General features: G+C 39.4%; 1 pseudogene; it reads left to right on the forward strand.

Moving 5' to 3' along the window:
* The first annotated feature begins 5,878 nt into the window (after nucleotides 1-5,878).
* On the forward strand, nucleotides 5,879-37,063 carry LOC142175988 (protein trichome birefringence-like 43; annotated as a pseudogene).
* Nucleotides 37,064-72,089: the final 35,026 nt, after the last annotated feature.

A 72,089-nucleotide genomic window follows, 5' to 3' on the forward strand; every position in this document is an offset into this window, starting at 1 on the left:
ATGATTCATCCACAACACATTAAAACCAGGCTTCTAGTGTGTCAAATTTCCCAAAGAGCCTCAGGGACCCCGAGCAATGCTCACACCAGAACCACATATTCAGCAAAGAGTTCATAAAAGATTGGAAACCAGCCACAAAGTGTCAGAGTTAAAAGGAGTCTCAAGGACCTTAGGCAGTACTCACACTAGGGTGGTTGAGAACCTAAATGACTAAGAGTAGGGGTTTTTAAAACCAGTACATAAAGGAAAAGGGGGAGATTTTAAAATAGTTCAATTTCAGAAGAAGGAAAGTTCAGAACACAGAGTTGCAGGCAAAATTGCACCAAGAAGCAAACAAGGTTCATGTTCAGCACATAATTCAAACATGATGATATCTGATTAAGCTAAATACTCATGCTAGTATTTGAAGCAGTCGTGGCTTAATCACAGAAGCAATTAGGCAGAAACATTTGAATTGAACCGGCATGACATATGAGTTAAGAAACAAACATATTTGATTACATGCTTATAGGGTTCAAAGTTCAGGACAGGTAGAGGATTAACAAACAATGCATGAAATATATTAAACCTTAGGCTAACCCATGAGAGGATTCATATTATTCAAAACTAATTAGTCCTAGGCTAACAGTATCACTCAATTGAATCACACAATCAGGTGAAGGTCAGAATCATGCTGAGAATTGAAATAGGCTAGTCAAGCAAAGCATAGAGAAGGAAATTGCAAAGGTTAGGGCATACCAGTTAAGAATAAAGCAAGTAAAGGTGCAGTAACAGTTAAATTCCAGAGTAATTTGGCCTTGGCTTTCAGCCGGCCAAACAATAACCACTCAGTATAGAAATCAGAACACGAGAGAGAATAAAGAGAACTTTAAGTGTTTTCTGTGAGAATCAGAGAGTTCGAGTCTTATCCTAGAGGGGCAAGGGGAGAGGGGTTTAAATAGTACTCAATGAGGTAGACAAATAAGGTAATGAATCAGTCCTAACAAATAAGGCATGAAAATAACTTCAAAATCAATTAAAGTCAGTTTCAATCAATTAACAGGACATAATAGCATAAAATCAGTATAGTACTATTCATGTTAAGGAAAGTATTATATAGAGTCAATCAAATAGTCAAGATGTCGGATCAAATAAGGTAGGGGTAATGAGAACAGGTAAATTGAACAAAAAATAGGAAAATATCAGCACCATACAAGAAAGGAAAGACTGGAATTTCAGTAAAGATTTCAAAAACACTAATTTGGGGTAAATAAAATTATTCACCAATCAACGCCGGAGTTAAGGACAAATAGACAGAAACATTAAGAGGAATAATTAAATAATCGAAACCTTAGGAATAGGTAGAAATACAAAGACATATAGATGGAAATAATTAGGGTAGTGAAATCAATCAGAAGTAATGAAGGAACTATAATAGATTCACAAAGATGAAACAACAGATTTGGTTTGTTTTTTTTTTTTTGAAAAATCGAAACCCTAATTTTAGGGTAAATGAAATCGGTCAGAAATAGTAAAGAAATTATAAACACAGAGATAGATATACTGAAATATTAAAGAAAAATACTGAAAAATAAGAAGTCATTTTAGATCTGGGAAGATCTTGGACCCTAGTTTTAGGATAAATAAAAGATTCAACCAAAAATAGACAGATTCGACGAGTGACAAGGTAAATAATAACATTAAAGCGAACTAGAATGAGCCAAAGTCCAGAACCCTAACTAAAAGATATGAAAAATATTTGTAATCACGGGTTTTGGGATGAACATGGACGGGAATAATCAAAATATAAGAAATTTTGAACCAGATCTGGTTCGAGTCTCTTGAGATAAACTTGCCATTTGAGGCAAATAAGCTTAAGTAACATCAAAACCGAGTAGCAAGTAAAGAAGTAAAGCCAAATAAGGCAGAGAATCAAGAGAGGATCCCATTTCTGATAGGAATCAAAGGGGAAATGGTGACGACGGCTTAGGGTTCGAGAGGGTTAAAGGTGAGGAGATGAGAGCGTTTAGGGGCGGTGGAGACGGGATAATGGGGATTAGGGTTGGGTTTGTTTAAGTTAAAAAAGGCGGATGTAATGTGGACTGTTGATCCAGCGGTCCTGACTTAAGGGGTTTCTGGGTCAGGTGGCTTAATTGGGTAGGGTAATTGGGTAGGGTAATTAGGTATTGAGCTGGTGTATACAATTGGGCTAGGTCTGAAATTAATTAGAAAGGGGCTAGATTTTAAATACCCAATTAAATTAGTAAAATAATTAATAAATAATAAAAATGTCATTTGTGCATGAAAATAACTTAAAGAATTACTTAATATTATAAAAATATAAAAAGTCATTTTATGTATAAATAATATAATTATGCATATATGTGGGCTATTATTGCAAAATGTACAATTCTAGCCTTAAAATACAAATGTAATTAAAATATTTAAGCACTATTTGGGCATAAATGATGAATTTGGATGATTAAATCATCATAAAAAGTAATATAAGGGATAATTATTGGATATTTGAATAATAAAAATGCAGAAATAAATTGATTTAAAATCTTTAAAATTATTGAAATACTTGTGCATGTTTGTAAATGCATGTGCACTATTTTGAAAATATATATGCATATTTAAAAATATATGAGGAAAAATTTGGGTATCAACACCAGCTACGTTCACGGGTAAAATAATCTTCCCTTTAGTTGTTTCACTGGCCATGTTGAAGTCGTTTAAGACCAGAGCTGCATGCACAATTTGATCTTGTAGGCCGAGTTGCTTCACGACCCTTGATCGGATGATATTTGCTGAGCTACTTGGATCCACTAAAACACGCTTAGCTTGAACTTTATTTAATAAGATAGAAATTACCAGAGCGTCGTTGTGTGCTGAGAAATGCCTTCTGCTTTTTCATCATTGAATGATAAGGAGCCTTCGGGCACATAATCTCGGGTTCATTTTTCCCTAGTGATTGTCACCTTAGTGCGTTTCAATATGGGTCCCTGTGGATCATCGACCCCACCGATGATCATATGAATGACATGCTGGGTTCCTCGTGTTCATTTTTCCTGTTGGCGTCCCTTTAACTGAAATGATTCTTAGATCCATTGCTAAGGAACTCTCGAAGGTGACCCTCGTTGAATAAACAAACTACCTCTTCCCTCAGTTGCCTGCAATCCTTGGTTTTGTGACCATGCGTGTCATGATACTTGCACATCATATTTAGGTTTCTTTAGGAATGATCGGTCTGTATGGGTCTGGGCCACCTAGTATCTTTGATCCTGCCGATTGCCGATACAATGCCCGATGCGTTGATGTTGAAGTTATACTCTGATAAATGAGGTGCCTCCATGAGATCGACATGCTTATCAAAACCACTTTTGCTTATAAGTCCACAAGAATTTTGCCCTCGATCACTTCTTCGATCATTCTGGGAGGGATTGCGTCCTGAACCATTTTTCCTTTGATTCGCGGTATATGGTTGATATTGTTCTCTGTTCGATCTTGGCTCCATGTCGACATCTTTTGAGGTTTTAACTGCCAACCTGTTTGGATGCACTGAACCGGAAGGGTTTCCTAATTGGTCGTCCTCGACCCTGATCTTCCATTGATACCGATTGTGCACATCTGCCCAAGTCACAGCTGGATACTTGACCAAATTTTGTTTCAACTGTCGTGATGCTATTGGATTCCATTCGTTCAACCCTTGGGTGAAAGCTTAAATGGCCCAATCATCTGTGACCGGCAAAAACTCCATGAGTTCCATTTGAAATCGAGATACAAACTCCCTCAGCATTTCGTTATCCCTTTGTTTCATCTTGAAAACGTCTGATTTCCTTGTTGCGGCCTTTATGACCCCGATGTGTGCCTTCACGAAAGAATCTTCTAACATGGCAAATGAGTCGATGGAATTTGATGGAAAGTTGTGATACCAAATCATTGCTCCCTTTGACAAAGTTTCCCCAAAATTTTTCAACAAAACAGACTCGATCTCATCATCTTCTAAATCATTTCCCTTTATTCTGCACGTGTATGAAGTGATGTGCTCATTAGGATCGGTGGTCCCGTTGTATTTAGGTATATCCGACATACGGAACTTCTTGGGAATGGTCTTCGGAGTGCACTCTGGGGAAAAGGCTTATGCACGAACTTTTTCGAATCTAAACCCTTTAGGATCGGGGGTGCCCCCGGTATATGATGAACTTAGGAGTTATATATTTCCACTTGTTTATCATTATCTTTAATTTTCTTCTCTCCCGGCTCGATTCTTTTGGTGAGCTCCTCGAGCATTTTCATTATTGCAGGATCAGTCCTTGATTAGTTACCATTCAACCTTTCTGGCATTGGCTCGGTACGACGAGTGATTTCTGGCTCGACCACACTTGGAGTCCTATGTTGATTTTGCAATTGAGCAATAGCGACTTGTTGATCCTATAACATCTCGAATATTATTTGGAGGCTATCTCCCCCGTCTTCTCTGCCATGTGTACCTTGGCTACCAGATCGGTCTTCCCTGCGTATACTCCCTTTAGGGTCCGCGCCTAGGTCCGCATTTAGGGCAACATGCAAATTGATATCGATTGGATTGGTGACCGGTACTCCCCCGAGATTAGCCGGTGGCACCCCGGCTCCTGGGGCAATTACATTGTCGTTTTCCTTGTGAAATCCGAGACCATCATCACCATGTACGGGTGCGTTTTGTGAGTTTGACATGTTTTAACTTGAGAGCAAAAATACCTAACAAGAACAAGTGTGAAAATAATGTGTGTTATTAGAATCATCACTGAGACAATCACTATTATCTTTAGCCCCACGGTGGGCGCCAAACAGTTTACCTTAAAATTCGAGTAACAATTAAATTTGTATTGTGGTTTTAAGGATACGTGATTTAATTCAATGTCAATTGATAAACAAGGAACTAAATAGATAAATTAAAGAATAAAGTAGATCAAACCAGTGTGTAAGCTAAGTCTCGAACTCGGCCTATGATAGTCTCGAGGTATGATGATGGAGATAAATGATAAAACAACTTTGAAGAACAGCAAATGGAATAGCAAGAGTGTAATGCGCGTATATTTTCTTATCAGTGAACGGTCCCTTACAAATGAATGGGATCCCTCTTTATATAATAGAGGAGTCTTAAATAAGGTATACTTCTAATTATACTAGGAAATCATATTTGACAACCGTTTAACCGCTGAAGATCAATCCATTCCGAAATTCACGCCGTGATCTCTGGCCCGTTGCTGGTATCTCGCTCTTTCTCTTACTGAATCATAGCGGCCTTATCTCGAAACACGCCTTCTTCTGACCTCGGTAAATATTATCGACCCCGACCTTGACTTCGACCCCAAACTCGACGTTCTGATCTTCCGACGTGGTATCACTTTTTTCATTGAGGGACGAAATCGGATAGCCCCGATTTCCACCATATGCAGGAGGGAGTATAGACACTAACAAACCATAGAGCTTCTTCTAATAGGTAATACTAAAAGTTTGTATACCATCATATATCATGAACTTTTCGTTGATAATTTGTAACCTGATTACACTAAGGTCTAATATTAGTTTTAAATTCTTTCCGTTCTCTTTTCCTTCTTTATTTCATTTATTATTTAAATATAATATTACTCATTATCTTTTCTTGTTCATATTCTTTATTTATCTGTAGGCAAACAAATTAAAACTACTAACCTTTTCTCCATCAAGAAATCTACAAGTCTATAATTTTATATTCTCAGCGTTTCGTTTTTACTCTCTGGCTACCTTCCTTTATATTGCTTCCTTTCCCCCATTATAACTATGTGCATATAATAGGAATCTCACTACACTTAAGCCTTATTTCTCCACACATTTGTGGATAAAAAGATCAGCAAAAAGAAAGAAAAATTAAACCATGTCTTCTTTATTATCTTTTCTCGTGGTTTTTTCTCTATTGGTTCTTGTTTCAATGTTGAGCCATGTACATGGGAAGTTGATCAATGATGTAAACCAGTTGGGAACCAACGGCTTTGATTTATTTCAAGGGAATTGGGTTTATGATGATTCTTATCCTCTTTACGATTCATCAGTGTGTCCACGTGGAAGGAAGAAAACTGCGATTGGAGAAAATAAGAGGCAATTGTAGGCGGCAACAACAAATTGGTTTATGTTATAAAATAAAGACTATAAAGTAAAGACAAGTATAGAGAGAAACTGATGTATTATTCGAATTCAAATTGATGTATATAATGAACTGAAATCTTTTCTATTTATAGAAGAAAGGAAGCTGTTGTGTAAGCTGCTACTATACCAGATATGGATAATCTTCTACTGAGAGCAATGTTTATCCATAACGGAGTACTGAAAAGATAAGCTTATTATACCCGATATGGATAATCTTCTACCGGAGGTAATGTTTATCCATAACTGGGTACTGAAAGGATAAGCTTATTATACCCGGTATGTATAATCTTCTACCGGGGATAATATTTATCCATAACTAGATACTGAAAGGATAAGCTTATTATACCCGGTATGGATAATCTTCTACTGGAGGTAATGTTTATCCATAACCGGGTATCGAAGTGATAAGCTTCTTCAGGAAGCTTATTTCCAATAGAGTACTAAATAGATAAACATATTTACGGTGGAGTCCCATATGGATAAGCTTCTTCAGGAAGCTTATTTACAACGAAGTACTAAATGAACATCCATAATATAATATATTTATAACACTCCCCCTTGGATGTTCATTAAAAGATAATGTGCCTCATTAAAACCTTACTAGAAAAACCACGTGGGAAAAAATCCTAGTGAAGGAAAAAAAGTACACATATTTAGTAATACGCATTGCTGGTTGCCTAATTAAAAACCTTATAAGGAAAACCCTGTGGGAAAAACCTTAGTAAGGGAAAAAGAGTACAACGCGCATTTTACTCCCCCTGAAGAAAATCTTATTTCAAATATTTGAGTCTCCGCCTTCCAATCTTGTATACCATATTCTCAAAAATTGATGTTGGTAAAGACAATCTGTTGGATTGTCACTTGAACTAATTTGATGCACATCAATGTCACAATTTTTCTGAAGATCATGTATGTAGAATAATTCTGGTGAAATGTTCTTCGTTCTATCTCCTTTTATAAATCCTCCCTTTAATAGTGCTATGCATGAAACATTGTCTCCGTATAATATTGTGGGTCTTTCATCACATTCCAACCCACATGTTTCTCGAATGAATCACTGATCTCAATCATATGCACTCCCTGCTTGCCGGTTTGAAATCAAGCTTTATGGGTATCGGATAAATAACCTGCATCTATATTACCAATACGATCTGCACTACTTTTGTTAGCATTAGCAAGATAAATAAGTGCACCATCTACACCGAGATAGAGTATTTCAGGACCAAGGAGCTCCTCATCCTCTTCTAGAGGTTGAAACTGATCCTTATTCACTTCAAGTGATTGAATATTCATTGGTGTACTTAATGGATACGCTTTGTCCATGTAAAAGTATTTTAAGACCCTCTTGGAGCTTTTCCGGAGTTTCAATAAGATTTATGTCACCAACATAAACAGCAAATGTAACAAATTTTGATGACATTTTCTTTATAAAAATACATGGACAAATAACATAATTTATGTAACTTTCTTTCAGCAAATATTTACTGAGGCGATTATACCACACGCGCACAGATTGCTTTAAACCGTACAAAGATCTTTATAATTTGATCGAGTACATTTCTCAAGACTTTGAATTATATATTTCGGGCATTTTCAATCCTTCAAGGATCTTCATATAGATTTAGCCAAATAAGTCATATAGGTTAAGACTTGTATCTAAATGGTATGACATCTTCAAGTGTCTGGACTGCTAGTCCGATCCTCACAATTTTTTACAATATTGTGCACTATATTGTATTAAATATATCGTCGACGATCATTTTGTGTCAGTTCCGAAGCGACATAACTTGTGGAGATCTCATCACTTTCTTTATTTTCGGGTACCTGAACTTTTTCGGGAGTTTCATGAAATGTTATGTCGTGGGCTCTTCTAGAGCTTATTTCCTCCTCATTATGATCATTTTGATCATTAGCTCCTACTATTTTTCAAGGATTGTTACCTTTGGAACTGATTGGTCTACCACGCTTCATGCGTACAATAAACTCTATCCTTCACGGACTTTAATTTTAATAGGAGCATTTGCAGCTGAAATATGATATTTAATTTTGGATCAGCAAATGCTTCTGGCATTCGACTTGAATTATCTTCTAAGTGAGGATCATGATAATTCGATTCATATAGCATATTTTTCAACTGTTTATTCCATCCCCCAAATGTTAGAAAAACTAACATATATCCCCAATCATCTTTGGGAAACATATCTTTGTGTATTATGGTAGAGAAATTAATCATATACCACGCAACAAAAGATAGTAAAAATATTTGGTTTCTGATCCTAAACCAATTGTGAAGGGAGGACTTATCATATATTGTTGATCTGATGCATACAAGTGCTGCTATATGTAATTTAGAAAATCTTAGACCAACACATGAAGCTTTGTTCTCATAGCAATAATTTGGCATTAATAAGAGGTATTCAATGCTAAACCAGCTTGGATATAAACCAGCATTATCAAGATGAACTGCCTTGATTTCATAATCTGAAAATTATGCTCTTAATCGAGAAAAGCAATTCCAAATGCCAAACTGCAGGTTGACAATAATTACACATGTAACCATCTCATATATGCACCTATAAGTGGTTTACATGATAGGTGAACGGGCCCATATTCACCTTTTATATATTTCAGAATTAGGGGTCTTAGTCCCAACTTTAGCTGGTATAATTAATTCATTATGAGAACAAGCAACACATGAAAATTCCTGAAGAATCTTCTAGTTCTTTAGTATATGCTTATCTGAATTCTCAAATAGCTCTTTTAAAAATGGCAAATGTAAACTTCAAGTTTATCATGTCATGTGCTATCTCTTAGTAAACTTCTGGTTTACTATGGCATAAACTTTTGCTTTAGTAAACTTTTGGTTTACTGTGATACATGATATAGTACAAATTAAAGAATAAGGCGGGTAACTTCTCACATACATATTATTTTACCCCCTATGATTGTGGAAACATGAAGATTATCAATCTTTCAATCATTTGTAGTCTCAATATGATAGCCATTTGTATTAGTAAACTTCAGGTTTACTACAACATATGTTTTGACCATAATCATATAATATGAATGACATATTTGTATATAAGCTCTTCGAGAGCCTTCATTTATTATCCACAATCTAATATTTATCTGGCACTACTGGTGTCATGTATTCTTTAGGCAAACATTTAGCTCTTCAGGAGTTGTTGATACATTTTGTACTATCAAATATTGCTCAGACATTGCTGGTGTCATGAGAGAAAATCACAATCAAATAAACAATGTAAAACAATTGTTTAAGCACACGAAAACTCCTCTTCATAATATTTTTCCACTTCAGGAGGCAATTTCAATTGTGTTACTTCTTCAGGAGCAAATTTAAAATACGAAATATTGAGTATATATTCTCTCAATTATATTAACTCTTCTGGAGGTGAATTGTAATGTATTCACATCAAGAGCGCGTTCATATTTACCCGACTTATTAGTATTGTCACATTCACTTTAGGGAATGGATTAATATTATCAAAAGTTCTCATCCTTCAAGAAATCGAACATAATTATCTGAATGCGCATTAATCACATCAAATTGTGATGCCTCAACCTCTTTTAAAATATTTACTACTTCAGGAGCAAATCGAGGCGTGCATTTAATATAGAGAATATTTATGTAGCTTATCTTCAATTGTAACCATAGAAAGCCTAAATTATCACTTCTGGTGATCATAGGCATATACCACTTCTGGTAGTTAACAAAATATAATTACAATGAGATATACGAAATATAACCACTTCTTGTGGTTGTATATTTCTTGCAAACTCTGCTAGAGTTTAAGTTGATCTAATAATGTTATCTATATTCTTCAAAATGACATAAACAAGATATATTATAGTAAACATCATTATCAAATCATAATTTTTCTTTATGTACAACAATTACATAACCATACTATCTATTAAATATAACAAAAATTAAAATATTTACATTTCTACAGATTTACCACCGATTACATGACTTGTTTCTCCTTCTGGGAGTGCAAGGTAATCAGTTACATCCAAATGCATGAAGTCTAAATTATCTTCAGAAATAAAATTTGCTTCAGCATTTTTCTCTGTCTTCTTTAGGGAGGCTTGATAAAGCTCAACCAGGTGCTTTGGCGTATGACATGTACGTGACCAGTGCCCTTTTTCTCCACATCTATAGCATGCATTTTCTGCATTTGGTGCTTGCACCGCTTCATGCTTTTGTTCCTTCCTTTTCCACTGCTGGTGGTGAGGAGTGTTCTTTGGTGCATTATTATTATCATGATTAGAGTTTCTTTTCCGACCATGACCATGACCACAACTGGGGCCACGATCTTTTCCACGTTTAGCCTGGTGGAAGTTCGTCTCATTCACTTCAGGGAATGGACAAGATTCCGTAGGTCGACTTTCATGATTTTTCATTAATAGCCCATTATGTTGCTCTGCTATAAGAAGATGTGAGATAAGTTCAGAATACTTTTTAAATCTCATCTCTCAATATTGCTGCTGCAGGAGCACATTCGAGGCATGAAAAGTGGTGAGCGTTTTCTCCAACATATCATGACAGTAATATTATCACCACATAACTTCAATTGGGAAATAATTCTGAACATAGCAGAATTAAACTCACTGATAGATTTAAAATCTTGTAGCCTTAGATGAGTCCAATCATATCGTGCTTGTGGAAGAACGACCATCTTCAGGTGGTCATATCTATCTTTCAAATTATTCCACAGTATGACTGGATCTTTAACAGTAAGATATTCCATTTTCAGGCCCTCATCAAGGTGATGGCGTAGGAATATCATTGCTTTGGCACGATCTTGGTTTGATGCCTGATTTTTGTCTTTGATGGTGTCTGCCAGACCCATCGCATCAAGATGAATTTCAGCATCAAGCACCCAAGACATGTAGCTTTTTCCCGATATATCCAGGGCTACAAATTCAAGTTTAGAAAGATTTGACATTATTTAGGAAAAGAAAGTTCTTACCTCAGATACTTTCAAAATATTTGCTCGAGATGGCAGAGTCTCGTGCTGATAACGTGTTATAAAATAAAGAATATAAAGTAAAGAAAACTATAGAGAGAAACTGATATATTATTCGAATTCAAACTGATGTACATAATGAACTGAAATCTCTTCTATTATAGAAGAAAGGAAGTTGCTGTGTAAGCTGCTACTATACCAGATATGGATAATCTTCTACTGAGAGCAATGTTTATCCATAACGGAGCACTGAAAAGATAAGCTTATTATACCCGATATGGATAATCTTCTACCGGGGGTAATGTTTATCCATAATTGGGTACTGAAAGGATAAGCTTATTATACCCGGTATGGATAATCTTCTACCGGAGGTAATGTTTATCCATAACTGGGTACTGAAAGGATAAGCTTATTATACCCGATATGGATAATCTTCTACCGAGGATAATATTTATCCATAACTGAGTACTGAAAGGATAAGCTTATTATACCCGGTATGGATAATCTTCTACCGGGGGTAATGTTTATCCATAACTGGGTATCGAAGTGATAAGCTTATTCAAGAAGCTTATTTTCAATAGAGTACTTAAATAGATAAACATATTTACGGTGGAGTCCCATATGGATAAGCTTCTTCAAGATGCTTATTTACAACGGAGTACTAAATGAACATCCATAATATAATATATTTATAACAGTTTACAAATTGTTAAACCAATTTGTTAGTTGATTTCTGGTTGTGACCAGTATATGCAAATTGCAGATTTGCAAGTTGAAGAAACCAATCTTCTGATTGGTTGGAGAGTGCAACAACTTTTTCCTATAAATTGAAGTGTTTCGTTCAGTTTCAAACACATCAAATCGAGAGAAGTAACAGAGAGTTAGAGAGAGTAATCCACAGATTGTAGTCTGTGAAATAAATAGTGAGTGAGAGTAATATTATAGTGAGGTGTTTAAAATAAAGAGTGTTATTTCTTTCAAAGTTGTAGTTGTCTCTTGACACTACTAAGTTGTAATATTATAGTGGTAATATTGCTCTCCTGGGGTATTGTATTTTATCCCATTAAAATATTTGGTGTCGTTGTTACTCTCTTGCGTTATTGTTATTTACCCTGGATATTATTCCTGGGTGGGATTATTATTTTTATTCCCAACAACGTGGTATCAGAGCCATGGCGAATAATGGTCCGCTGTCTTTTTAGTACCCCCATCTCACAAAAGATAATTATGAGAAATGGTGTCTACGTATGAAGGCCATTCTTAGCTCTCAGGATGTGTGGAAAATCGTAGATAGAGAGTATGCAAAACCCAATAATGAGGAAGCTCTGTCTCAAAATGAAAAAAATGTCTTGGCAAAGACAAGGAAGAATGATCAACAAGCCCCCACGCTCATCCATCAATATTTGGATGATGCCATATTTGAGAAGGTGGCAGATGCTACCACATCAAAGGAAGCTTGGGAGATTTTACAAAATTTTCTTCAAGGAGCTGACAAGGTGAGGAAGGTAAAATTTTAAACTCTAAGGGCTGATTTTGAAGTTTTAAAAATGAAATAATCTGAATGCATTTCGGATTATTGTTCAAAAGTAAAGGCTGTTGTAAATCAGTTGAGAAGATATGGAGATGACATAGAAGATATCCGTGTGGTAGAAAAGATCCTTCGCACTTTAACACCTAAATTCGATTTTGTGGTGTGTGCTATTAAAAAGTCTAAAGATTTAGACTATATGATGGTGGAGCAATTGGAGGGTTCTTTACAGGCCCATGAAGAAAAGATCAAGAGAAGATAAGAAGTGCCACTGGAGCTAACTTCTTAAAACTCAGGCATCCTTTAAGGATTATGGAGGTAAGAAGAGCTATCGAGGAAATGGACGAGGATGAGGCCGTGGCAGTCATGGACGATGAAGAAGTAACGGTAACAATGAAACTAAAATCCACCAAACATTCACCGTTCGTGGTCATGGACATAGAGGAGGAAGATGACGTGGCTACTATAAAAAAAATAATGGGCAAAGGTATGACAAATCAAAAATTGAGTGCTATAATTTTCATAAATTTGGCCATTACTCTTGGGAATGTCGTAGCAATATTGAAGAAAAAGCTAACCTTGTTGACGACAAGAAGGAAGAAGTTGAGTCAACGTTGTTGATGACACTCAAGGAAGAAGACATGGATGATTGCAGCTCGTGGTATTTGGACAATGAAGCAATAAATAATATGTGTGGATGCAAAGAAAAGTTTGTGGAGATCAATAAAACAGTGAGAGGTAATGTGTCCTTTGGAGATACCTCAAAGATTCAAATCGAAGGGATAAGTACGATTCTGATCTCCTATAAAGATGGTAGTCACAAGCTAATTCAAGATATTTATTATGTGCCAAAATTTAAAAGTAATACTTTAAGTTTGGGCCAACTTCTTGAAAAGGAATATGACATCCACATGAAAAATATGCATCTTTGGCTTAGCGATTCAAGTGGAATTCTAATTCCTAAAGTGCATATGGCAAAGAATAGATTATTTTCTCTGAATCTTAAAACATCTGATGCAAAGTGTTTGAAGGCTAATGTGCAAGATGAATTATGGTGTTGGCACATGCGATTTGGGCACTTGAATTTTGAAGCACTCAAATCAATGGGAGATAAGAACATAGTGCATGTGATACTATCAATCAACCATCCCAATCAATTGTGTGAAGCTTGTCTTCTTGGAAAACATGCAAGGAGGAGTTTTCCAAAGGAGGCCATGTCAAGATCAACCAAGCCGCTCCAGCTTGTTCATACTGATGTGTGTGGACCAATCAATCCACCTTTTTTTGGTAAAAGTAAATACTTTCGATTTTTCATTGATGACTTTAGTAGAAAGACTTGGGTTTATTTCTTGAACCAAAAATTTGAAGCTTTTGCTGCTTTTAAAAATTTCAAAGTACTTGTGGAGAAAGAAAATGGCTATGAAATTAAAGCTCTAAGATCTGATAGAGGAGGTGATTTCACTTCAAAAGAATTTAATGACTTTTATCAATCTCGTGGAATTCATGGCCCTCTAACGATACCGTATTCACCCCAACAAAATGGAGTTGCAGAGAGAAAGATTCGAACAATTCTTAATATAGCTAGATGTATGTTGAAAGCTAAAAGTATGCCCAAGGAATTTTGGGCCGAAGCTGTTTTTTGTATACTTTATTTGAACAACAGGTCTCCAACAAGGAATGTTAGAGATCAAACGCCTCAAGAAGCATGGAGTGGAAGAAAGCCAAGTGTCAAACACTTGAGAATCTTTGGGAGCATAGCATATGCTCATGTGCCACAGAAAGGGAGAGCGAAGCTTGACTATCGAAGTGACAAGCATGTATTTGTTGGCTATGATACGAGTTCAAAAGGATACAAGTTATATAACCCAAGCAATGATAAGGTGGTGATGAGTCGTGATGTTGAATTTGACGAAGAATTGGCATGGGATTGGGAAGCTCAGAAAGAAACTTCATATGATTTTGTTTCATACTTTAGTGATGAAGAAGAACCAGAGACCGTAGAACCTGTGCAGGATACAACTCCACCTCCTTCTCCAACCAATGTTGCATCTCCCTCTTCTCAAGAAAGTTCAAATGAACAGCTACAAAGGACAAAGAGTATTCAAAAACTCTATGATTGCACGGAAGAAGTTACTAATTTTGATTTTTTTGTATTGTCTCTTTGCTGACAGTGAACCAATGAACTTTGATGAAGTTGTTATAGACAAAAGGTGGAGACATGCCATAGAAGAGGAGATCGAGTCAACAGAGAAGAATAACACTTGGGAGTTAACAACTCCTCCCAAGGGTGATCGAGCAATTGAAGTAGAATCAATATACAAGACAAAAAAGAATGTTGATGTAGAAGTAGAGAGATACAAAGTACGACTTGTGGCTAAAGGCTACAAGCAAAGACAATATGTTGCCAAGAAGAAAGTAGAATTCAAATATGTGAAGTCTCATGATCAAGTTACGGATATCTTTGTAAAGCCTCTTAAGTTTGAAGATTTTTAGAGGCTGAGATCAAGTTTTGGAATGAAAAAAAAAAATCAAAATTAAGAGAGAGATTTATAGGGTCACTAAATAAAAGAAATAAAAAAGGAAGAAAACTGTGATTGGAGGAAATAAAAGGCAATTGCAGGTGGCAACAACAAATTGGTTTACAAATTGTAAAACCAATTTGTTAGTTGATTTCTGGTTGTGACCAGTATATGCAAATTGCAGATTTGCAAGTTGAAGAAACCAATCTTCCGATTGGTTGGAGAGTGCGGCAACTTTTTCCTATAAATTGAAGTGTTTTGTTCAGTTTCAAACGCACCAAATCGAGAGAAGTAACAGAGAGTTAGAGAGAGTAATCCACAGATTGTAGTCTGTGAGATAAATAGTGAGTGGGAGTAATATTGTAGTGAGATGTTTAAAATAAAGAGTGTTATTTCTTTAGAAGTTGTAGTTGTCTCTTGACACTACTAAGTTGTAATATTATAGTGGTAATATTGCTCCGCTAGGGTATTATATTTTATCCCGTTAAAATATTTTGTGTCGTTATTACTCTCTTGTGTTATTGTTATTTACCGTGGATATTATTCCTGGGTTGGATTATTATTTTTATTCCCAACAGTCCATCCATTGAAAAACAGTTTGATTGTTTGAAAAATGGAAAAGGGTCATATTTATCCCTATACTCTTTAAAAATGGTTATATTTGTCCTTCGTTATACTTTTTTGATATATTTATCCTTACAATTATACTTTAGGATCATATTTATCCCTGTACTCTTCAAAGAGGGTTACATTTGTCCTTCATCATACTTTTGACATATTTATCCTTACACTTATACTTTAGGATCATATTTATCCCTCATCCATTAAATCCCCATATCCCACCTTTGTTTTCCTACATGGTGCCTATGTGGATTTCTTTTTCCTCCAATTTAAATATGGTCAACTATTTAAGATAATTTAATCCGCCCACCCAATTTAAATATGGTCACCTATTTAAGATAATGGCACTATTTCAGCTCCATATTTTTCGGATAGCAGCGGCAACATATTGGCAAACAAGAACTTTGAACTCAAAATCACTAATCTGATACAGCTTACAATTATTGCAGTAACCAAATTAAATTACGAGAAATTGCACAACAATGGAATTAATGACAAAGGTCCGTGCTTAAAATAGAGCACTGCCAAAAGCCTAATATTGTCTAGGATGGTTTCCTCAAACATATTTTTTCTCGAAAAGAAAATATTGCTCCCTCCTCTCATTTTATATGAAAGAATTCGATTACAGGGGTCAAAACATCTAGTTTTTTTTTTGTGATTTGGGTATATAATTTTCATGTTTTTCAAAAATAAAATAAAATTACATATTTAAAAAAGTATATCTAAATAATTCAACTTTTTGGATGGCAGAGTCATGATTTAAAGTTTATGGGTTCTGATCTTTCTCATAGCTCATTTTAGTTATTAAGTTCGTAATTAAATATTTATACATATTTAATGTATTTCCTAATAGAACACACATCTAAACAAAAGCTATAGAGTTCATTCAAACCATACCTAATACTCTAGCTCCACCCCTTATCTTCGACCTGGTTTAACATAAACCTACAATGACGAATAATATTAGAGTAATGTGAATTATCAGAATGAAGCCACTATATTTTATATATTGGCTGCCCAAAGACACAAATAAGTGCAGACAACCAAATTATGGTTTATGGTTTATGGTTAAATTAAATTATCTTAAATAGTTGACCATATTTAAATTGGAGGAAAAAGAAATCCACATAGGCACCATGTAGGAAAACAAAGGTGGGACATGGGGATTTAATGGATGAGGGGCAAATATGATCCTAAAGTATAAGTGTAAGGATAAATATGTCAAAAAGTATGACGAAGGACAAATGTAACTCTCTTTGAAGAGTACATGGATAAATATGATGCTAAAGTATAATGGTAAGGATAAATATATCAAAAAAGTATAACGAAGGACAAATATAACCATTTTTAAAGAGTACAGGGATAAATATGATCCTTTTCCGTTTGAAAAATGGGAGGCCAGACAAAGATTTTCTCAAATATAGATGGCAGCCCAACGAGTGCAACTTACCCAGGTACTCTTCTTTAATTGATGTTTTTCATTTCTTTTTTTCTTGCAGTGTGCAAGTGTTTTTACCTCGTTCATGGCTGTTTTTATGTTTTTGTTATACCTTGTGTTTTCTGTTAATGTACTTTTGTGTCTGCACAACTTCCAATTAATAACTGCCTCTTTTCATGGCGGAAACGTTTTGTTTGGCTAATAACTTTTAGACAGCAATTAGTTTTTGGCCAAGTTTTTAAAAGTACTTCTAAATATTTTTAAAAGAAAATGCTTTTCAAAAATTGGTTTTAAAAAGAAGCTCCATTTTTTGCTATTTAAAAACTATTTCTGCTTTTATTTATAAGTATTTTTTCTCCTTCTAAAAGGTTTGCCAAACATCCTATTTAGTAAAAGAAAAAAAGAACTTTTGATCGAAAAGAAATTTAACCAAACAGACTATAAATGCAACCCTTGTATGATTAGCCGTATGCTTCTTTGTATTTGATCACCTTTCATCTCAAAAAATCTCTCTCTATATGGTGTTAACAAATATTACTCCCGTTGATCCATATTGTCTGTTTTCTAATTAGTTTTTCTCTTTAGAAAGATATTGTATAGCCTTATAAGAGTACTTGCTTAAACCATATGTTTCAATTTTACACTCCCTTCATACAACGTTAAATTTCTTTGAAAATTTTCAATTTGCTAAAGCTACTGTTCAGAGGCGGATCCAGAATTTAAAGTTTATGGGTTCAACCTTTAAGCTTTTAGCGTTGAACCCCTTATACTTTTAAACATAACCTTGAGGAGACAGATAGTGTCATGCGCTGCAAAATGCCAAGCACGACTAAGGTACCATAATGACCTGTATCTCAAGAGCCATCGAAATAGTTGACGACAGGAATAACATCCAACAACCGAAGACTCCTCCATAAGCAATGCTAGGCTGAAGGAACACATCTAACCTAATGTAGAGTATACATCCACATCAGATCTACCAACAGACCTCAAGCCGATTCCGATCACCCCCTACTGGCCCAATAACCTTTCAAAGATCCACAATGACCCTATTCATGACAAATACAAGCAGTCGTCAAATTCGGAACAAACCCCACACGGTCCACAACCAAAGAAATAGAGCGCCCCTTAGGCGTAAACTCTCCCATTTGCGACAGTACCAAAATCTCCATACCTGATTTTGATCCCAAAAAATCAAATGACTAACACGTCGCACTTATACGATCTTCCCGTGGGATATACTCCCACAACCTTCCGCACCAGGTAGCAAAATCTGAACATCAATGGTCATCAACCATGCTATTTCAACAGTACTAGCCAAGCATCCACATTTCAATACCCCAACACTCCTACCACAAAATAGACCATCATCAGGTTGCCCAGCAATAGTGCTAGCATATACTGAACATCTTAAATCCTCCCCCGTTCCTCCGAGCTCGTGACATTCTTATCGAAACCAAATCGCAACCTTGATCCTCAACTTCCAATTTCTATACCGCTCACGACACCTATCATGTCATTACGCGAGAGTCCAAGAATTTCGTCATAACCCCTGAACCACCAGTAGAATAAACACTTCATTGGATAGAACCCCTTTCGCTCTGCTCATTTTAGAAGAACAATTACAACACGAAATCGAATCCCCATAACCGCAGAAAATACAAACCTCAAGTCGTGGTCTAACCGCCATAACTCTTTCGGAATCCATTTACACAACAAGTACATATGAATCAAATACCTCCCAAATCAATCAAATTATGGTGGTCGTCAAGCCCGCACGTACAACCACAAACCACATGTATAACTTAACATGCCGAATGAACTGATCATTGCCACAATCATGCTGATTCAACCATTACTAACCGACCCAATTTCTTCCAATTTACTCTTGACTTGCCTTAGAAATAATAATAGCTCCATTCAAAATATAACGTAACCCAACAACACTCATCCCAAGTGATCCAATTTACGAGACCACATCGTCTCAATACCCATGAACCATCTCATACCTTCCTTATGCGCACAATAGCACATCCAACTAGTATACCCATTCTGAAAGATCCTCTACGAATCCAAAGTTGTTTCCACCCATTTCTCCAATACTGTACCGCAGACCCGATGATAACATAGAACGCTCTGAGTCCCTTTCATAACCCACTGCAAAAACTCTATCCTAAGCCACACAACAGACCCGAAATCCTTAGGCACTGCACTTTAATTCGTCAACCCACTAGAACCGTTGCTGAGAGTCACCCACTCTGACCTGGTCTCGAATATAGTCAAACTCCAACGCTCTATTAGCACATGAACACTCCCAAAGAAGCACCCAGATGAATCATATCCACAAGAAGCATAAACTCTAAGTCTTCACATGAATCGATAAGGCGAACTATAACACACATTCATCAAGTTCTTTGCTTGAATTACCCCTGATGTTTTCTTTTTCTTAGTCATAAATAATCCATCAATGCATCGATAATTAGAAACCTCACAAGGGGACAACCGCGCGATCCCATCGTAGGTTGTGGACTCCCCCACTTAGCTTTTAGCTACCATCACATAATGTAGAACCCACAAGGATTCTTCCTTCTCAATTACCATGATCTCACACCGTCAACCCGCCAAATTTTTTGTATTCTCTTATTAAACTTTTCATGAACATTTTGAAGTATCAGCCACAATCGCATATTTGATCTTCTGTCGGGTAGTAAGTAGAAATCTTCGTAGAAACTTCATCAAAATCACGCAATTGCTAACCCGCCCACAGGAGATAACCCACTTGTGGGATTCCATTTCGACATCTTCCAACGACATTGCCCTGATTACAACTACCACAAAATCAGCAAACCCCTCCTGAGCCCATGCTCGTCCACCAGCTGTAAAAGTCTGTTCATTCCCCATTGACATCAATTGAAAATCTGACAATACATTCCAAACTCGAAGACATGTCGCATCCCATAACGGTAATCAAGTTTTTACACCCCTCTTCATTCCAAGCAAACTCTTTTCTGTCATATTAATCTTCCTCAGTACAATAGCCACTGTCCCAATTGGCATTTATGGACTTGGTCATTGTCAACCATGATTCCCAAATCGCTCTAAACTCTTCTCAAGGCATGTGACTATCCTACCACAAAATCCATATGTTACTCTGCCACTCCCACTTCGGTCAAACCATCTCCTTTAAGCAACTTCTCGACCTATGCTTTTTATACTTTACTTGCTAGCAATTCAACCACCGCGAGACACCTCCCACCATGTCATTCCTCATCCTTTCCTACCCAAATGCTGCCTCAAATCAAAATCCATCTCTGTAGCACCTGAACTAATAAATTGCTACCAACACTAAGCCTCCTCGAAGATCATCTTTCTCGACCCATCAGCATTAGAAACACCGATTTGATTCTAAAACTACTACACACTGCCATTTTTGATAACCGCTTCTTAGGCACTATTTCACAACACCCTGCTCCGAAGGAAAATCAAAGAAGACCATAATACTAGCGAACCTTAATACGTTCAAACGAGGACGACGACACCACATCACAAATGAGAATTCTACCATGCTCAAAAATATCAAGTCTCGTTACTCCATCAACCAAAGCCTAAACATCCATAGTCTGATTGCCTTTGCTCTGCTGGAATTACATGTCAAACCTCCAAACTGTGGACCAAATAATCCTCCTTCTGAGGCAGTCATTGTTGCGACATACAAATAATCACCCTACCATTTATACCAACAATGAACGATAACCACTCATGAGCATCATAATACACTGTACGTCGCAGCCAAACCGTAGGCAACACTAACATTGCGCCGAAATAATAGAACATCCCTCCATGAGGTGACGACTATAGCCCAATCGAATACACAAGGAGAAACATCATGCACCACCTCTGCACTACCATTACAACTCCTCGATGCCCAATTGATAACTAGTGTTCCACGTGGCATAAGATTGAGTAGAAAGGAAATGAAGGTATAATCTTCAATTGAATCAAATCGCACGACAAGGAATCAAGAAGGGAAGTGCTCCTAACAGTCTTGTAGCCTCTCGAAGATAAGTGCAGACGTCTCCGTACTGATTCGCAAGACTCTACTAGACTTTCTCATGACTCATGAGACCCAAGTAAACCTAGAGCTCTGACACCAAGGTGTCACGACCCAAAATCCACTATAGGTCGTGATGGCGCCTAACGTCGCCGTCATGCAAGCCAACGGTGCTTAATCTACTTAGTTACTCATTTTATTATTTTTGAAATCATGAATCCCATTAAATAAGTAAGGTCTGGTACTTGTAGAAAACCTGCGATTTTTATTTCCAAATTCTGTATAAAATATAATTACAAGGTGAAATGATAAGAATTACGTGATCTACAATAATGAACATCCAGTAGGAACCCCGCAATACCCGGTGCCACAAGTGCATCTATTAAGGAGTACAATAATAATACAACATCTATCTGGAATACAAGTTAGACAGGAGAATATAAATAACTCTGATGGAGACTCTGTATGTTGTGGATCATAACATGGAATACAGCTCATCGTAAAGTCCCCGCAACAGCCGCGCCCAAATTTATTATTACACCTATATATATATATATATATATATATATATATATATATATATATATATATATATATATATATACATGCATAATAAGTGCAGCAGGTGTATCATGAGTACGTAAATCAACGCGTACCTAGTAAGTATCTAGCCTAACTCCGGAGAAGTAGTGACAAGGGGTCGATGCCGACACTTACTAGAGGTCTAATAAAGCAGTATGCTAAATCCTAAATAGATATGAAGCACAACAGTAATAGTAGGATGAAACAGTAACCAGCATAATCTTTCAAAATTTCTTTTAACGATATAAACTTTTCAATCTCGTATCCTATCTCAACACCTCGGAAAATATCAAGTGCTAATATCAAATGATTAAGAAATACCATATAAAATGCAAGGCATCAGTGTAAGGAAAATCTCGTGAATATTCTGATTACTAGTGATATAACGCACGATTATGCTGAGATCGTATGACCCGATCCAATAAGGAATATGATACTGCCGAGGCGAATGGCCCGATCCCATAATAATGTGTACACTGCCAAGGGTCGAGCGGCACGAACCATAGATGCATCTATTATACCGCCGAGGTGAACGACCCGCTCCCATAAGAGTGTGGTACAAAAATGAGGTGAATGGCCCGATCCCAGAATGATAAGCTTTAACGGGTCCTTGACCCCCCTCACGAATATACGTGTGAGTTATAAAAATTAAGGAAAATTTAGCAATGAATACGCACAACGCGGTAGACATTCATATGGAAAGCACAAATTATTCTGCGGATTATCAAGTAGCTCGTCACATTTCAACAATAACGAGTCTATCACCCTATGCAAGTCTAGAATTAAGTCGTAACGCGAAATTAATGAATTAAACGAGCAAAGATAACTCAAATAGTACAATTATAGCATCGCGTAAACCTAAGTCTACCTAGACATAATCAGGAATTCTAGCATACGCACGGATACCTCACCTCATACGTGCGTAGATCCCACAATATGTAGCACATAACACCTACGGGGTAAATTTTCCCTCACAGGATTGGACATGAGACTTACTTCGCTCCAAAGTTCCATACCCGGCTCCAATGCCACTCTAGCACCTCAAATCGATGCTCGTTGCTCCAAAACTAGTCAAATAATGTGCAAACCAATAAAAATATACTCTAATACTCATAATAAATCAATTTATAACAATCTCCAACTCCACTCGAAAAGTCAATAAAGTCAACCCTTAGGCCCACGTGCCCGGATTCCAAATATTTTTGAAAATAAATATTACGCATGACTCATATGGTCTATATCCATAAAATTATCCAATTTCGTCCATGAATCGACCCTCAAATAAAGAATTCATCATTTCTTAACTTTGGGGCTCAAATCCCAATTTCTATAATCCAAATACGGATAAAAATAATAACCAACGGAAATAATTATGGAGAAACATCAAAAAAATTGTCAGATATTTATCCCATGTCGAGACGAGAACAACGCTACAAAAATCACCTCAAACGGAGCTTTAAAACTCAAGATATGCCCAAAATACTAGAATTCTCATTTTAAAACACTGTCCAGATGATTTTTCTTCATCGCTTTCGTGGGAGACCTTCGCGTTAGCGCAGTGCAATTTTTCATGTTAACTGACCAACCCAGATATCCTTCTTCACGTTCGTGGAACCTTTATCGCGTTCGCAAAGAACAAAGCTTCGCACCAGAAACCACCAATTTTTGTCCGACATGAAAATGGGTATATCTCTCTCATATGACATCGGAATTCGATGATTCTTGTTGCTATGTCTCTGTAATTATGATACAGATCTAATGGTTCAATCTAATCACATATAAAAGGTTTTTTGATCAATTTAGTGCTCTTCATGCCCAAAGAATCGATGCCGAAACATCAAATAAGAGTGCGACACAACCCAAACACCTCTGAAACACACCCGAGACCTCCGGGACCCTGTCCAATTACACAAATTAGTTCTGAAACATAACACGAACCTGCTCGAGGCCTCAAATCACACCAAACAACATCAAAACTATGAATCGACGATCAAACCTTTCTTTAAACTTCCAAACATTCAAACTTCGACGAACGCGTCCAATTCATATTTAAACATTTCGGAATGACGCGAAACTTTACGCACAAGCCACAAAATCACGAGAACCTATTTCAAGGCTCGAAATCTCAAACGGATATTGATAACACCAAAGTCCACTTCAAATTAAACTTAAGAAATTCTAAAACATTTAAAATGCCAACTTTCCATATTAAGCGCCGAAATGCTCCCGGATCACCCGATACTCAACCCGAACATACGTTCGAATCCGAAATCATCATACGAACCTATTGGAACCTTCTAATCCCGATTCCGAGGTCGTTTACTTAAAAGTCAAACCCCGATCAACTCTTCCAACTTAAAGCTTCCGAATTTAGAATTTTCTTTCCAAATCAACTCCAAATTTCCTGAAATTCAATTCCGACCACACGTACAAGTCATAATACCTGAAGTGAAGCTACTCAAGGCCTCAAGCCACCGAATGACACGCTAGAGCTCAAAACGACCGGTTGGATCATTACAATCTAGGTTCAATGTACTTTGTTAAAAATCTTTGATCTAGTTAGAGATTTATAGACTATTAAATTAAAAGTCGTAGAGAAATTGTAATGCTAGTACCGTTTAAAATTTTGGACTGAGAATGCTTAAGTAATTGAAATTTCAAGAGTACATTACATTGCACCGATGCACCCATATTTTAAGTTTTATAGCCGATTTTATGCTTCAACAATATCTATACACCCGGTATATAATATTATAACATTAAACAGTTATATATTATATATGATATTTTATACAAAAATTGGATTTTCATATCCTACGACCTTCAACCCGTGAGAAACATTACCAAATAGTTCGAATAGCTTCAAATTTTAACCATAATTTCAAAACAACATCCCTATCATTTGTCAAAAATTTCGAAAAATCACAAAATCCATTTATGAGTTTTCAAGCTTTTAATGGAGTTTTTAAAATTTTACTTTAATTCACTCGACAAAATTTAAATCTGTGATGATAAGCATGATTATCATTCTCAAATCAAATTCTAACACATATCATCTTAATACCTATTAATAGGTGAAAAGAAATTTAAATTATATGCAAAATAGGCTAAGTTAGATAACAAAAAAATATAAGGTAAAATTGGTTGAGGGAAGTATCCCACCTATATTCCCCGTAATTGTTTCAAAAATAAATAATGTGAAAGTAATGATTCATATGATAAACTCTAAAAATCAAAGCGTAATTATTGTTGATTATCATAGACTGATCATGGACCCTCCAGTGGCAACCCCGCTAGTGGCGGTGCTCTTTAATTTCCTTTTCTTTTGCTCTTTGTCGGCTTATATTAGCATCACGATCAAGCAACAAAATAATTCATAGACAAAAACCATAGTAAAAATCACATATTTTTGATTGTGCGAATTCGTTATTTATGTAATAATATTGTCTAAACAAATTGTTCTAATTCGTCCCGATTAGTTGCCATCCCTAGAAATTAGACGTGGATTCAGAATTGTAAAGCATATATCTATGTTGTTTTGTGTAGGTTTAATGCCATAGAATTTCAGCAGAAATTCAAGGGGAAGTAGATGATGTTTGTAGGAGATTCAGTTAGCCTAAATCAATGGCAGTCTCTCACTTGTATGCTTCATGCTGCTGAGCCTCAAGCTAAATATATCTTTAAAAGGATTGGAGGTACTTCTTTCTTCACATTACCGGTACATTTTGTGATTATCAATTTTTCCATAATATTTTATTACTACCATAATTCTGAGAAAATCATTTCCCAATTATAACACCATTAATTCGAAAACTTGTTTCCTTTTTATCTTTTTGTTGCTACAAATATGACATATGTTTCTCAATCTTCAAAAAAGATGCACTTAAGAGTTAAAGATTTAAGCAGCCCGACGATAAAAATTTAACGCTGTATACCGTCAAATCAAGAAGCCCGATTTCGAAGTCCTAAATTGGGCTATGAGTTCGAGTCCGGGCGACTCGAAGTAGGGGTCGGACGCAGTTGAGGGACACACACCTTGAGGAAGCAGATCTAAGGCCTGGCACGACCGACATCGATGGCAGTACAATCTCGAAGACACTCAAGAAAGAGCGGAAATTTCTCAAGGACACGTGGGTCAGGGCATAAATGATAGAATAAGATCTGTATGAAATAGTACAAGTCTGTAATAGGTTGTTATACAACTGTACCAATAGAATTCTTTGCCATAATTGAAAATGTACCATATTAGAGTTTTCCCTTCTTATATGAAGGGGACCCCAATCATCTTGTAAGACACATTATTATTCACTGCAATAGAATATTCTACTCTGCTTTTCTTGTTTACCGTGCTCAACAATTGTTCTTCAGCTTTATTGCTTTTACTTTATTGTTCATATTTCATTGCCCTTAGCTCACCTCGAGGTCCCCAAGAAAATCGAGCTCGAGGTCCTTATTGCTCTAGCAATACTGGTTTGGTTCATCAATTCTTCTTACTTAAGCTTAATATTACTTGTATATTTACTGGTATTAGATTAAATCGCATATCTTTAAAACCACAAATCATACTTAATTGTTACTTCCATTTTTCGAGGTAAATAGTTTGGCACCCACAGTGGGGCTAAAGATAATAGTGATTATTTTAGTGCTAGTTTTCCGATAACATACATTATTCTTCATGCTTTTTCTTGTCAAAGATTCTTTAATTTCGGGTTGAGATATGTCTAGCACACAAAACACACCTACTCATGACAGTGAGGGACTCAGAGAAAATATCGGTATAGAGGTCGGTGTATCACCCATAAACCCTGAGGGAGTGCCAAATGTGGAGCCAGTTGATATCAGTTCACATAATGCTCTAAACACGAACGTAGGCATAGACCCCGTAAGGAATGCGCACAGGGAAGTCCAAGCTGGAGACCAAGGAATGCCAGGAATGGAAGAGGGGGGAGTCAGCCTCCAAATGATATTCGAGATGTTGCAAGCTTAGCAAGTCTCCATCGCTCAACTTCAGAGTCAGAATAGAACTCCAAACACAACCGAACTAGTGAACACTCGGCGTGCTGAACCAATACTAGAAAGACTGGATGAAAATGGTTTGGGGACTGACCCCGCTATTATAAAAATGCTCGAAGAACTAACCAAAAGGATCGAGTCCGGAGAAAAGAAAATTGAAGAAAATAACAAAAACATGGAATTCAATTCAAGGGTCGACCAGATACCGGGATCACCTCCGATTTTGAAAGTATTGGACTCGAAGAAGTTCGTGCAAAAACTATTTCCCCAGAGTGTGGCTCTGAAGCCCATCTTGAAAAGGTTTTGGATGCCAGATGTTCCGAAATACAACGGAACCACTAATCCCAACGAGCACATCACCACATGCTTGTGGCATAAAAGGAAATGATTTGAAAGACGATGAGATTGAGTCTTTTTTACTAAAAAGGTTTGGGGAAACTTTGTCTAAGGGTGCCATGATTTGGTACAATAACTTATCCCCGAACTCCATTGATTCATTTTCCATGTTAGCAGACTCATTTGTAAAGGCACATGCCAATGCCATAAAAGTCGCAACAAGAAAGTCTGATGTGTTTAAAATAAAGCAAAGAGAGAATGAGATGCTAAGGGAGTATGTATCCCGCTTCCAGTCGAAACGAATGGAGTTACCACCAGTCTCCGATTACTGAGCGTACAAGCCTTCACATAGGGGCTAAATGAGCGAAGCTCAATAGCTTCGAAGCAGCTAAAGCAGAACTTAATCGAGTACCCTATCGTGACTTGGGCGGATGTACATAATAGGTATCAATCGAAAATTAGAGTCGAGGATGACCAATTGGGAGCCCTATCGGGCTCTGTTTATTCGAATAGGTCATTAGCAAAGGAGTCAGGAAACGCAAATAGGGAATCAAAGTCGAATAAGGAAATGTATCAACCTTACATCAAAGATCGAATGAAAATTTCGAAGTGTAACATACCTTGGAACGATCATAGAGCAGATCGAGGCCAAAGTTCCCAGGGATTCGTGAGCAAAATTGGGTTTGATAGGCATTCTAGACCGGTGGAGGCACCCAAATTGTCAGAATACAACTTCAGTGTCGATGCCTCGGGTATCATCTCAGCCATCAGCAAAATTAGAGATACTAGATAGCCCAAACCCATACAGACCAATCCTTCTCTGAGAAATCCAAACTTAATGTTTACGTATCATGGTACTCATGGGCATGAGGCCGAGGATTGCAGGAAGCTTAGGGAGGAGGTAGCTTGATTGTTCAACGAAGGGCATCTTCGTGAATTTCTCAATGACCATGCCAAGAACCATTTCAGAGAAAGAGATGCTAGCAGGAAGAATGAACCTGAAGAACCTTAACATGTCATTCACATGATCATCGGTGGAGTCAACGTCCCATAGGGACCTATATTCAAACGTACCAAAGTATCCATCACAAAAGAGAAATGGACTCGGAGCTATGTTCCCGAGGACGCTCTTTCGTTCTGTGACGAGGAAGCAGAGAACGTATCCCAGCCTCACAATGCAACTGGTATTCTCTATCCTTTTAAATAAATTTTAGGTTAAACATGTTTTAGTGGATCCAGGTAGCTTTGCGAACATAATCAGATCGAGGGTCGTGAAACAACTCGGCGTGCAAAATCATATTGTACCTGTAACCCGGGTGCTGAATGGTTTCAACATGGCAAGTGAAACAACAAAGGGAGAAATTATTTTGCCAGTAAACATATCCGGGACCATACAAGACACCAAGTTTCATGTCATCGAAAGTGACATGAGGTATAACGCACTCCTAAAAAAGGCTATGTATACACAATATGAGGGCGGTCCCGTCGACCCTCCATCATATGATAAAGTTCCCGACATAGGAAGGAGTGAAAATAGTCCACGGAGAACAGCATGCTGCAAAAGAGATGTTTGCAATCGAGGAAGTGGTACCGATGCCAGAACCCTTGACCTCGGAGAAGTCGAGCCCCAAATATAAATAGGTGGCTAAGTAGCAATCACAACTCCAAGTCTAAACGAAAGAAGGATAAACAGGTAACCGAAGGTGAAGAAGGGAATTCCCTAGCTCCTCGAACCTTCTTTGTCCCTGAGAAACCCCATGCTACCAAGTTAATCTCTCAAAAAAAGGTACATTTGGGAACAGTATTAACCCCCAAACTCTGGAAAAAAACTCATTTAGTTTATTATTGATAATATAGATTGCATTGCTTGGCCCCGTTCAAATATGACAGGGATTCAACCTTAAATCAACACATAGACTGAGCAACAGTCCCAGGTTTAAACCAGTAAAACAAAAAGGGGGCCCCCAATTCGAAAAACTTCGTATCAACATCCAATCAACAGGATGTACGAAGAACAAATAGGAAACAGTCAACGTTTCGGGGAGATGCGACACGAAGCTCAACCTAGAGAAACGAGCCTTCGGAGTTGGCATGAGTGAGTTTCTCAGCCTCATGGTGTCAAATTGAGGCATTAGAATCATCCCCAACCAGGTCAAGGCTCTCGAAGATACCATGATCTTGGATAGCAAAACCTCGGAGTCGTTGGTAAAGGATCTTACGAGCTCGGCAAGATAGAAGGTTTCAAAGGCTCATGATCTCAAAGACACCCCTTCTTACACGAAGGCCGTAGGATTTAAAGCATGCGTTGCACTCTTTTTCCCTTGGCTCGGATTTTGTCCCAAATGGGTTTTACCGTCAAGGTTTTTAATTAGGCAACACCTATATGCTACCTAAAGAACATTCAACAAGTATTCGAGCCTTCTTTTTGATCAACCTCGAATACTGGTTGGCATCACCCTCGGAGGTTATATTTTCAAGGAAAATACTTCATGCCTAAAGGAACCTCGATATGCAAACTTTGTAATGGGCCAAACAGTCTGATGAACCGTGTCCATATAACAGTCAAGCCCCAATAGCAAAGCATGTACACATGTACCAATTCTGTTAATATAAATTTTTTTTGGTGTTTTAAAGAAGTCTACCACTACACGAACTCTACATCCTATGGAAATGACTTAAGAGCCAAAGCATAGAAGCACCCCCAATACTCGGGGACTGTCATCGAAAATTTGGGTTAATAAGACCTCAAAGAGGCACCCCATCGAAACAAAGGCCAAGGCCAATATTCTCGGTGACTAGCTTCTTGAATAAGTTCGGAAAGTTATCGGGAAACAAGTCCAAGTGACATACACGAAGGCTACGACCATACTAAAGACTATGGTCATATAAAGGCTACAGCCAGATAATGCGGCTCGAAGACGTCCGACTTCCACGATAAATTAAAGGCCTTCAAACACTTTGTAAAAACCAGTTAAATCAGGCTACCCTCGACAAAAGCAAAATATAAAGGGCTTCGATAAATTCAACCCTCGAAAAATCCAAGGGCTTTGATAACATCAGCCTTCAGAAATACCTCAAGAGGTATTCAATTATGTTTACACAGACAAATTATCAATAAGGCTCTGATATGTCGAACCTTCGAAAAACCTACGGGTACAAAAAATACATGCTAAGGCATAGTTAAATTTTCACTAAGTCTTTTAAGCCGAAATGAGGGAAAAATTATATAGTCATTCTAAAAGCCCAAGGGCCAACTTAAAGAGCCTAAGGGCCAACCCCGAAAGGCTTAAGGGCCAAAAACGTATTATACGAGACTCCATTCTCACTTTACCCGCACTCAAGAGTCACTGTATCTCGAGCTTGAGTCAAATCAATTTAAATTGGCTCAAGGATTACTATAAGCATCTAAGGGTTTACTATATCCCAAACCCAAGCCAATTCCAGAACTAATCATCCAAACAAAGTCTTCCATAAATAAAGGCAATGTTAAATCCAGCGCAAACCAAATGCAAGATAAAAAGTTCCCCTCATATTTCCAAAAGATGATTACAGGAGATCTATACCCAAAGAAGGCTTACAAAGAAGCGAAATAAAGTAACCTAAAAACTACTAGGGGGTCACATCCTTGGCAGCCGCATCTTCAGGAGTCGCATCTCCGAGAGCCTCATCCTCGGGGGCTTCATCCTCATCTCCTCCACTCTTGGAGCCACTAGCTGAATCATCCTTATCGGAAAGCAGAACAACAGCCTCTTCTTCCAAAATCTTCGTTGCTTCAATATCGGCTGAAAGATCGAAGCCACGAGCATGTACCTCTTTAAGGGTCACCCTCAGGGATTGTCGCCTAGCATGGTCAATGGTACTTGATAACTTAGCCTCCGCCGTAGTAGAGATCTCCTTTTCCCGAGCATTAGCTGCTTCGGCATCAGCTCGATACGAAGTCATAATTTCCGCAGCATCATATTTGGCCTTGGCCAGTTCGGCAGTAGATCTGACTTTAAGCTCCTCAATCTCGAGGCCCCGAGCTAGGCTCTCCTCCTTCACATCTCGAAGCTGGCGTTCGAGTGAAGCTAGCTGCTCTCTTAGAGTTTCCTTCTCAGAAGCGAGATTGTCCATACCTTGTCTCCACCCTAGGGTTTCGGCCTCTTTCATCTTAAGCTCCTCCCGAAGCTGTGCCTCCAAGTTGGCCTTCTGTTGAAACTGCAAAATTAAAAGTATCAGTTGCCAATATAAACTAGTGCATAACAAACCCCTTGAGAGTTTTATTACCTTTTCAACATATTCGGCCCATCCTTGGCATGCCTGCATTAACTCAACTCAAAGATCATAGATCTCCATCTCCTTCTTAGCATAGAGGCTTTTGACAACGTTCGTCTCCTTTGAAATCTTCTTAATCTTAGCCACGCAACGAGCATTATCAGTTCGGGACTTGGAAAATGCCCTTTTATGGAGCACCACAGCCTTCATAAAGAGCGAGGAAAGAAGATTCAGAACAACTAAAACAAAGATGCAGGCATAAAAAATAGAAAACACACTTGTTCAAAAATGAAGAAAGCATCTGGTTCGGGGTCATCTTCAAGCCCTGCGAGACATTCTCGAAAGATGTCATGCCCCTCATGGCTTGCTTCCACTTTAGAAGACCTCAAATTCCGAGTCTCTTGGATTTGTCCCTCGGAGAACTCGGGGCTAGGAGGTGAACCATCCATGTTGACTACCCCAAGTGATCCATTGAGAGCGTTCTCTTTTATTTGAAGAGGCTCGGGGTCAGGTCGTTTGGCCTCGCCCTCCAAATTATCTCCTAGGCGAGGTACCTTCTTTCGGGACGGTGGTTCGGGGACTTTGTTTGAACTCCCTTCGGAGATTTTTTCGGCTCTAGAATAAGCCATATCAACCGCTACCGGCTCGATGGGCTTCGAAGAATTGGCATTTTTTCATTTGCGTGTTACCATCAGGCAGTCATAGTCTTCTTCTTCCTCCTGATCCCGAAGGCGTTGGGCTGTTTTCGGAGATACGAACGCTGTATTGGTCTTAGGACTTCAGGCCACGCTCTTCTTTGGCTTCGGGGGATTTTCAGATGACTCTATTCTTCTTTTTGTTTCTTTAGAAGGCTTCGAAACCTCCACTTCATCAGCCGGGGCCAGCCGCAAATCAACGACATCTCTAAGACCTACATGAAACCGAGGTAAGTATCCCGTAACATAAGCACAGGAAAATAAATAAGAAATCTCATCATGGTTTTTGGCCTTCCATCGACCCTTGGCCAAATCTCGCCAGCAACGCTTCCAATAAGAGAAGGCGGAGGCCAACTTTCGGACCCAGCCCTCAAGGTCCGGGACCCTATCAGGAAACCAAACAGTGGCTACACCATCATAAAGAGGTTAGACTACTAAAAAATAGAAAGCCAGGGAGAGAAAGGAAAGCAGGGTATAAACCTTCTGCATACTCACATTTTATGTTCCACTCCTCGGGGAATGACATCCAATCAGCAAGAATCAGATCGGAGGTCTTGACTCGGACAAACCGGCTCATCCACCCATAGTCCTTGTCCTCATCGATACTAGAGAAGAGAGATTTTAAGGATCGGCGTTGCAATTTTATCAAGCCCCCACGATAAAGTCAGGGATTGTACAGTCTAATTAGATGATCGAGGGTAAAATACATCCCCTCAATTTGGCTCAAAAAGAACTTGATTAAGTAAATGATTCGCCAGAAGGAGGGGTAGATCTGGCCGAGCATCACTCGGTATTGTTGGCAAAAGTTAAGAATGACTGGATATTTGGGACCCTGATTTGGAATTGCAGGACCCAACGTAAAAGGGTAGGTATATATGCTCAAGTACCCCGCTTTATATATAGTGATGTCCTCTTCGGAGGAAGGAATCACTATTTCTTTGTTATCCCACTTGCAATCCTTCTTTACCTGCTTGAGCTCGGTCTTGGTCACCAAACAAACATATCGAGACATGGGCTCATATCGGCCTGGTGTCGATACAGGTTTCTCGATTTTGAAATCAGATGTTATTTCACACTGCAGGGGGATGCACTTATCAATATGATGGGGCACTACCGATTTGCTCTTGGTCGATCGAGAAAATGAAGAAGCTTTTTCTTTCTGGGAAACAGGTTTAGAGGTTTTAGCCATCGTAATGCGGAAGCTCCAAGAAAATGAAAAGTGCTGATAGTAGAGAAAAGTGAGAGTTTAAGGGAATTGAAAAAGGCTAATGAGACTATGAGAACAATATGATAATAAAGTTTGTAAGGTTGTGAAATTTGTCTATTTATATATGTCATTTAAGCGTGTTGAGGAAGCCAAAAGGCCGACCGTCATCTGCCTCCAATTAATGATTTTGGGAATCACGCAAAAAGCAACTTTTCAGTTGCTTCAACCGCTATGTTACGATATTTGCGTCTTGACCAAGGCATCAAGGATTAATTCAATAAAAATCATAAAGGGCAGCCTATAAGTCGAGTTCGAGCAGGGTATCCACTCGATCTCTATGCCCAATGGCTATCCGAGTTTGAGGAATCACTCACTCGAAGACTGTGAAAAGGCTTAAGGACTATCCTTATTACAAGTTCGTGCGAATGCCTGCTCGACTGTAAAGGCCTAAGGGCTGCCCGAGGTGGAGAAGTTTCCCACCCGGGGACTGCAAGGAAATTTAAGGATTTACTTCATCTCGAGATCTTGCTCTCACCTAACTTGGGCTCGAGAATCCCGACGTTCCGAGTTCACATTCAAGCTCAGCTCGAGGATTAACAAAACCCTCGAGGTGTATTGATAATCAATTAAAATCCTAATGGTTTATTATGCCCTAAGCTCGATATTTGGGATAGTCATTGAAATCATAAAATCGACTCCTTTACGAATAAAGATAGAATAAAATTCAGCATGGGCCTAAAGGTATACAAAAGGATCCTTTTATACTTCCAAGAAATGATTACAAAGTATAACTATGGCACCCACGAAGAATGCTTACACAAGAACAAAGAAGCAAAAAAAAAAAGCCAAAGATTCTAATTCACTTTTAAGGCCTCGACCTCGAGAGCAGTAGCTCTGGAAATCCTCTTCTCGGGGGCACCATCTCCGATTTTTGGAAACGTTTGGCAGAAGGCCCTCGATAAATGCAATTATATCTCCGATAGCCGAGATTGAGCATTCCGTTGAAATTTTGGGCCATAATATATTAAGAAAGAACAAGCAAAAGGAAAAATCCAAAAGGGGTTGCAAGATGCACGAGAAACAATCCAAGAGTGATCATCCTAGGAACTCTGTTCCAATATGGGATGCAAAAGTTAGTAGATAATAGTGCCACCTCATTACATGGAAAGCAAAAAGGATGAAACGCCACACCAGGTTGAAGTTAAGAAAGTTGAGCAGCAATGTAAAGTTCGCATGTCTTCTAATAAGGGAAGGATTCGGTGCCTTTCTCTCGTTGTCTCGATCCAAAGCTTTTAAAAAGGAAGCATTGGCATAACTGGTAAAGTTGCTTCTATGTAACCTTGTGGCCACAAATTTGAACCATAGAAATAGGTGATTAGAGGAAGAGATAAAGAAGGGAAAGGGCTAAAAGTAGGTGAAGAAGGAATGAGTGTAGTTTTTATTCAGTCAAGTAACCCCTTATTTATACAAAGCCGATGACAGAACTGGCGGCGCAAGTGGCCGACAAAAGCTGAAACGCAATTGATGTTCTGGGGAAGCACGCTGACATGACATTTTTGATCACTTCAAGCACCTACGTCACGAGCATGACATCATCACGAGAAGCTTGGGAAGATTGAGGTTCAAATTGTTTCTTATCATCTTATTCTAAGAAACGCAGGGACTATCTGTATGCGGTCAAAATAAGGAGCCCGATTTCGAAGTCCTAGATTGGGCTATACGTTCGAGTCCGGGTGACTCGAAGTAGGGGTCGGACCCGGCTGAGGGACACACACCTTGAGGAAGCAGATCGAAGGCCTGGCACGACCGACATCGAGAGCAGTACAATCTCGAAAACACTCAAGAAAGAGCGGAAATTTCTCAAGGACACGTGGGTTAGAGAATAAATTATAGGATAAGATCTGTACGAAATAGTACAAGTCTATACTATGTTGTTATACAGCTGTATCAATAGAATTCTTTGCCATAATTGGAAATGTACCATATTAGGGTTTTCCCTTCTTATATAAAGGGGACCCCAATCATCTTGTAAGATACATTATTATTCACTACAATAGAATATTCAACTCTACTTTTCTTGTTTACCCTGCTCAACAATTGTTCTTCAGCTTTATTGCTTTTACTTTATTGTTCATATTTCATTGCCCTTAGCTCACCTCTAGGTCCCCAAGAAAATCGATCTCGAGGTCCTTATTTCTCTAGCAATACTGGTTCGGTTCATCAATTCTTCTTACTTGAGCTTAATATTACTTGTACATTTACTGGTATTAGAATAAATCACATATTTTCAAAACCATAAATCATACTTAATTGTTACTTCTATTTTTCGAGGTAAACAAACTCAATTTTATATGAAGTAGTTTTTTTAGTAACAGTAGTAATTTATAAGACCTCGAATTCACACGTTCTAGTCAGAGGCGGATCTAAGATTTCTTGAACATGCGTGCACCACTAAAAAAAGCAACTAAGAAGTATTAAGTAGGATTTAATCCTTGTTCCTCAAGGTAAATAACTAAATAATCAACCAAATGAACCATTCAATCTTTTTAGAGCATTAGTGCCAACAGATAATATTAAACTAATTCTAAAAAATATATACACAATATATCTAGTTTGATGGTGAGCCCATAGATTCACGTACCCCATGATTGAGACTATAAGTTCGCCCCCGGTTCTATCTTGCTTTATACCAACAGGTTCCACTATCAACTCTATATGAAAAGTTGAGTCATTTTTTCTTTTCAAGAAATAATAAAGTAAAAAAATGAGATAGTCTATATATATATATATATATATATACTAACTATATCAATTATACTTATAACCAATAGGTCAATTCTATATATGTCATTGTCCACTTTTTCTAAGCCATAGTCAAGAGAGCAACCTTTTCACAGACATATATTTAAATCTTGAATATTTTCAAAATGCAGAAATACAACACGTCGTACCTGTTGTTTCGAAATGCTTTTGTGGTAGACATTACAATGGAGAACAATAGGACACGAGTTTTAAGGCTTGACTCTCTCAGTTCAGCCGCTAAATGGAAAGATATGGATGTTCTCATCTTTGATTCTTGGAAACAACCGTAAGTACTCTTCTAATAGCTAGTAACAACTTTCCACACATTTAAATTCATATGTTAATTAGACACTGTTTAATTATAAGGTTCTTGGCATTGGTGGCTTCATACAAAGATGGACCTCGACTAACCCTATATGAGAAAGCACTGAATACGTGGGCAAAATGGGTAGATTCTGAAGTAGATACTACAAAACTAAAGTATATTTTCAAGGAGTTTCTCTTGACTATGACAAGTGAGTGCAACAAATATTTTATACTATGTTATATATTTTGAAACAACAATATATGCGTTTAAGTTCTATACACTGACAAGTCATACTTGATTGCAAAATTAGCCCCGCGAGTTCGGGTTCGAAGACGTGTGAAGGAGTAACACAACCATTGAAAAGTACAAAAGAAATTCATCAAGAAGAATTGGTACTAGAGAAAGTTTTGAGAGGGATGAATAAATCAGTTAATTTACCAAACATTGGTGTTTGGCTGGTGTTGTTGATACTTGGACATGGTGGACATAGGGACGTGGACTGCACCCATTGGTGTTTGGCTAGTGTTGTTGATATTTGGAATTTATTGTTAAATGCACTTCTTGGATTATGAAAATAGGCTAGACTTCATAAACTCCCAAGCCAAAATACTAATTTTTTTTATTTCTATATTCATAGCTAGTGATTTTTCTGTACTAATATCCTGATCATATGTTAAATATAAGGAGGGTTTTACTGTATTTTTGGCATAGAGATGAAAGATTTATTAAATTTTATTATACTGGTTTGACTAGAGACTTTATGTAAACATGTTTGATGTTCAATTCAAGAAAAAAACTTTGGAAAAATGACTGTATAGCCGCTGTAAAAATAATAGCCGAAAAATATATAAAGTTTGTATATATTTTGTATATATATATTCTATATATTATATACAAAAATTATACAAGTTTTATATACTTTTTCAGCTACCAAATATAAATAATTTATATAAACCTATTACTAAATCTAAGCCCAAAATAAATGGCCTATGCTTTGGGCCAAAAGTAAGAGTATTACAAGAAGTCTTGGGCCATAATCTCTTTACAATCAGGATGAAAGTGAATTCGGCTACCAGAAGGGTTGATTTGCACAAATAGTGAAAATGACACCAGGCAGTAATCTTTAAGCATGATGTTTAACATATATTTACGGTTTATAATATATTTAAAGATTAATTAATTTTGTTCAAACTTCAGAACTCGGTGTCCTAAAGTTTAAACCTCAAAATTCAAACTTCAGGACATCGTCTCCTAAAGTTCAAAAATTATGTCCAAAAATTCGAATCTTATGTCCTGAATTTTAAATTAGTAGTTCAAAAATTTAGGACATTTAATCCCCAATTTTAAATTAGCAGCTCAAATACTCAAGACACTAAATCCTGAATTATCAAATTCAGGATACTAAGGGCATGTTTGGTATGACGGAAAATATTTTCCCATTTTTCACTGTTTGGTTGCACAAAAAAGTTTGAAAAATATTTTTCTAAATATCACATTTTCCTGAAATTAGCGGAAAATGACTTCCCTAGAAAAAGTTAGGAAAACATTTTCAAAAAACTTCACCTACCCTCACATCTAACCCCAACCCTCTCCCCTTCTCCCCCTACCCCACCTCTCCCATCTCTTATCTCCAAAAAGGTTTTTTTTTTCTCTTTTCTCTCACCACCCACCATGTTACCCCCACCCCGTCACCCCCCTTCCCCTGCAATTTTTTTTTTACTTTTTCTTTGTATTTTTAATTTTCTGCTTTTTCGTTTTTTCTGAACTATCCACCAAACCCAAACCTCGTCCACCCTCCCCTCCCCACCCTCACAAAAAATATATATTTTTTATATTTTTAGTTCTATTTTTTGTTATTTTTCAGTTTACAGGTTCGAAAATTTATGAGTTCCAAAGTTATGAGTTCGGAGGTTTATGTGTTTGGAAGTTTGCGGGTTCGAAAGTTTATGAAATTTGTGGGTTCGGAAGGTTGTTGATTCGAAAGTTTATGGCTTCATGTTTATTGTATCTAAATTATTTGTGAATACTCATGAGAGGTTATTTTTCTTAATTTGGGTACCAAACACCAGAAAATGAGTAAGATTACTACTTGTTTTCCAAGAAATTATTTTCTTGGAAAACATTTTCCATGAAAAATATTTTCAGTTATATCAAACACACCCTTAGTCCTGAAGTTTGGGTGAATTGGCTAATCTTTAAATACATTATAAATTGTGCATATATTTTTAATAGTGGGCTTAAAAGTGGTTATTGCTGCACTTCGCTCACACAAATAGGATCATTCGGAGACACCATTAAAATTTGACCCGGATTTTATGAAAAGTCTTGGAAAAATAGTTTTAAGTTAGAATCTTGGGAAGCGCTTCTAACAATCGCCAAAGTTTTTCATATGGTGATCACCAGAATTTTTTATATGAGAAACTTTTGGCGTTCATTAGAAGCACTTCCCAAAATTCTGGCCGGATCAATATTTTTCTTACGGGAATCAAAATTTGAACTGTGTTCCTAAGATGATCCGCACAACATAATTTATGCTACCAGATGATTATAGATTAAAACTTATCAAAAAAGTTGTAGGCATCAGAAATTAAGGGATATACTTGCAAAAAAGAAAAAAAAGAAAAAGAAAAAGAAAGGGACAATCCTTTGACTCTCCTACTAGTACTTGTGTCAGTTAAATGGACGGAGGGAATAATTAATAAATTTTTGAAAATTTTAACAGTTATTTCATTTACGGGATATTTTGTAACGTCCTGACTAATCGTTTTGAGCATTTGCACTTCGCTCGATAGTTTGAGGGCTCGAGTATCTCCGAAAGGTGTACTATGACTTGCGTGAATCTTCGGTGTTGGTTTTCAAGTTATCCGGAATCAATTTGGAAGAATGAACTTCAAGATTTAAGCTCTAAGTTGGAAGAGTTGACCAAGTTTGACTTTTTAGCATTTGACTTTGGAATAGAGTTCCGTTAGCTCCGTTGGGTGATTTTGGACTTAGGAGCGCGTCCGGATTATAATTTGGAGGTCCGTAGTCGATTTAATCTTGAAATGACGAAAGTTGGATTTTTGGGAAGTTTGATTGGGAGCGAACTTTTTGATATCTGGATCGGATTTCAATTCAGGATGTTGGAGTAGGTCCGTAATATCAAATGTGACTTGTGTGCAATATTTGAGGTCAATTGGATGTGATTTGATAGGTTTCAGCATCAGTTATAGAAATTGAAGTTACAAAGTTTATTGATTTTGACTTGAGGTGTGTTTCATCGTTTCGAGGTTGTTATGCGTGATTTGAAGCCTCGAGTAGGTTCGTTTCGTCATATAGAACTTTTCTGCAAAATTTGGCGCTATTTGGAGTTGATTTAATATGGTTTAGACGCTTGGTTGCGATTCTAGAAGTTCTTGAAGTTTACTCTGATCTTCATGCATTTTGGCCTCTGATTCGTGCTTTTAGAGGTTATTTTGATGATTTGATCGTGCGAGCGAGTTTGTGTTGTATTTTTGTCACGACCCAGATTTTTCACCCTCGGGAGTCGTGATAGCGCCTACTCGTGAAAGCTAAGAAAGCCAACTATTAAGGTTTTAACCCATTGGCAATCTACCCAAATCAGATATAAATAATAACTACAGTTAAACAGACGAAAGTGCGGAAGAGTTATAACAAATTCAAATAAACCAATACATGTCTACCCACGAATCTGGTATCACAAATTCACGAATATCTACGAATTACTACAAACACTGGTCTGAAAAGAAAAGTACAATTGTTCTCGGAATGAAAAGAGACAGCAGAAAGCTAAAATAGGGAAGGGAGACTTTAGGCTCTGCAGACGCTAGCAGATCTACCTTGGTCTCCCTGGACTGAAGACAGCTACCTCATCTACTCACCGGGTCCGGTACCGAAATCTGCACAAAAGAGTGCAGAGTGTAATATCAGTACAACCGACCACATGTACTGAGTAAGTGTCGAGCCTAACCTCGGCGAAGTATTGACGAGGCTAGGACACGACAATCATATATACCTGTGCAGTTAAATCATGTACAAACAGAATCACAGTAACGAGAATCAATAGAATAAGGTGGGAAGGGGACATGCTTCAGGGAATATCAAATTCTAACAATAAGCCAATAGAGAAACACCAATAAAGGAGCATAATGAAGATCATATCTAAAGCAACAAAAAAATGAAACGGTAACACGTGCACGACATCACCCTTCATGCTTTTACTCTCATCCCCACCATATGAAACAACAGAAATGGCACGGCATCACCCTTCATGCATTACCTCTCATAATCATGGCACGACATCACCCGTCGTGCATTATTCCGCACAATATCGACACGGCATCACCCTTCGTGCATTAACTCTCAAATCATGGCACGACATCACCCTTCATGCATTATTACTCATAATATCGGCACAACATCATCCTTTGTGCATTACACTCACTCACAATATTATGCACGGCATCACCCCGTGGCCTATCCAAAACTCACTCGAGCCCTCGGGTCTCCAAACCAAACACGCACGCAAGTCTAAAAACATCATACATACTTGCTCGTGCGATTAAATCATCAAAATAACATCAACAACTACGAATTTAACCTTAAATTCATGAATTTCCTTAAGAACATTGCAATTTTTATTTTCTCAACAAAAGGTCCCATTTATACCAAATCAACTCCGATTCTTACCAAATTTCACAGATTCGACTTAATTATTATTTTAAACCTGTAGCGGGCTCCGAAACTAAAATACGGGCCTGATACCATAAAAAACGCATCATTTCATTTCAAAAAGTCTTTATATTTTCTCGCAAACAATTTTCCTTAAAAATTCTTTTCTCGGGCTACGGACTTCGGAATTAGATTCCGGGCATACGCTCAAGTCCCATATTTTACTACGGACCCTACGGGATTGTCAAATCACGGGTCCAGGTTCGTTTACCAAAAATATTAACCAAATTCAACTTTGATCAATTTTAAAGGTCAAAATCAATCTTTTTCTTAAATTTCACATAAAAGATTTTTGGAAATGAGCCCGGACTGTGCACGCAAATCGAGGTGAGACAAAAAGAGATTTTAAAGCCTTGAAACACAATTTTGACTTATAAAACGATAGATAACCTTTCGGGTCATCATATTCTCCGCCTCTAAAACAACCGTTCATCATCGAACGGACATAGAAAAGTACCTGAATCGGTGAAAAGATGAGGATAACGGCTCCGCATATCGGACTCCGACTCCCAGGTCGATGCCTCAACAGGCTGACCTCTCCACTGCACATGAACTGAAGGGAAATTCTTCAATCCCAACTAACGAACCTGGCCGGTCTAGAATAGCTACCCACTCCTCCTCATAGGTCATGTCCTTGTCTAACTGGACAATGCTGAAGTATAACACGTGGGATGGATCGCCGTGATACTTTGAAAGCATGGACACATGAAACACTAGGTGCACAGCTGATAAACTCGGCGGCAACGCAAGCTTGTAAGCCACCTCTCCTATTCGATCAAGAATCTCAAAAGGACCGATGAATCTAGGGCTTAGCTTGATCTTCTTCCCAAATCTCATCACGCCCTTCATGGGCGACACCGGAAGCAACACTCGCTCTCTGATCATGAATGCCACATCACGAACCTTGCGGTTGGCGTAACTCTTTTGCTTGGACTGAGCTGTACGAAGCCTATCCCGAATGATCTTAACATTATCCAAGGCATCCTATACTAGATCTGTACCCAACAACTGAGCCTCTCCCGGCTCAAACCATCCAACCAGCGACCGACACCACCTACCATATAATGCCTCATAGGGAGCCATATGGATGCTCGACTAGTAACTGTTGTTGTAGGAAAACTCTACTAATGGCATGAACTGATCCCACGAACCTCCAAAGTCAATAACACATGCTCGGAGTATATCCTCCAATATCTGAATAGTACACTCAGACTGTCCGTCCATCTGAGGATGAAATGATGTGCTCAACTCGACCCGAGTACCCAACTCACACTGAACCGCCCTCTAGAAATGTGAGTAAACTACGTACCTCGGTCAGAAATAATAGACACGAGCACACCATGAAGACGAACAATCTCCCGGATATAGATCTTTTCCAACCGCTCCGAAGAATAGGAAACTGCCACTAGGAATGAAATGCGCTGACTTAGTCAGACTATCCACAATAACCCACACTACATCGAACTTCCTCTGAGTCCGTGGGAGTCCAACAATGAAGTCCTTAGTGATACGCTCCCACTTTCACTCATGAATCTCAATCTTCTGAAACAAACCACTAGGTCTCTGATGCTCGTACTTTACTTGCTGACAATTCAAACACCAAGCTACATAGGCAACAATATCCTTCTTCATCCTTCTCCACCAATAATGCTGTCACAAATCCTGGTATATCTTATCGGCACCCGGATGAATGGAATACCGAGAACTATTGGCCTCCTCTAGAATAAACTCACGAAGTCCATCCACATTAGGCACACAAATACGACCCTACATCCTCAAAAATCCATCATCTCCCACTGTAACCTGCTTGGCACCCCCGTGCCGCACTGTATCTCTAAGGACAAGCAAATGAGGATCATCATACTGCCGATCTTGGATATGCTCAAATAATGAAGAATGAGCGACTGTGCAAGCTAGCACACGGCTAGGCTAAAAAACATCCAACCTCGCGAACTGATTGGCTAAAGCCTAAACATCTAAAGCAAGCGGTTTCTCACCGACCGAATTATACGCAAGACTGCCCATACTGGCTGACTTCCTACTCAAAACATCGGCCACTACATTGGGCTTCCCCGAATGATACAAGATGGTGATATCATAGTCTTTCAATAGTTCCAACCACTTCCTCTGCCTCAAATTTATCTCCTTCTGCTTGAACAAGTATTGCAAACTCTTGTGATCCGTGAACACCTCACACGACACGCCATATAAATAATACCTCCAAATTTTCAGCACGTGAACAATGACTGCTAGCTCTAAAACATGAAATGGATAATTCTTCTCGTGGATCTTCAATTGTCGCGAAGCATATGCAATAACATTACCATTCTGCATCAACACCGCACCGAGTCCAATACGAGATGCATCACAATACACTGTATATGGCCTTGAACCTGTAGGTAGCACCAACACTGGCGCCGTAGTCAAAGCTGTCTTGAGCTTCTCAAAGCTTTCCTCACACTTGTCCGACCACCTGAACTGGGCACTCTTCTGGTTCAACCTAGTAATCAGGGTTGCAATAGATGAAAACCCCTCCACAAATAGACGGTAATAGCCTGTCAAACCCAAGAAACTCCGGATCTTTGTAGTTGATGTGGGTCTAGGCTAGTCCTTGACTGCCACAATCTTCATAGGATCAACCTAAATACCCTCTGCTGATACAACATGACCCAAGAACGCAACTGAACTCAACCAAAACTCACATTTCGAAAACTTAGCATATAATTGACTATCTCTCAGAGTCTGGAAAACAACTCAAAGATGATGCTCATGCTCCTCCCGGCTGCGAGAATAGATCAAAATATCATCAATGAAGACAATCACGAAGGACTCCAAATAAGGCTTGAACACTCGGTTTATCAAATCCATGAAAGCTGCTGGGGCATTTGTCAACCCAAATGACATCACTAAGAACTCATAATGCCCGTACCGAGTGCAAAACGCTGTCCTAGGGACATCAGATGCCCTAATCCTCAACTGATGGTAGCCAGATCTCAAATCAATCTTCAAAAACACTTTGGCACTCTGAAGCTGATCAAACAAATCATCAATCCTCGACAATGTATACTTATTCTTGATTGTGACCTTGTTCAACTACCGATAGTCTATGCACATCCTTATCGATCCATCCTTCTTCTTAACAAACAACACAGGCGCACCCCAAGGCGAGACACTAGGCCTAATAAAGCCTTTATCAAGCAGGTATTGCAACTATTCTTTCAATTCTTTCAACTATGGCGGGGCCAAATGATATGGCAGGATAGAAATGGGCTGGGTGTCCGGAGCCAAATCAATGCAAAAGTCAATATCCCTGTCGGATGGCATCCCCGGCAGGTCTAAAGGAAATAGCTGAGGAAATTCATGAACAACGGACACAAAATCCATAGAAGGAACCTCAGCACTAGAATCACGAATATACGCCAAATAAGCTAAACACCCTTTTTCAACCATACGTCGAGCCTTTAGGTAAGAAACAACCCTACTGATAGAGTGAATGTGAGTCCCTATCCACTCCAATCGAGGCAAACCTGGCAAGGTTAAGGTCACAGTCTTGGCATGACAGTCCAATACAGCATGATAAAGGTATAACCAATCCATCCCCAAAATGACATCGAAGTCTACCATATCGAGAAACAAGATATCTACACGGGTCTCAAGACCCCCAATAATAACCACGCATGAGCGATAGACTCGATCTACAACAATAGAATCACCCAGTGGTGTAGACACATATATAGGTGCACTCAAAAAATCACGAGGCACAACCAGATAAGGGGCAAAATACGATGATACATAGGAATATGTGGACTTTGCATCAAATAGAACTGAGGTATCTCTACTGCAAACTAAAACCATACCTATGATAACTGCATCGGAGGCCTCAGCCTCAGGTATGGCTGGAATAACATAACATCAGGGTTGGGCCCCGCCACTCTGAACTATATCCCGAGGACGGCCTCCTGTTGGCTGGCCTCCACCTCTAGCTGCCTGACCTCCACTTCTAACGACCTAACCTCCACCTCTAACACCTCAACCCCTACCTCTAGCTGGCTGAGCGGACAGTGAAATACTCGGTACCTGAACTATGGCACGGGAACCCTGATGCTGAGAACTGCTCGATGCTTGAGGGCAAAATCTAGCAATATGCCTCGTATCGCCACAAGTATAACAAGCCCTCAACTGCTAAGACTACTAACCCTGATGGCCTGAATAACCACTCTGAAAATTCTGGAGCAGAGGTGAACTGATAGGAGCTGGCGGTGCACTATAGGGCAACTGATCTGAACAATAAATATGTGAACTACGACCACCTGGAGCACCATAAGAAGCCTGAAGTGCTGAATGAAAGGCCTGGAAGGATGGCCTCTACCAAAAAAATCCCTGCCTCCAGACGAGGCACCACTGAACCTGCCAAAATTACGGTGCCTCTTGTCAGATCCCTGACCACTCCCCTGTGATATAACCATCTCAACTCTCCTGGCCACATTGTCCGCATCCTAAAAAAAATCTCGCTCCCTATCTCCTTAGCCATCTGCAGTCAAATAGGCTAAGCGATTCCCTTAATGAACCTCCTCACCCTCTCTCTCAGTGGGAAGTATAATAAGAGCATGACGGGCCAAGGCAATAAATCTGGTCTCGTACTGAGTGATGGTCATAGTACCCTACTGGAGACGGTCAAACTGCCTCTGATAATCCTCCCTCTGAGTGATAGGTAGAAACTTTTCCAGAAATAGCTGAGAGAACTGATTCCAAGTCAAAGCCAGTGACCCAGATGATCTAGCCAAACAATAATCCCTCCACCAAGTCTTGGCGGAACCTGACAGACGAAAAGCAGCAAAGTCAACCCCATTGGTCTCCACTATCCCTATGTTCTATAGAACCTCGTGACAACTATCCAAATAGTCCTGGGGATCCTCTGAAGATGTACCGCCATAAGTAGTAGTGAAGATCTTGGTGAACCTGTCCAACCTCCACAAAGCATCAGCAGACATAGCTGCCTTATCATCGGTTTGAGCTGCAACACTCGGTTGAACTACCCTAACTGGCTGAGTTGCTGGAGTCTGAAACTGAGGAGCCATCTGCTCCGGAGTGCGAGTAGCAGGAGTATGTGCTCCTCCCCCAGCCTGAGAGACAGCTGGTGCTACAGGAAGTAAGCTTGCTTGGGCGACACTGTCCATAAGGCCCACTAGACGGACCAGAGCATCCTAGAGTACCGGGGTAGCGATGAACCCCTCTAGGACCTGAGTTGGCCCTGCTGGAACGGTCTGGGCTGGAGCCTCTTTCTCAAACTCTACCTGAAGCTCCGCCGTTGGTGCTGCTGCTCAAGGCTGAGCCTTGCCCCTACCTCGGCCTATAGCACAACCTCGACCTCATCCTCTGCCCCTCGTAGAAGCTGCCACTAGGGGCTCGGGATGCTGATCAGCGGATGAAGAAGCACGTGTTCTCGCCATCTGCGAAAGAACAGAGTAGAAGTTCAAGTAGCATTGAGAAGTCAAATCGCACGACATAGAAGAATAGATTGGAAGTTATTCCTAAACTCTGTAGCCTCTAGAGATAAGCACAGACGTCTCCGTACCGACCCCTCTGACTCTACCTTGCTTGTTCATGAATTGTGAGACCTAAGCAATCTAGAGCTTTGATACCAATTTGTCATGACCCGGATTTCTCACCCTCGAAAGTCGTGATGACGCCTACTCATGAAAGTTAGGCAAGCCAACTATTAAGGTTTTAACCTAGTAGCAATCAACCTAAATCAGATATAAACAATAACTACAGTAAACAGACAAAAGTGCGGAAGAGTTCTAACAAATTCAAATAAACCAATACATGTCTACCCACGAATCTGGTGTCACAAATTCACGAACATCTATGAATTACTACAAACATTAGTCTGAAAAGAAAAGTACAACTGTTCTTAGAATGAAAAGAGATAACAGAAAGCTAAAATAGGGAAGGGAGACATTAGGCTCTGCGGACGCCAGCAGATCTACCTTGGTCTCCCTGGACTCAAGGCAGCTACCTCAGCTACTCACCGAGTCTGGTACCGAAATTTGCACAAAAGAGTGCATAGTGTAGTATCTGTATAACCGACCCCATGTACTGAGTAAGTATCGAGCCTAACCTCGGCGAAGTAGTGACGAGGCTAGGACACGAAAATCATATATACCTATGCAGTTAAATCATATACAAATAGAATCATAGTAACATGAATCAACAGAATAAGGTGGGAAAGGGACATGCTGCGGGGAATATCAGATTCTAACAATAAGCCAATAGAGAAGCATCAATAAAGAAGCATAATGAACATCATATCTAAAGCAACAAAAATAATGAAATGGTAACACGTGCACGGCACCACCCTTCGTGCTTTTACTCTCATCCTTACCATATGAAACAACGGAAACAGCACGACATCACCCTTCGTGCATTACCTCTCATAATCATGGCACGACATCACCCTTCGTGCATTATTCCTCATAATATCGGCACAACATCACTCTTCGTGCATTAACTCTCAAATCATGGCACAACATCACCCTTCATGCATTATTACTCACAATATTATGCACATCATCACCCTTCTTGCTTTACTCTCTTCCTCACCCAAACAATAGAAACAATACGTCCCGACAAGGGAATCAAAAATATCAACAATAACATCCCGGCAAGGGATTCAGCTATAACTTTGTTTTCAACAATTACTTTACAAAATGAAACTCAACTTGAGCCAATACTCAACAACAGTTAATTATTAAGAAACTTTCATAAGCCTTATTCAACATTAATAATCATCAATTTGAGCATGATCGGTACATAATAGATTCACAAAAATCATGATATAAGACTCATGGGCATGCTTGACACCAATGTATATATACTCGTCACCATACCTATACGTCGTACTCGATACTAACACATAGCAAATAGACCACAACTCCTATTCCCTCAAGCTAAGGTTATGGCAAACACTTACCTCGATTGCACGGACAAGATTAAGCCTCAATTACCGCTTTAGCTCTTGGTTCCACTTCCAATTCACGTGTATCTAGTCATAATTTACTTAAGAACATCAATAAATGCTAAATAACCCAATTCTAATGCATAAAAATAGATTTTCCATTGTTTTCCCCAAAAAGTCAAAAATTGACCCCGGGCCCGCTTAGTCAAAACCCGAATTTTGAACCAAAACCCGTCACCTATTCACTCACAAACTCAAATATGCAATTAGTTTTGAAATTCAGCCTCAAATTGAGGTCCAAATCCCCAAATTTTGAAAATACTAACTTCTACCCAAAAACACTCAATTTCCCATGAAAACCCCTAGATTTTGAAGTGAAATTATGTAAAAAGATGTTACAGATTGAAGAAAATAAGTTAGAAATCGTTTACCTATGATTTGGGGAAGAAATCTCTTCAAGAAAATCTCCTATGGGAGTTTAGGGTTTGAAAAAAATGAAAGAGTGAGTTGAAATCACGTCTGAAATCCCACTTAACAGGTGCAGTTATCGCATTTGCGATCAGGGGTTCGCAATTGCAAACCCTGAGAATTTCTGCTATCTTCGCATTTGTGAAGAAATCGTCGCATGTGCGACTGCTGGGAACTTACTGAGAACTTCGCATTTAAGAAGAAATGCTCGCAAACGCGGGCAAGACTGGCCAGGGCATACATCGCAATTGAGATTAGCCCCTCACAATTACCAAACCTGACAGGCTCGCAATTGCGAAACCTGACCTCGTAATTGTGAGATCAAAGCCTGCAACAAATACCAGATGAAAAATCAGAAATTTCCTAAGTCCAATTCATCCCATGGCCTATCCAAAACTCACCCGAGCCCTCAGGGCTCCAAACCAAACATGCATGCAAGTCTAAAAATATCATACGGACTTGCTCGTGTGATCAAATCATCAAAATAACATCAACAACTATGAATTTAACCTCAAATTCATGAAATTCCTTAAGAACATTGAAATTTCTATTTTCTCATCTAAAGGTCCGATTTATACTAAATCAACCTCGATTCTTACCAAATTTCACATATTCGACTTAATTATTATTTTAAATCTGTACCGGGCTCTGGAACCAAAATATGGGCCCGATACCATCAAAAAAATGCATCATTTTATTTCAAAAAGTTTTTATATTTTCCAGCAGATAATTTTTCTTTAAAAATTCTTTTCTCAGGCTAGGGACCTCGGAATTTGATTCCAGGCATACGCCCAAGTCCCATATTTTACTATGGACACTACGGGACCATCAAATTACGGGTCCGGGTCTGTTTATGAAGAATACTGACCAAAGTCAACTTTAATGAATTTTAAAGGTCAAAATCAATCTTTTTCTTACATTTCACATAAAAGTTTTTAGGAAACGCGCCTGGAATGTGCACACAAATTGAGGTGAAACAAACAGAGGGTTTTAAGGCCTCAAAACACAGTTTTGACTTCTAAAATGATAGATGACTTTTTTGGTCATCACATTTTTAGACCTAGGTGCATGGTTGGTTTGGAGCTTCGAGAGCTCGGATGAGTTTCAGATTGGTTTCAGAATGATTTTTGAGCACTGATACTAGTTTCAGTGCATTTGCGATGTTTTTGTCGCAAATGCGACAGTCGCAATTGCGAAGCAACCATCGCATTTGCAAAATTGGGTTGCTGGGGGAAGGTTCGCATTTGCGAAGAAGCCCCTCGCATTTGCGAAGTGTGGCATTTCGCTTTTGCGAGGACCCTTCCGCTTTTGCAAAATAATTGCCTTCGCATTTGCGAAGTGTTGTGTTGCAAATGCGACCTCAGCAGGAGGCCTTCTGGTTCGCTTTTGCGACAGATTGTTCGTATTTGCAGGGTTCGCATTTGCGAACCCCATGTCACAAATGCGACATCTGCAACTTTCATATAGCTGAGAATTCTGAGACTTAACTTCATTTTGTTATATTTTGAACCTAGCTTCGATGGGAGACGATTTTGTGAAGGGATTTTCATACCAAATTATTGGGAAAGTACCTCTAATCAATTCCCAATTATATTTCATGATTATACATAAGATATAACATCAAATTCATGTGAAATCTATGGAAAAATTTGGGGGTTTTATCATGTTTTATAAAATAAAAATTTGGGATTTGAGAGTCGAATAGGACTGGATTTGGAAACAAAACGCGTATTTGGACTTGTGAGACTATGGATAGTCAAGACCTACCCTTGGACCCGAGTTTTGACTGGGCGGGCCCGGGGGTTGACTTTTGTTGACTTTTTAGAAATTATAAATAATCATAACTTTATTAATTGAAATTGTTTTCTCTTGCATTGTGTGATGCATTTAAGTCGTCTTTGGCTAGATTGAGTTGAGCGGAGGTGAATTAGTAAAGGAAAAAGCTAGTTGAGTATTGAGTTTGCCGAATTGAGGTAAGTGTCATGCCTAACTTTGTTGAGAGAATTTTTCCTACTATTTGACATTACTTGCTACATGCGGGGGTGATATTGCCACGACCCAAACTGATGGGCCGCGACGGGCACCCGATACCTTACTCAACCGAGTACCAACGTAACGTATCTTTCTTATTACATCATCATATACACATGACATACATGCCTAATAGGGCAACATGATACTTTAAACTCAAAATATAGGCCGACAAGGCTGTACAATCTTTCACGTACAAGACATATGTCTATAAGCCTCTAAGAGTACATAAATGTCATAAAGGTCGGGATAGTGTCCCGACATACCAAACAATACATGTCTAAATCATACTAACCAAACAAGCAACTCCGAAGCAAATGGAGCGCACCAACATCTTCCGCTGAGCTGATAGCCTAGTTGGAGGGCTCTTGACCTGTCTATCGGGACCTGCGGGCATGAAATGCAACATCCCCAGGCAAAAGGGACGTCAGTACAAATAATGTACTGAGTATGTAAGGCACACAAATAAGTACATAACAGGCATGGAAGAAATATAGAGTAATTGACTCAACCTGTATGTCTGGATAACTGTGTAAATTACAAATTACTTTTAGCGTCATGCATATGCGTATGAATATCATGTCGTGCATAGGTACATGTTTCATAACATTATTAGCCTCTGAGGGCATCCCATCATATCATATCGGCCACTGTGAGCAAAATCATCATCGCATACTAGCTGGTCAGGTGGTGATGCGTATACAACGCCATAACCTTTCCCATATCCCATATATATATATGTGTGTGTGTGTGTGTGTGTATATAACACCATTTGAATACATACATATATACGCGTATATAACGCCGTTTGAATCATATTTCAGCCACTGGGGGCAATATCATCATCATATACCAGCTGATCAGGTGGTGGTGCGTATATAACGCTGTAACCTTTTCCCATATCCCATACACATATATTTACATACTATCTGGTCATGAGTCAATGCACATGAATGCAATGCATGAAAAGTGCGTTAATAAAATCTTTCGGAATCTGATAAGACCATTTTGCCTTTGAGTAATATCATAAAGTAAACTCTTTTCAACTTTTGTATTTTTCTGAGACCCATGAATATATGATAAAATTTTATGACACATGGAAATTCAAGAACATAGATATCTCTAATACTTCTATGAATAGAGTCATTCATGGAAATTGTGAATTTGCTCGTTTCGTTTGTGTCGTATAGATCATGCCAAAAAGAAAGAAGGGATAACCTTAACATACCTGGAGTAGGAAAAAATTCGCATGATATTCTTAGGAAAGGTTACATCATACTCCCTTAGAATCGCAAAATCTGGCGTTGCTAAGTATAGTATTAAGTAGTCTGGTATGAGATTTTATTATAGCAATCACGGATAGGACAAGAGCTTGTATTGCAATCTGACGGACTGACAACATTTCACACTACCATCGAAGCAGCTCATTCACAATATGAAAACCAAAGCAACATGAAGGATCCTAGACCATAACAATGCAATATCTCTATAATACGCATGGGTCTGAAGAACAACCCAAAAAACAACGTTCCATTTCCTTGGATTTAAGACCTTGCTAAACACAGGTTTGAATTCTTCAAGATTGGATTTATGAGGTCAAAATGAATTTCTGTTCTTTTTGCAACAACTTTCCAAGCTCAAATTCTATCAATGACAATACATCCTTAGCAGTAATAAGGCTACGAGCAGCGAAAATATAGGCAATAGACTTGGGAAGACCCATTTCGCTAAGCATCTTGTCCGTTTAAGTTGTAAGACCAAATATTAAGGATCGAAACCTTTTTGTTGCTTTCTCTTTGTAGTAGTATTTTTGCTTCTTCCTTTTAATTGACTTCTAGAGAATATTGTATGATGCAGAAGAAGTGATAAAACCGATTCACACCCAATGTTCTATTCACCCCTCAAAACAGATAAAATAAATCTTTTTCTTGTACTCTTATATTGTGACACCTATTATATGAGTCATTATGTTAAATTAGTTGGCTGCCACATTTCCTTTGTTGGGGTGATTCGTTAATTTTTATCCACGTTTTAGTTAACCGGGTAATATTTCGTTACCTGGTAATTAATCAATTACCTGCAAAATTGAGAATTATTCCCACTTACTTAAAATATTACTCACTTTTCACATACCTTATACACATTACTATCATGGCCATGTAGTACCTTGTATGATACTAGTCCATAAATACCAGGTATTTTAGCTCGGGCCATATTTTATCCCAAAACGCCAAACTTTGACAAAATTCGTTTTCTTCGATTTTACTTACCCCCTTACCTTCACGAATTTACTCATCACTTATGAGCCTTATAATCCCCAAATAATCTTTTCCTTGGACTGATGTCAATTACCTTACAACAAATTCAACGTACAATACTACAGGTTGCAACACTGTCATAACTTATTACTACGAAGCGTAACATCATCGTAATGTAATACTTATTACTGCGAAGAGTAACATTATCGTAATAAAATATTGCGGGACGTAATATTGACGTAATATTGCGGGGTGTAACATCATTCCCCCTTTGGAACATTCGTCCTCGAATGTTGACCAATGCTCTTATCATTTTCTTAACTTATATCTTCCGAATACTTTAGAACTTTCTTTGCCATCTAAGCAAATGTTCTGTGAATAAGTCCAAAGTCTAGGGCATCCCCCCCCTAGTCATCCTTCTCACACCATAACTTGTAGTCGGAATCCTTCCAATCTCATAACTGTTGCTACCTTTCATCATGCATCCTGTATAGTTTTGATCTTGTAAGTGTGCCCAATCTCTAGGCTTCACATGTAGAGCTTGATAAGATGTCTCTTTGGGCATTTATGAGTATACTGAAGTTCTTCACTCGGTACTTGGTTGAATTCACGAATATTGTTATATCTCATTGCATAGGTTCGTTTAACCATCTGTATGAATTTACTGCCATAAATTGAAGCTCTATTATAATTCTTACACCTCTGATGCATACACAATCTGGTGGGAGCTTCGTACTGACTTCTTATGAGGCTGGTACTCTTCAGTTGGCTTCATCGTAGAGCTATTATAAAATATGGTTACTGTACTATCTTTCTTATACCTTTGCTACTTGAGAGTGATCACGAGGTCTGTAATTATCTTGGTCCCTCCTGTTTTGCTTAGTCGATGTAACTCTTTAGTCTCCTCTTCTTTCTGATCAACCTCTATGTAGGCTTAAGATATCTTCCGACCTGCAGCTCCTGGTATTAGTTATTACTTTAGCCTTTCATAGGCGCTGAGGGATATTTATAATAAAATCCTTTAACAATTCAATCCTTCATCTATGACCTGAGCTCAATTCTTTCTTTTAACGTATACCAGAATCTTCTACGGCTGTATATGATGCAGTTATAAAACTCCAAACTCTTAAGTGCATTCATAGTGTCACCAACTCGGTATTATTGATCGAATAATTTCTTTCATTCTTTCTTAGATTTCTTCAATGTAAGCTATTACCTTTCCTGATCTTTCTTCCCCCTTGTTGCATGCATACTTAGCTTATCTTAGTTCCCACATATGCTAGAGTTTTCGTGCAACTCATATGACCTTCAAATATTACTTTTAATTTTTCTTCCCGTTCATTATCCACGGTAGGGGCCACTTTCCTTTGGAGTGCTTACAATGTTGTTGTGAGACTGTTGTTACACGACCTTTTCCTCTTTAGGTCGTTGTGCTTAGGTTGAAGCCTTCTTCCTTATTTCCCCAGCTAGTCTTTCGTTATAGTACTTAGGGATAACCCTTGATTCCTGTAAAGTTGTGAGCTTATTATGGACCTTTTGATGTCATTCCTTGTATAAAATTATCCGTAGTTGCTTACCTTCGTGCCCTTGTGCTTGTAGGGTTGCTTCTAAACTAAAATTTTGATTGCCTTCCTAGTGGCACTTTCTTTATCCCCCTAACACACATACGGTACCTTTAACCACCCCGACTCCTCCTTGAATATATCTCAAGTACTATAGTGACATTATTGCGAGGCTGAATTCTTCATGTTGGGATTTACTACATTCATCTTGCATGATCTGTTGATTTGTCTGTAACTTCTTGTCTAGTCATGACTAGGCTCTTCCTGCATCAACTACTAATTACTTATTGGCTCATTCTCATATCATATTCTGTGTAATGTTTCTTGGGTTATTCCATTGCCTTAACTTACCTTACGTACTGACTCTTAATCTAACAATAACTTTTCGGGCAGGAACCCTTACTTCCTTTTTCTAACATCGTGCTTACATAACGTTCTAGAATCATAGCATATATGTAGGATTCGGATAAGTGCAATCTCATTACGTTCTTATTTTTATCGCGCTATTCCTTTACCATCCCATAGTTACTAGAACATCTTAATTCTGTCTTAACACCACATCACTCCATATTCCCCGCTTTAGGGGAGTACTAAGAGTTGAAGCCACGAGGATCTACCTATAGATTTGTTACATCTTTATCATTGGCGTCTTTTCACATCATCGATGACCCTTACTCGCCTTGCAGCAATCCTTTTGTACCAAGGATAACCAAATTCCTTACTCACGAGGGTGATACTTAGTGTAACTGGCACATACAATCCCTTAAGATTAACTTTGCTCACATTGCTTGCTTTAGGGAAGCGTCTTCGTGAATAACCATTCTCTGAGTTTCTCATGAATCTTCCTCTATGGTCCATTCTATTATCTCCAGGACGCAATATGAAGTTCTCATGATGTCGACCACCATCAAATCATTCAGTCCCTAATTCATGTTTAGTTTATCTTTTTCCACCAGGCCATGCTGACTTCTATTATTCTGGGGTCTAACTTTTTCTTCTGAATCACGTTAGCGTCACGAACTTGTTTCTTGAAGTGAGGATATGACTTTATGGCCTATACTCTTTTGCTACCTCAAGGCCGATCACTTCTCGTCTTTTCCTTCACTTGACCATCGACTCTGGAATACTGTCATCTTTTTGGCCTACCGTTGTCATCCATGTATCACATCTTACTCTTAATGCTTCATTAGCTCTCTTCTTATTTCCTGCGAACATTTCTGTCTATTACTTTATTCTGAAAACTTCAACAAGATATTCTTTTGCTTTTAGCTTCCCTTTGCACCATCTACTGGCTCTTTAGGTTGCCTAGCATTATCTCTCTACTAGGGATGGGAGACATACTAAGATAGTATTTATCCTTTTCAGGCTTCCAATACCTGTCTTTGTAGTACTCATGTCTAGCTGTACTATTTTAGAGTGAACCATCTAGGTATCTCATAAGGAGATCTATTATCACCTTTTTAATATCCTTCTGAAATGTAAATTAGCGCAAACCATCCATCTATCATTTTGGGTTACTCTAACCCTAGTCGGATCCTACTATCCCATCCTTCTCTTAAACCATATCCGTTAGGTCCCATAGGGCATGACTGAGATAGGTGTAGTAAATTGTACGTACATCTATTACTATTTAAGGTAACTCAAAATGCTTATATCTCCCTTCCTGAATGGTAAATAATGATAATCTTTATTAGCTGGTTACCTCGTACCCTTCTTAACCTTGCTTCTTTTACTTGCTGAAACTTGTGTCTAACTTCCGATTTTGTTATTCCTTTTTTACCGTAAGAGTGGATAAGTATTCTTTCCTTAAAGCTCCTTATCAAGAACCTTACACCTTTTAGTACACTCATGATCTGCTAAAGACCTCACATTTACTTATCGTAGGCATCATACAAAAATCCAATTCCTCAGACTCAGCTTTTCCACAACAATCTATCTTTCCAACCTTCTTTTCGGATATAGGTATCGTCTTATTACGAATAGGATTAAGGAATTTGAATTCCTATGACTGAGCTCTACCATACGATCTAGAGTAAGAAGAAAGAGTGACAATCTTAAATGCCATGTAGCCTCCTACTTATAAGTGTGGTGCACGACACACCCATAAATAAGACTCTACTAGACACGACTTGTAGACTCCCTAGGACAGAACTGCTCTGAGACCACTTTTGTCATGACCCAAACTGATGGGCCGCGACGGGCACCCGGTACCTTACTCAACCGAGTACCAACGTAACATATCTTTCTTATTACATCATCATATATACATGACACATGGGCCTAATAGGGCAACATGATCTTTTATAAACTCAAACCTAGGCCGACAAGGCCGTACATAAATGTCATAAAAGTCGGGATAGAGTCCTGCCATACCAAACAATACACGTCTAAATCATACTAACCAAACAAGCAACTCCGAAGCAAATGGAGCGCACCAACATCTTCCGCTAAGATGATAGCCTACTTGGAGGGCTCTCAGCCTGTCTATCGAGACCTGCGGGTATGAAACGCAGCGTCCCCAAGCAAAAGGGACGTGAGTACGAATAATGTACTGAATATGTAAGGCACATAAATAAGTACATAACAGACATGGAAGAAATATAGAGTAATTGACTCAATCTGTATGTCTGGATAACTTTGTAAATTATAAATTACTTTTAGAGTCATGCATATGCATATGAATATCATGTCGTGCATAGGTACACGTTTCATAACATTATCAGCCTCTAAGGGCATCCCATCATATCATATCGACCACTGTGGGCAAAATCATCATCGTGTACTAGCTGATCAGGTGGTGGCGCGTGTATAACGCCATAACCTTTCCCATATCCCATATACATATATATGCGTATATAACGCCGTTTGAATACATACATATATACGCGTATATAGCACCGTTTGAATCATATTTCAGCCATTGTGGGCAACACCATCATCATATACTAGCTGATCAGGTAGTGGTGCATATATAACGTCGTAACTTTTTTCCATATCCCATACACATATATTTACATACCATCTGGTCATGGGTCAATGCACATGAATGCAATGCATGAAACGTACGTTAATAAAATCTTTTGGAATCTGATAAGACCATTTTGCCTTTGAGTAATATCATAAAGTAAACTCTTTTCAAATTTTGTATTTTTCTGAGACCCATGAACAGATGATAAAATTTTATGACACATGAAAATTCAAGAACATAGATATCTCTAATACTTCTATGAATAGAGTCATTCATGGAAATTGTAAATTTGCTCGTTTCGTTTGTGTCGTATAGATCATGCCAAAAAGAAAGAAGGGATAACCTTAACATACCTAGAGTAGGAAAAAATTCGCATGATATTCTTAGCAAAGGTTACACCGTACTCTGTTAGAATCGTAAAATCTCACGTTGCTAAGTATAGTATTAAGTAGTCTGGTAGGAGATTTTATTGTAGCAATCACGGATAGGACAAGAGCTTGTATTGCAATCTGACGGACTGACAACATTTCACACTACCATCGAAGCAGCTCATTCATAATATGAAAACCAAAGCAACATGAAGGATCCTAGACCATAACAATGCAATATCTCAATAATACGCATGGGTCTGAAGAACAACCCAAAAAACAACGTTCCATTTCCTTGGATTTAAGACCTTGCTAAACACAAGTTTGAATTCTTCAAGATTGGATTTATGAGGTCAAAATGAATTTCAGTTCTTTTTGCAACAACATCCCAAGCTCAAATTCTATCAATGACAATACGTCCTTAGCAGTAATAAGGCTACGAGCAGCGAAAATATAGGCAATAGACTTGGGAAGACACATTTCGCTAAGCATCTTGTCCGTTTAAGTTGTAAGACCAAATATTAAGAATCGAAACCCTTTTGTTGCTTTCTCTTTGAAGTAGTATTTTGCTTCTTCCTTTTAATTGACTTCCAGAGAACAATGTATGATGCAGAAGAAGTGATAAAAGCGATTCACACCCAAGGTTCTATTCACCCCTCAAAACAGATAAAATAAATCTTTTTCTTGTACTCTTATATTGTGACACTTATTATATGAGTCATTATGTTAAATTAGTTGGCTGTCACATTTCCTTTGTTGGGGTGATTTGTTAATTTTTATCCGCGTTTAGTTAACCGGGTAATATTTCGTTATCTGGTAATTAATCAATTACCCGCAAAATTGAAAATTATTCCTTCTTACTTGAAATATTACTCACTTTTCACATACCTTATACACCTTACTATCATGGCCATGTAGTACCTTGTATGACACTAATCCATAAATACCAGATATTTTAGCTCGGGCCATATTTTATCCCAAAATGCCAAACTTTGACAAAATTCGTTTTCTTCGATTTTACTTACCCCCTTACCTTCACGAATTTACTCATCACTTATGTTCCTTATAATCCCCAAATAATCTTTTCCTTGGACTGATGTCAATTACTTTACGACAAATTCAATGTACAATACTACAGGGTGCAACACTGTCATAACTTATTACTACGAAGCGTAACATCACCGTAATGTAATACTACAGAGGGTGACATCATCGTAATATTTTACTGCAGAGAATAACATTGTCGTAATATAATATTGCGGGACGTAATATTGCGGGGTGTAATAGATACATATATAACGTGACGAGCATATATGTATGTGCCAAGGTTTACCATGCTCGGGGGTAGATTATGTTATAAATTGTGTTTTGTAGAATTACGTGACCTTGTTGCTTCATGCCTTACTTGACTCCTAGATACTAAGAACATAGTATTAACTATAAGAAACCAAGACTTAGCTTATTATAACTTGATCAAATTTTGAGAATACATAGATGTGTTTAATTCGGTCATCACTATGCGTAATCATTAACACATTGCTACGACCGATATTCTTGAGATACTAGATTCTATACTCGTGTTGTAGATCATTTGTGAAATTTGTTAAAACACTTGAATAATATGGTTCTTGAGGGTTTATTGAACTATTGTTGGCATTGGGAAGTTATGATTGGGATTTGTCTGGAATATTCGTTTAAACACTCTCATTGATGTTATTTATACTTCTTGCCTTGTTTGTCATTGATATACATATGCTTGGTAAGGAAGAGTGTAAAGGATGAAGGGTGATGTTGTGTCATTGTATATACGTTATCATGTGAGGGAGAGTGTAAAGCACGAAGGGTGATCCATGCCATATTATTGAGAGTAAAAGCATCAAGGGTGATATCGTGCCACATTATTGAGAGTAAAAGCACGAAGGGTGATGCCGTGTCATATCATTTGAGAGTAAAAGTATGAAGGGTGATGTTGTGACATTTCATTTATATTGTTATGCTTCTATATTATCGTGAGATCATGGTGCGATTGGTATTTCCGTGCAGGTGAGGATGAGGGACATGCATTATGTTGTGATATTTGTTTTCCGTGTATACGTTCATGTCTTACCTTGAGCTGTGATTGTCGTAATTATAGATCTTATGTGACTTGTTGCTATTGTTCTGTCATTGATCTCTATCCCAATTGTTGTTATGTTGATTATACCTTCTACTTCCTTAACTTGCAAATACCATGCCTATTTCCTATTGTTATAATTACACTCAAGTCGTATCTATTTGGTTTCACTTTACTACAAACCTTCCACCATGTAAGTCATTCATGCCTCTACTTGTTAACTTGAAAATATTGTGTTTTCCGTTCTTATTTGTTATGCTTTCACCTAGGCCTCCACCATACTAGTTAGTTGAGGTTGATATTCCGTGTTTTCCCCCCAATTGCTATCATTACTCATACGCCTTTTGCCTAGTCTATTTCTGTTGCCCACATGTATATCCCCGTTCATTATTGCTACTTGCATATTTCCTACTTTGTAATTCTTGTTATCGGAATTTCTGTCATCCGGTTGTTACTGTTATATGTATATTGGGTGAGAATAAGATAAAAGCATGAAGGGTGTTGCCGTGTAATTGACTTGATATGTAAGTACATTCCTCGTGCTATGAAAGCTATGAAGTGACTGTCGTGGTTTATTGGTTTTCGTTCTAAGGAAAATATTGGTCAAGGTATTGGAAGTAATTAAATTGTGATCTCTGTTAGCACTTAGTTATTATTTTGTATATGCGTTCCATGTATTCCTTTCTGTTATGTCGTAGTATAGTTCTATTGCTGGTTTTCGGTGCAGGTTTTATCAGTGAGTATATTTTAACTAAAAAGCCTTATCACTAATTCGACGAGGTTAGACAAGATACTTACTGGGTATATGGGGTCGGTTGTACTCATACTACACTTCTGCAGCTTGCGTGCAGATCTTTTGAAGCGGAGCTGCTGGTGATGTCGGGAGCTGACTCTGAAGATGTTCGTGCACTCCAGATATAGCTGCCACTTATCCTTGGTAGCTTTAGATTTTGCTAATCTGTTTATATAACTTTCGAACAGATCGTGTATTTATTTGTAACAATTTTGTAAATTCAAAATCTTAGAAGCTCATGATTCGTACTATCAGTTCCTGGGTTAATTTTGTAAATGTTTAGATAGTTCTCCTCTATTTTCCTATAATCTCAAGTGGATTATATTGACTGTTAGTTGGATTACCTAGAGGATCCAGTTAGGTGCCATCACGACTCGTGATTTTTTTGGGTTGTGACAAGTTGGTATCCGAGCACTAGGTTCGTAGGTTCTACGAGTCGTGTGTGGATCGGTATGATGACGTCCATACCTATCTTCGGGAGGCTACAGGGCATTTAGGATAATTTCCCTTTCTTTTTTCCTTATCGTGCGACCTTGTCTCATTTTGAAATCTACGACTTTGGCTCTTCATCGCTCATATGTGATGTTGCGCACTCAGTATTCTCCATGCACCGATGATTTGTGACGTTGTAGATAGATTACGAAGGGCTATGTATGCTTGATTATCATCATGATATGTTGTCTAGCCTTAGGAGTAGATGCAGTATTAAACCTTCCAGTTGTTCATTGATGGTACGAGGCAGGTTCTTATATCTGGTTGATAAGCATAGATTTGGAAATATTGGCTGGTGGCCTTGCTGTTGTGATTAAGGTGGGTTCATGGTAAGGTGCCGATTTAAGTATGGCCGGTAAGCCATCTCCTGCGTGATGAGTTTGGATGGTGTGTCTCGTATGAGATTTCCATTCGGTGGAGTGCATATGTCATTTTTCAGAGCATTTGGGGAAGTTGTTCGATTATTGCAAGGATGGGTAAGCACTTGGAAGAGTCTTTGGAGTGTTTTATGATCGGTATTACATGAGTCTTTGAAGTATTCAACTAAATAGTCGTGCCAGATCAGGGCATGCTATGAAGATATGGTTCTTTGAGTTACCGATGAGGTGTTCTATGGCTTCGGGCTAAGTGGTGGAGTCTGCTAATGACAACCGAATTATAGGATCATGGGTCGTATCAGTTTCCTGACCGAGGGATTGTTTGGTTATTTCTTCGAATGGTCCTATGCTGGTGAAGAAATGGGTTGATCGATGTGTATTAGCTGTGTATTGAAGATCAGAGTAAGGTGAGTCGTTATCGAGAAGGTTCTGGTGAGTTCCAGGTCTTATGTAGCCTTTAAGGACTTTTGAATTTGTCTATGGGTAGGCTTGAAATTGGTAGTGAATGGTAATCGGATCTGCAGTATTTCCTTGTCAAGAAAGGTCTACATGTCAATATTGGAGAGATGCAAGAAATGGCTCCGGGTCCCCGGGAGGTTCCTTTAGGGAGGTCATATCGGATTGAGTTACTTTCGGGTTGGCAATTTGCGTGACTCGGTTGAGTTAGAGGCGATTGGTTCTGATTACTCGATTATGTGTTAATGAGTTCCAAAGAATTCATCATGGTTATGACTACGGCCGGAGTTGGTATTTACTACAGGTATAGAAGCTATATTGTGTGTGGTGATGTTCCCCTAGATTGAGTTAAATGCAAGGTTCGCGGTTGATGAGGTGTTCAATTTGCACATGGCTCAGAGTTTATTATGGAACTTTCGTGGTGTCGCGGGTTAGCATGTTAGAGGTGATGCGCTGTGTGGGGTTGAAAAGTTGCATGTACAATGTTGCGGTTTAGTTTTGGAGGGAAGGATATGAGTTCTTAATGACACGGACGATTTTGGGTGTTTAAGGTTTTTTTGTCACTATCTGTTCCCACCGGAGGAGATTTTGCCTGTTGGCAGGTACATTGTCTTTTGACTTGTGGTTATTTTTTTGTAAGATGATGGAGTATGAATGACGCATCAGCTATTTGAGTAGTGGTGTTGAGATCGGGTATGGAAATCCTGGTATACAAGAGGTTCAGACATTGGATATTCTCGTTGGAAGACTATTCCTTGATTGCAACTTGTGAAGGATTGTGGAAGATTGGGTGATTGATGGTATGTGTTATAGAAAGGTTACTTTGGGCTTGTGGAAGGTTATTTGCCTGTTCGGGAATGATCAGAATCTAGTTTGGGAATTATGTTAGAGCCTAATGAGGATGTGTATTCTGTATTAGATCGAGACTCGCTTGCTCCTACGCAGCTGTTACCACAGGTATATCATCGAGTGGAATAGATTCTATTCGCGCCTTGGTCTATGTTTTGTGTTTCTCTCTTATGCTATGATGGGTTGTGAGGGTTACATGATTCTTCGCATGCATATTGTGATTCAATTTAGGCCTCATGGCATTATGGACGAGATGGCATTCGTGATGTTGATTTGCTTATTACACCATAGTTGTGCTTGTTCTTCACAGTATTGTTTGTTCCTAAAATTTTCCCACACTTATATTTTGTGCACTCTATTGTGCTTAATATTGATGCATGTGATCAGTGAGCACGAGTGTATGGCTCGATGGGTACCCCATGTGGATTGATATGATGATATCGGGTTGCACGCTACAATAGTATTGTGATGAAATGTAATTCCTGATGCTAACTTCGTGTATTTTTGCTTTGACCTTGTTGAAAATAGTTCATAAGAAAATGCTAAAATTTCTCTGCATGCTTAAATTGTTTAGTAATCTTCTTATTTAGCACTCTTACGGTCATCTGTCATGTTTGAATTACTACTTGTGGTGTACAGAACCGGGTTGTGTGGGGCTCCATATGATTTTATCGAGACTTGTCGGTTGGGCTGCTTGTATTGGCGGAGATGAGGTTTTTAGACCTGAGATTTGCACTATCGTATTGTGATAAGGAATGTTTGGAAGAATGATACTATGTTTCTATGGAGGATTTGGGCAACGGCTCTGGTCAGACGTGTGAGCTTCTTGATTTATTGATCAGATGAGTGGTTAAGAGCCTATGCGTGTTTCTTTCATCATCGGCAGGGTGTGAAGGTTTTGAACGAGGTTCTAATCGACATGAGGTTCACTACCGGCACCGAATTTATTTTTGGGCAGCAATGGTGGTCAGCAGTTCATGTTGTGAATATCTGAGTGATGGGGTGTATCCTGTGATTACAGCTTGGGTTATGGTTATGACTTAATACAACTTGTTTAGACTTATATAGTGTGTATATGTGGGATTCGAGTCTTGTAATGAATTCTGGATGTTAGAAATTGGGTTCTAAGGTTTAAGGACCAAGGTTGAAGTAAGGATCACTAGTTATATTGTTGTGTACGGTGAAATCTGGGAGGCCGATTTCTCCTCGACTGAATACCTCGAAGGGTGATCCCATAATCCCGAGATCTCGAGCCAGTCACGCCCCTCAAGATCGGCCGGTATCCTGCCAAGGATAATGTCGACCAAAGCCCCGATGAACGCAGGGAACTCCCGAGGAATACACCCGGGGTCGATCAGGTCTATTCAAGCTGCTCGACATCAGCCCACGTGTACATCGCAAAGTTAGCTGGTTGTCCCATCCTATTTCTTTTATCACGCAACGTATCTTGTACGAATTTGGGACTTCCCCTTTCTATAAAAAGGGAGTCGTTAACACCTTGTAAAGGCAGAGCTCCAACTATTCTACTCAAGTGCAATAATATCTTCTCTCTCTTTCTCCTCTCTAACTCACTTGCCCTCACTGGCTCGAAGCCATTTAGCTTTATTACCTTCTTATCTGCTCTTTGTTTATCACTTGGTATTAGCTCAAAGTCGCCTTAATATCTATCATTCTCTTACTTGCTCTTCGTTATATAGCTTAGTAGTGGCCATAAAGAGCCTTGTTTAATTATATCCTCACCTGTTATTCCATCCTCGACTATCCCCGATGCCTAGAATTCGACCCTGTCATCGACCCCGAGGTCCCTCATCGATCAGACCTACACCCGGGCAGCAGGCCCTTCGGTTCAATTACTATCTCGTTTTAGCTTACATTTTATCATTGAACTCCATATTATTAGCATCAACTGGTCTAACAACTAGCTCGGGAATAGATCACGTATTTTTAGAATCCCATCTACAAATTTAATTGTTGTTACCATTTTCACGGTAAACAGTTTGGCGCCCACAGTGGGGCTAAAAATAATAGTGATTATTTTCTTGTTAGTGTCATTGCACAAATGCACATTATCCTTCACACTTTTTCTTGTTCAAGATCCTTTGATTTCAGGTCAAAATGTTTGGCTCAGTAATCGAACTCGAGAACGAAAACCTCAAAAACCACGGGGAAAATGGCGTGGCTGTCCCGGTCGCTGGAGTACCACTAAAAAATCCTGATAATGCGCCCGGACCGATTCTAGCAGATGCAGACTCACAGGATGCATAACAAGTCGACGAAACTTCTAACACCGACAAGAGCATACGACACAACGATCGATAGGAAGCTCAAAAAACCCCGGCCCGGAAAAAACAGGAAGTTAGTCTTCATGTTATTTTTGAAATGTTGCAGGCACAGCAGCTGGCCATTGCTCAGTTGCAAAGCCATCTGAGAACTCCCATCACAGCGGCACCAGAGACAGCTCCCCCGTCGAGCAAGTGCCCGAAAGATCAAGCAATAACGGGTCAGTGGTTGACCCTGCCATAGTAATGATGCTTGAGGACTGCACCAAAAGGATTGAGTCAGGTGAGAAGATAATTACAACCAACGATAAAAAGGTCGAGACCTACAACTCTAGGGTGGATTAGATCCCGGAAGCACCCCCGATCCTGAAAGGTTTGGATTTGAAGAAGTTCATACAGAGGCCGTTCCCCGAGGAAGAGGCCCCAAAACCCATTCCTAAAAAGTTCAGAATGCTGAAAATCCCTAAATACAACGGTACCACCGACCCCAATGAACGCATTATAGCCTATACCTGCGCAGTAAAAGGTAACGATACAAAGAATTATGAGATCGAGTCCGTATTGCTGAAAAAATTCGGAGAAACACTTTCGAAGGGGGCCATGATGTGGTATCACAACTAGGCTCCCAACTCCATTGATTCATTCGCCATGTTAGCATACTCCTTCTCTAAGGCACATGGTGGAGCCATCAAGATAGCAACAAGGAAGTATGACGTTTTCAAATTAAGCAAAAAGAGAGCGAGATGCTGGGGTAATTCATGTCCCGCTTCCAGATGGAATGGATGGAGCTGCCGCCAGTCTCTGACGACCGGGCAGTACAGACCTTCACCCAAGGCCTGAAGGAATGAAGCTCGTGGCCACGAAACAGCTGAAGCCGAACCTGATCGAATATCCGGTCGTGACCTGGTCGGACGTCCACAACAAGTACCAATCAAAGATCAGGGTCGAGGATGACCAACTGGGAGCCCCTTCGGGCTCAGTGTACCCAAACAGACTCCTGGTAAAAGAATCGAAACCAAATAAATAAAGCTACCAGCCGTACCTCGAAGACAGATGGAACGCCCTAAGGCGCAACCTGCCTCGCAACGATTGGAGGATAGATCGAGTACAGGACCCTCGAGGGCTCGTCAATAGAACCAGGTTCGATCAAAACATAGCGCCAACAAACGAGCCCTACTTATCGGAATACAATTTCTACATTGATGTTTCAGACCCTTCGCAGAGAAATTACAACTTAGTGTGCGAGTTCCACAACACGCACGGTCACAAGACCAAGGATTGCAATCAACTACGAGAAGAAGTGGCTCGGCTGCTCAATAAGGGGCACCTTCGGGAATTCCTCAGCGATCGGGCCAAAAATCAATTTCGAGAGAGGGAGGCAACTAAGAAAAATAAGGCAAATGAGCCACAACACGTCATCCACATGATCATGTGGGGCATCGATGCCACACATGAACCCGTAATGAGAAGAATGAAAATATCCATCACCAGAGAAAAATGGACTCGGGGATATATCCCCGAAGACACCCTCACGTTCAGCGAAGAGGACATCGAGGCCCTGTCTCAACCCCACAAAGACGCCCTGCTAATCTTCTTTCTTGTAAATTCTTTTCAGATAAAATTTGTACTAGTGGATCCAGGTAGCTCGGCCAATATCATCAGGTCGGGGGTGATAGAACAACTCGGGCTGCTCGAACAAATCGTGCCCACCACTCGTGTTCTCAATGGATTCAATATGGTGAGCGAAACGACGAAAGGAGAAATCGTCCTTCCAGTTACCATGGCCGGCACAACCCAAGACACCAAATTCCATGTCGTCGAATGAGATATAAGGTATAACGCCTTATTTGGACGGCCATGGATACACTGCATGAGAGCAGTACCATCCACCCTCTACCAGGTGATAAAATTCCCGACAAAGGACGGGATCAAAACCGTCTACAAGGAACAACACGCGGCAAGGGAAATGTTCGCTATACACGATGTAATACCAATGCTCATGCCTCCGCCCCTGAATGAAACAATGGGCAAACCAGGTTTCGCACCCGGTCGAACTTGACAAAACAAAGTGGATATCCATGCCGCATCTACGCCCCCGGGCAATTATAGTAGACCAATCCCAAGGCATCTCCAGCATATCTCGTTTCAAAGTACGACCATTCCTTTTTATTTTATTGCAAAATTTGGAAATAACCTTCGTGTAGGCACCTAATCAGAACTCTCAGGACGTTAGTGCTATTAAAAGACATCGAGGCCCCAGAGGCACACCCGTTGAACTCTTTTCCTTAGACCGAGTTTTTATCCCAGGAAAAGGGTTTTTACCGTCAAGGTTTTTAACGAGGCAACGTCTGCAAGCTGCTTAAGGGGAACTCCATAAAGAATAGTCAATACTTATCCCTACGACCGACTTTTGAGCAAGCAAGGGGAATTCCCCCCGGAAAACTGCCCGCTCAAAGGAGTTTTGAAAAATGCCAAATGAGGTTTCCCGTAGGAAAATGATGTATCGAACCAAACGGCCGATATAGTCAGGCGCCGTCGGCAAAAACATGTACCATTGTATCGATCAATCAAAAAATACCTTTTGTCAAAAAAAAAAGAGGGGGAGGGAACTCCTTCTCAGAGTAGGGTAATAAATTCTTTCACAAAAACGCCTTAAAAAGCTCAGGAACGAGCGCCAGCAGTTCAAAACGCTCCAACGGCCTCCGGATCGAGGCTTTAAAATCACAAAACATTTCGGGCAAGACAAACCTCCAAGCGATCGACATTGACCTGGTATAGGTCAACTCAACGCAACAAAATATATTATGGCAATGGATTGAAGAATGTCTTTTAGCATCCCATTCTCCAAACAAGAAAAGCACAGTATATTCCCGGCAGGGACCCCTTCGCTGGTTGCATCCCGAAATGCTCGGAGACTTAGCATCAGCAATTCAGCACTCGCGTGACCCCAGGGTCGAAACTCCGGGCTCATAAAGCCCCTACAAAGCAACTCCGAGCTCACAAAAAGCGGTCTACACGCTTTCAAAAAAATTCGATGACTCGGAGACTGTCATTCATCGCCAATCTCCATGTGCTAGAATATCCAAAACTGTAAGACCCCTAGCGGGCAGATTCGGCATAACCAGATCTATTCTACATTACATCAAAAACTGTAAGACCTCAACATGCATGAAAATCCGGAAGTTTAGGCTATACGTCACATTTGTAAGAATCACAAAAGGGCATACCCTCGGTGTAGACGCCTAAAGTATCACTCAGGATCAAAAATGGCTCCGGCCAAACACATATGACTACGATCAAAACAGCTGATACAGCCAAACTAACGCGACTCGGGGATGCCTGACCATCACTAAAAATCGCAGGCCACTACTTCGAATATACTTCAGAAAGAACCGATTAAAACAAGGCTTCCCTCAACATGCAAAAATGAGCTTCGACCACGTCAACTCTAAATCACAATGCTTTGACCTACTCATCCTATGAGCTATGAACCTTCCGAGGTGCTCGAAACATCACCGATAACGACTTGATATTGAGGTTCTTCCAGAACCAATAACGGGTCAGGCAAAACTATTTCAAAAGACCTTAACAAGCGGAAACCAATGCCTACAAAAAGCCCACGGGCGAAACAACATAAGAGCCATTGTCTCTAGCAAAACAAGCCTACGGTCTGCACACTAAAAGGTCTCTACAACCAAACAGCGTAAGAGCCATTGTCGCCAGCTTGAAAATTGACAACTTGAGGATTAAAATGAGCTCGAATCGTAACCCGATTCGGAGACCGGATCTAAAATAGTTAACTATGCAAGCCTCCAGACCACATATTAAAAGGTCTCTACGATCAAACAACGTAAGAGCCATTGTCGCCAGCTTGAAAATTGATAACTTAAGAGTCAATTAAAGCTCAAATCGAAACGCGACTCGAAGACTGGACCTGAAATGGTTAAAGTACAATATGCCTAAGGGCACGGCATAAAAGCCACTATCGCCAGCTATGTGAGTCTCCGGGCCATCCACCTGTAAGGTCGCTTCGACCCGAAGCGCAAAAGGTCATCGCCATCTGCCCTTGCAGGCAGGAAAGTACCTAAGGGTCAATTAAAGCTCGAATCGCAACGCGACTCGGAGATTAAACCCGAAATGGTTAAACTACGATATGCTAAGGGCACGGCATAAATGCCACTATCGCCAGCTAAAGTGAGCCTCCGGGCCATGCACAAAAGCCCATCACCGTCTGCCCATGCAGGCAGGAAAGAACCTAAGGGTCAAATAAATCTTGAATCGCAACGCGACTCGGAGACTGGACCCAAAACAAGTAAACTACAATATGCCTAAGGGCATGACATTAAAGCCACCGTCGCTAGCCGAGTGAGCCTCCGAGCCACACGCCTATGAGGTCACTTCGACCCGGAACACAAATGGCCATCGTCGACCGCCCATGCAGGCATGAAAGAACTTATGGGTCAATTAAAACTCGAGTCGCAACACGGCTCGAAGTCTGGACCTAGAATGGATGAAATAGTGAAATACTTAAGGACTAGAAAAGAGAACAATCATCGTCCGCCCATACGGGCACAGGAGACCGAAGGATAAGCAAGCTCAAATAAAGGCCTGACTCAGAGACTGAGCCTAAAACAGCTGGGCAAAACATAAAGGCCCCAACACCTGCTCGTATAAAGGATCGTACTTGAAAGCTCTGGGCCTGCCCGATCAGTTCCGAACCCACGAGGATCCCGCCAAAACACAAAAACCAGACCACCGGATCAAAGGCGATACGGGAAGAGATATAAAGGAGGAAAAATTTCAAGATTTATCTCATTTTATATATATGCGTGAAAGGTACGCTCTCCATCTACAAACATGCTCTATAAACAGCAAAATACAAAGTGGCAAAATCTACACTCCACCCTTAAAAGGTTACGGCCTACCAGCCCCAGCCTCGTTCTTCATAGCGTCGACAATAAACAAACCGGGCATCATGCACGACTACCTTCGCTCAAGCAAATCCTTCTAGAAGGACGAAACCCCTGGCATGGGTCTCTTCAAGCGCCTGTCCCGAAGATCTAAGACGAACTCATCCCTCGAAGGTCCGCTCCGACCCGGCTCAAATCGCCACTCCTTCATCATCCTCGGTCCAATCTTAGTACTATGCCAGTCCAGGCACCGGTTGTTACCAATCCAGACTTTTGAGGAATCAAGCTACAGCTTCACAATCATATCCACTCGGATAGAAGCTCACCTGCATTTTGATACTTCAGGTATTCCTAGCTCGATCAGCTCCACCCCTAAGGTCGAAAAGGCAAAACGCTTACCACAAGAAGACTCCTGCCTCACCGAAAGGTTTTTGTAAAGCGAGCTCCGATATGTCCTGAATCGTCAGTGCACCAACTCGACCCTTTTTTCCCTCGCCAAGAAGCCTAAGGGGCCTGCCCACATCCAGTGCCCCCCGAAGTATAGCCCCTTGACGGAACAGCTCAAAGACCCGAGATACGGAGGGATCATGCTGAAACCTACCACGAAGTGAAGCCGGACACTTACTCGACGACCGAGCACCCTCCTGGTGGCCCAACCCTTGTTGGCCCAAAGGAACCACCGCTCCGGAACTAAGGACTCTGGAAACACCAGGATAGAATAATGTACTCTCCTCATAAGCACGAGCCTGTCTCGCCCCGATAAAAGCTCCTTCATGATTATGATTCGAGGAGTCACAAAAGACCCTGCACAAAGCCGTTTCATCAACCAAAGGCCGGGGAAAATACTCAAAGCCAGTATCACAAGCGATGAAACAAGATTATGCACTCGAAGTTGCCAAAAATATAAAGAAATACAGCAAGTGTCGAAGGAAGAAATCAAGAAAATATCTTTGTATTTATACAAATGTTCGCTTACAATGAACCTCGAGGGATCCTTACATATAGTTACATTACATATGATTACAAAAGCCCACAGAGGATCTTTACGAAAAAGAGAAGAAGTACAAGTGATATGCATACAACAGGAGCCTAAGGATCTAGCCTATTCATGCTGCATCTCTGTCATCATCCTCTCAGGTGTATGACCTCAAAGACAATATCTTCCAAGTCTGATCCCCTCGGGACCACATCCGGATCCTCCCGGAATGACATCTTCAAAAGGGAGGGTATGGAAAAGGAAGGCTGGGGAGAAGAGCAAAATGACAAAGGAGAAGCCGGAAGAATACGAGAAGTGGCTGGGTGAAAAATTTGGCTAGTACGAACTCTGTCAGTACTGCCTTTTTGAAGCCACTTCTTGAGACATTGCCTCAGCCCGAAAGGCAACATGCGGCAGAGACCACCGACGCACCCCCCTGGAATCCAAAAAGGGTGTAACACGGCGAGCCGAGGGAGGAGGGTGAGCAGCAGTGTATAATCCGAGCTCCCTCTTAAGCAGCGGTGCATAATCCAAAACATCCCCGGGGTCGGAGGAAGTCGGTCCACTTCCTCATCACCCCGGGCTAATGATAACAACAACAACAACAGCATCACAGCGGCACGACTTCTCCCAATCAAAAGAGGATCGAGGATTGGGCCGTGATACACATGGCGTAAAATCTTGAGGATACGAGATTTAAACATGACGAGATGGTAGAAATTCAAGATAGCAGGAAAGGATGAAAAAATGGGTGTCAAAGGAAATTTGGATAAAAAGCCAACCACGAAAAGTCCCATTTATAGGGAAGGCAAAGTAACTGACGATGCCATCAGCGCCCTCGAAAAGCGTAACAGTAGGCGCAATCAATGCGCTCAAAGAAGCTAAATCGATAGCAATAAAGATCAAAGAAACACGATGTTTCTGGTAATCTTGGAGAAGCGGAAAGGCGAGGCACCTCGACACCCATAAAAGAAGGACTGCGCCGTCAGTGCGACGTCGTTATGGGAGA

This window comes from Nicotiana tabacum, chromosome 22 (genome assembly GCF_000715075.1).
Source record: "Nicotiana tabacum cultivar K326 chromosome 22, ASM71507v2, whole genome shotgun sequence".
Lineage (NCBI taxonomy): Eukaryota > Viridiplantae > Streptophyta > Magnoliopsida > Solanales > Solanaceae > Nicotiana > Nicotiana tabacum.